Source organism: Callorhinus ursinus, unplaced genomic scaffold (assembly GCF_003265705.2).
Source record: "Callorhinus ursinus isolate GAN/ISIS: 27379988/994484 unplaced genomic scaffold, GSC_fseal_2.0 scaffold1, whole genome shotgun sequence".
In the NCBI taxonomy this organism is placed as follows: Eukaryota; Metazoa; Chordata; class Mammalia; order Carnivora; family Otariidae; genus Callorhinus; species Callorhinus ursinus.
The window spans coordinates 102,432,867-102,504,955 of NW_027397063.1; the positions used below are offsets into that span (position 1 = coordinate 102,432,867).

The following is a 72,089-nucleotide window of genomic DNA, read 5'->3' on the forward strand; positions in this document are numbered from 1 at the left end:
AGCAGAGTTGGGGTCACACTTAATATCAGTGGGATATTTGGGGGTGGCTTACAATCATCCCACTGTAGGAATGCCTTCCAGGAATGCTCCTTCTATCCACTGTGTGATCGACCATGAAACAAAGGGATGCTATCACGATCTGACACTGACCTACAGCACATCATACAGCATATGGGGCTGTGGAGGAGAAATGAGAGTTGAAAGAAACAGAGCCAGCAGCTAGTCTCTGGAAAATTCTTCCCACCATCATGTGTAAAATTGTAAGGGGAGGATTGAATTTTCAGCGATGCCTAGACACAATGAAAGGAGCAAGAATATACTGTGTAGTTCACTGCATTCAATTGTAACAGCATCATACTTTTCCCCTTTTTTTTATGGGAATTGTGTGAAACAGAACAGTAAAATTTTGTGCCTGTGGGGCATAAAACAATATCAGCACTGCTTATACGCAAGTTATTACAAATCCTATATATTTACATGTATTTTGTAAGCCACATAGGTAAAAACTAGAGAAAAAATATAGGTAAATATATTCTAAAATATGTAATAATAGCTAATATTTATAGAGCGTGTACCATGCGTCTGGTACTGTGCTGAGCATTTATAGATAATTCATTTAGTCTTTACACAGCAACTTTTTGAGGTAGGCATCGCTCATCTTTTCCGACTAGTATTTCCAAAAGCCTAAATCCATTGCTGAGACCAAAATTTGAGGTGAGAGATGACTACTTTCCTGGGAAGCAGGATTAAAGAAGGACTCTGCTTAGAATAAAGCCCCCAGGGACTGGAGCAGACCTCAGTGGCTGGGCCCCAAGCTGCAGCCATGATGTGCCAAGGGGCAGCAAGGCCAAAGCACAGTACGGAAATAGCTGCGTGTACCCTGGGGGGGGGGGGGGGGGGGGGGGAACACGTGGCCTGGACATGAGCACTTCAACAGAAATTAGTAGAACGCCTATCAGGATGGAGGTTTAACATATGATTAAGTTAATGTATAGAAATTAAAAATTTTTTGGACCTCTGAGTTTGAGGACTCAGATTTGTATCTGCTCTCTAAGTGTGACTCCGTGAAAATTGAATCAGAGGAATTATACGTCTTAGCTTCACTGTCTTCAAAATCTGGGTTAACCAACAGAAGGAATATTGGCTTTGGAGTCAGAAATAACTGGCTTCAAACCCAGTTCCGCTATTTATTAGCGAAGTGCCTTTGAAAAATTAATAAAAATCTTCCTGAGTCTCAGTTTCCTCAACTGCAAAATGGGTATCGCTGTGGGAATTAACGTAGGATGCTCTATCTGTAACACCCAGCCTGTTATCACATAACAGACACTTAAATATCAGTTCTTTTTTTTTGAATGCAAATCAAATCTGAACACATTTTCTGGAAGAAAGTGTTGCAGAAGTACAAATGACATAGTCCTGTTCCAATACCACCTAGCTAACATGTCCAATGAACAAACCCAACTGCAATTTAAAAAATTTTCAACTCACCCAACATGTTGCCCCCCTGCTTTCAAAACTGGAAACCAAGCTGGTAACGTTCATCCTTCTGTGCATCCACACCCTGCTGAATATGAAACTGATATAAAAGCTTTCTCAGTCTGTTTACAGAGGCCTTGTTGGCTTTGAGGCAGATGGATCTACTTCAATTAGAACCTAATCCTGCTCACCTCATACTTGTAGCCCTCTCCCTAAAACCAGTGAGAAAGAAAAACAATAGTCCATTTAATTAAATTATGCTATAGCCTGAATTCAATCCATTGGTGTATTAAGAAGTAAGATTTTGAATATTGATTACTGTTCTCTGCACAAAAACTCCACTCTCTGCTCCCCACTCTCTTCCCCATAAAGAAGGTTTCTTCTTCCCTACCCTCACCCCAGCAGTTTTTATTTTATTTAAAAGTGAATTAAATAGGTCCAGTTTTAGACAAAAAGGAATTATATTGTTTCTGCTCTCCCTTCCTCAAGCTTTCTGTTCCTGGCTTCTGGGACTTTCTGTCCGACCCTAGCCATCCCATCTTAGGTGGCCACGTTCCTCCTGCTGCCCACTGTGACTTCTTCTCTGTTGGCAGCACTCTGGGCCACTACTGTCTCTTTCCCTTCCATCTGCTTTCTTCCTTCTGCTAAGTCCCCCTAAGGGAAAGCCTGACCCTGCCTGGAATCTCACTCAGAGCTGTACTAGGCATTTCCTATTTTGGCCCACCAGAAGTTCCACAAAGGGTTGTATATGGAAACACGAATTAATTAATGCCCTGCTTCTAATCTATGGAGATGATTTGGTGGCCCGTCTAGAATCTGCATCCCAGCCCAGCTCTGAATGAAGTAGACTTCTGACTCCATACTCCTCTGTGTGAAAGGGTAAAGCCTACCCCTAGCAGTAATTGGCTAAGGAGGAAGAATTGGGCAGACCAGATTAGATTCAAAATCAGAGGGTAGGACAGCTACTTGCAAATCCGACTGTACCCTAAAATAATCCAGGGAGCTTTTAAATAATATTGAAGTCTTAGCCCCACTCTACCTGATTTAATTAATCTGATATGGGACTTAGGATAGGTACTTTTTTAAATTGTGATGAGAAACATATAATAAACTTTACCATCATAGCCATCTTTAAATGTACAAGTTCAGTAGTGTTAAGTATATTCACATTGTTATGAAACAGATCAGAACATTTTCAGAACTGCAGCTCTATACCCATTAAACTGCCCTTTCCCCCTCCTCCCAGACCCTGGTAACCACTATACTACTTTCTGTCTCTATGAATTTGACTACTTTAGATATAGCATGTAAGTGGAATCATGCAGTATTTGGGTTTTGTGATTGGATTATTTCACTTAGCATAATGTCCTCAAGATTCGTCCATGTTGTAGCATGTGACAGGATTTCCTTCCTTTTTGACCCTGAATAATAGTCCATTGTGTGTATAGGCCACATTTTGCTTATGCATTCATTTTTGGATGGACATTTGGTTTGCTTCCAACTCTTAGCTATTGGAGACAATACTGCTATGAACTTGGGTGTGCAAATACCTCTTCAGGACTCTGCTTTGGATTTTTTGGCTATATACCTAGAAGTGGGATTGCTGGATCATATATATGATAGTTTTATTTTTAATTTTTTGAGAAGCCTCTGTACCATTTTCCATAGTGGCTGCACCATTTTACATTCCCATCAACAGTATACAAGACTTCCAATATCTTCATGTTCTTGCCAACCCTTGCTATTTTCTAGATATTTTTTGTTTTTAATAATAGAAATCATAATGGGTGTGAGGAGTTATGGTGATATCTCACTGTGGCTTTGATTTGAATTTCTCTGATGATTGGTGATATTGAGCATCTTTTCATATGCCTGTTAGCCATAGTATATCAACTTAGAAGAAATATCTATTCCAGTCTTTGGCCATTTTTAAATCAGGTTATTTGATTTTGTCATTATTTTTGAGTTGTAGGAGTTCTTTATATATTCTGGATATTCTTATCAGATATATGATTTGCATATATTTTTCCCATTCTGTAGGTTGCTTTTTCACTCTGTTGATTGTGTCCTTTGATGTACAAAAGTTTTAAGTTTGATGTATTCCCATTTGTCTATTTTTTTTTCCCCTAGGCAAAGAACTTTATTAACCTTGTTTCAAACTTTATACCCAGGCCTCTTCAGCTTAATTAGCTGCAAAGAATGAATTGTGTATAAGCAAAAACTGAAAAGAGCTGCAGTGTCCAAGGGGCTTGGGCTTAAAAATATTAGAGATCTAGATTTTATCAGATCCACGAACAAAATTTTAAAAAGCAGTCATAATATAAAATAGCAGCTCCCTGTAACTTCTTCAAGTTTTATCTTCTTCAGAAGTTGACTCAATTCAGTTTGCTTCATTCTTGGACACTTCATCAGAATTCTCCACAAGATCTGGAACTTCATCATCATTCTCTCCGGTAGCAAGTGGTGCTTTTCCATCCACAGATTGTTTGGGCAGAGCTTCAGCCCGTCTTCTTCAAGTAGTCAGACTGTCTGCACCGAGTTGGTTTAAGATCCTGGGTAGCATTTCTGTCAGCTGCTTTGTCTCATCATGGCCTGGAATGGTGAAAGTGTTTGCTGCCAGCGACGCCTGAACTTTGGGGTTGTTAGAGCGCATCACTGTTCCTTGGTTTGTGAACATATTCACTTCTTCAATACCAGAGATATTGTTTACCCCAACTTCTTTAAGGAGAACTGAAGTTTTTATCATCTGCTGTAGCTGTTCTATGAACCACCTTCTTCGGCGAGCAGTTCCTTTCCCACCAATGCGCACTTGTGCTTGCAGTTTGGTGAGTTTCTCCTGGTTCATGATAGTTTCTTTCATCTTGTTGGAGCGGAAATGGGACCGCACGGGGGGAATAGCGTTGGCGCTCAGGGGGTCTTGGGCGGACCAGCTGAGATTAGGTGCACACACGCGGGGACGCAAGATGGCAGCGAGAGGGAGGCCGGAAGTTGTCTATTTTTTTTTAACACAGATATTCAATTGTCCTACTACCATTTGTTGAAGAGACTTTGTTTTCTTCATTGTGTGGTCTTGGTACCCTTATCGAAGATCAGTTGACCAAAAGCAAAGGTTTATTTCTGGGCTCTCTGTTCTGTTCCACCGGTCTACATGTCTGCCTTTATGCCAGTTTCATACTATTTGGGTGACTGGAGCTTTATCATATGTTTTGAGATCAGAAAGTGTGAGTCTTCCAACTATATTGTTCTTTTTTAAAATTCTATTGGCTTTTCAAGGTCCCTTGAGATTCCACATACAGTTAAGGATGAATTTTTCTATGCCTTTGGGATTTTCACAGGAATTACATTAAACCTGTAAATCATTTTGAACAGTATCAACATCTTAATAATATTAAGTCTTCCATTCCATGAACACAGGATGTCTTTCCATTTATTTGTGGTCCATCAGAGCTTTTATTTCCTGTGGCCACAGCAATTTCTTCAGAGACGGGCACATTGACTTCTTAGAGCCAATGAAACACAAGGAGAACTTTTTTTGAGACTTCTGAAGCAAACGTGAGCTCTATTCCCATGTCCCTTGAACTTGAAGGGATATAGAGACTAAAGCTATTGTCACCATGCAGCCATGAAACCTGAGATGGAGGTCAACACAGTAAAAGGCTGAGACAAGGGATGGACTGAAACTGAGCCTGGATGAGTTCCTTTGAACCCTGAAGCCATCGCTACTCCTGATCTTTCCAGTTATATGAGCCCAAACAATTCCCCTGATCCCTCACTTGCAACTAAGATCCTTGCTGATCTGGAAAACAAGACAGCTGGTCAAAGAGTGGGTAGCTAGGCAGCCAGAACCCAGGCCAGCAGTCCTGGGCATGAGCTTCCAGCAGCCATAACAATGTTGTCCCTGAGCAGAACCCTGGTTGAGGCCAGTCTGCAATTTAAAATGTTGGCCCAGCTTGCCAGCCTTGCAAAAAGGGCTACAGTCCCTGAGCTGTCACATCTGACAATTCCTTGCAGACCACTCTTCTCTTTTTCTGTCTCCATCCCGTGGGCCCCCCACACCAATGTTCTGCCCATCAATACTGCTCTCAGGGAAAGGTGTAGTTAATTCATTCACTCTAAGGTTAACATGACTAATATTTCAAAGGGACAAAGTATTCCAATAATGATAAAGTTTCTAGTGATGGAATTTTTTTAGACATATGAGAGTAGTCACTTAACATTTTAAATTGCCTTGGTTCACTGCCCTGCTTTTGAAACCTAATTCATTGCAGACAATTGAATTTGTCTATGCTTATAAACTCTATATTGATCATGTAACACAATGATACAGTACTTTATTAATCTCTATAGAATACAGCAATTCACAGTAGGCCTCATAGTTTACCCTCCTCCTATGCAGAAAAGTGCCAAGTGCCCTCAATAATATCAAGGAAACATCGTCACCATCAATATTTATTGAACATTTATTACATGTTCCATATTCTAGGCATTGTTCTAAAAGCTTTGTATACATTATCTGATCTAAGCCTCACCAATACTCTATGAGGTAACCACATTATGAATCTCTTACTGCAGCTGAGGAAATTAAGGTGCAGAGAAGTTAAGCAATCTTTTCAAAGTGGCACTGTCATTAAGCTGAAGACAATGATGGAGCAAAAAAAAAACATTAGAAGTGGCACTGGCCTCCAGGGTTGCTCCTAGGCTCCCCACCATCACAATGTGGTATCTAATGAAGTCAGGAGCTAAAAAATTATTATGTTAGAATCACAGACCTTGGGAGTGTCCAATGTGCTATTAAAGTGAGAGGAAAAATAAGACCTAGGCAGAATATCAGAAATGAAACTAGACCACACATCGGGTACTTCCTAGTCTATGCTCTCTGGATTCATTCCTTCACTCACTCATTCACTCATTCATTTATCCAGCATAAACATTCCATCGAAAATGTTCATCCTGTAGAAAATGCTGGGGATGCCAAAATTAAAAATAGAACCGTAAAAGCAAAATAAATAAGTTCTTTGCTCTCAAAGAAACAACAGTTTTGGGGAAAAGTGTTAAGTCATTACTCTAAGTGTGATAATGCACTAATCAGTCACTTAGAGAAGGAGGAGCCAACTCCATCTGGGGGTGCCAGGAAGACTTCACTTCAGAAAAAAGAACGGGAGCTTTCAAAGGAAGCCAAATCAGGGAACAGCCTTCAGGGAGACAAGTGGGACAGCAGGTGGATGGTCTGGGGTGCTGCAGGAGCCTGGCTGCAGGAAGTGAGGAAGTGAAAGTCCTTCCTCCTTTTCCTCCTTCCCCCCAGTGCCATTCCCCGAGGCAAAGCCACTGTTAATATTTTGGTGTGTTCCTTCAGATAGTCTTCTGTGCCCATGCCCAACTCAGTCAATTTTCTAAACACAAAGAGCACTCTTCTGCTACAAAGATATCTTGCCAAATCACTGAAGTTTCTAGAGAGAATCTTTGCAATCAACCATGAGTATAACAGCCCTGAGCAAAGTTTCAGGAAGTGGGATAGTTTCAGTGATGACGCTTCTTCCAAAAACCACATCTCTGGGAGTTCATTCTGGCCTCTGTCACAGAGTCATCCAGCACAGTCATTCATAGAACCAAAAGACTGTTGCACAATGTCCAAGTGTTAATGCACCAGCAATGAAATTGATAAGCCTACCTTATTAACGATTTCCTATAATACAGGTACATCCATCTACAAAGTTAACTATAAAATATGTTCTCTTTCTTATTCAATGCCCTGGAAATGCCAACAGGATTGTTTGTATGTACATCAGCTTTCAACTGTAGAACGAGCTACAGAAATTTTTCTTTCTTCTGTCACCTGGATAATATTACTTCTACAAATTAAAAATAAGGCACATATCACAGGATGTGAAGAGACAATTTTGATGGCATATGCACCTGCAGCTGAACAGGATCACTCACACACACACACACACACACACACACACACACACACACAATTTTATATATATGTGTGTGTGTGTGTGTGTACATATATATATCATATTGCACACAGTAAGGTGTGTGTATTCCCAGAGGGAATTCACTGGTTGGGAGCTGCTATCAAGGACAAAAAGGAGTAAAATGAAATAAATAAAATAGCCCCATTTAAGAAATCTAAATCTTTCTAAAGTTACATTTCACAGAGAACCTGTAACAAAAGATTTATCAGAATGATAACTAAGCATACTAGAACACTGGGTAAGAAAAAATGTAAGTCTAAATCTTTAAAAAATGTAAGTTTATATTTAATATGTTTAACTTGATATAAAAATAGAAATTAATATGTAGCAAGTGTTAATTCTTGGTCCAGTAGTTTTTCTTAAATGGTGCTTAATGTTTTAACTGTTTCCAATGAGGCATCTCCCCAGTTCAGAAAGTAATTATAATATGAACAATTATTATAATAAAGAATAGCTAACATTCTTGAGCATTTATTATGTGTTAGGCACTATTTCAAGGTGTTTGTATTATTATCCCATTCTGTTATTATTTCCCATTTTAAATGTATGACCATTCCTGACTTCTGGTTACCATTGGGTAGTATAGATTCAAGGACTGCTTAACTGGGGTGTTGCTTTGGAGTGACAGAACAATGAATGATTTAAAAAACATCTGGGCAAGGAAACCCTGTCCAAATGAGATATTTGGAGCTGCATCATGGCTGAGAGTAAATTGCCCAGGTTGGTTACAGCACAAAGTGGATCTTAAGCTCTTGGTTCCACCCCTGGCATATGGGAAGTCCAAACTTCGCAATGTTACCGTCTTATATCTTGGATTGGTGGTTGCCAGGATAGGGTGTCCAATAAGGAGGCAGAGGAGAACTGCTTCTAGAGCCGGGATTAAGGAGAGAATGTGTACATCCCGGGAAGGTGCAGGTGGCTGTGGCTGTATGCGTGGATAGGGCTTTTATCATTCAATTTTATAAACTATTCATATGTTTTACTATTTCAGATAGGATAGATGGTAGATGGATGGATAGATAAATATTGATATTCATCAGGATTTCTTACATTTGCCCTTCACAACCATTTTCCACTCTTCTCCACCCTGCCTTATGTCCTGAGAGGCTAACCTTTGGTTTCTAGTTGGTTTTGGCCAATGGGAGCATCAAGAGCAGATCAGAAGAGAGTCAGGTCGAGGTAATTATTGTCCCATCTTTTTTCCTGTGGGATCATGGCAGATTCCAGAAGTCAGCAAAAGAGCACAGGTGCTGTCAGGTGGCCCTCTGCACAGGGCCTTCTCTAGCTGTAGATTCTGAAAACTGTGCCCTCCCCAGTCCCTTTCAGTTCTCATAGAGGCTGGCATCATCCCATGTAATTGCCCTAAACCCTGCCCATAATATTGTAAATTGTCCCTTTATTAAATTTTCCTGCTCAGATGACTATATTTGAGTGAGCCAAAGATTCCTTCTGGGACCCTAAGAAACAGAGAGATGATGATGATTAGATAGATAGATAGATAGAAGATAGATAGATAGATAGATAGGAGGAAAGGGTAGGGAGGGAGCGGGGGAGGGAGAAAGAGTCATATCATGAAGAAAGTAAATGTGAAAGGTGGTGGTCCAGAGCTGTTACTTCACCAGGGCCCTACATTCCAGAGTCAGACCCTCAGCACTGCAGATACATTAGCTGGATTTTGCTAGGGCTTTGAGGATGGAAGTAGATTCCCACTAAGGTCACGTAAGACTGAAGAATAAAATCAGCACACCAGTTTCCTTATTTAAAGCAAAAAGACTAGAACTTCCAAAGGGACCAGCCAATCACTTGTGCTGGTCAGCACCTTCGACTCAACAGAAGAATCCACACGGAAACTCGATTACAACTGGGAGCAGACAACTGTGGTTAGAGCAATGGGGCTCGCTGAGTCTCTTGTTTAAGGGATGTAGCCATCCATCAAGCCAGACATCCCTGGGTCAGGCCCCCAATACATCAGGTTTAAAGACCAAAAGCTACCTCTCCCAGGAGCTGAAGGTACATTGCTATTTTCTCTCTGACCCTCTTAAATTTTTTTTGCTGATTCTTCTGATTGATACATATTCTCATATGTATCAATGAATAAATGGCATTTATTCTACAAAGCCTTTAGACAGACTATTTCAGCCAGACTTTCCTTGCTCTTCCCACTTCTGATCTGGAGAAACATTTTGTCTTTAGGACTCAGTTTGCATACATACATTCATTTATTCTGGCAGTTAATGGAATTTATTGATATTGAGGGTCCAACCCGTGTCAGGAGATATCTGTTCCCTGCCAGGCAGCTCTACGGGGGAATAAGAAAAGTTCCCTGTTGTCACGGAACTCACATTTTAGTGGGAAACACCAACAATAGTCAAGTTGACCAACAAATAAATCATATAATACAATTTTAGGTGGCAACATGAAGAAAATAAAACAGAGCAATGGGATAAAGAGTGGCTGGTCAAGGTGTGCTTTTTAGGCAGGGTGGTCCAGGAAGGGCCCTCTGAGAAGGTCATATTTGAGTTGAATTCTGCACAGAGAGGAGGAACCAACTATTGGAAGGTCTGGGGGGTAATCATTTCTAACAGAGGGAAGGGCAAGGGCAAAGTCCCCGAGGCTGACACAAGCATTGATTGTCTCAAAACAGAAAGCAGGCTTGTGCACTGAGCCTAAGGAGAGAGTGATAAGAGGAGATGTCTTGGGTAGATGGGCTGGACCACAGAGGGGTTTGTAGGCCACAGTAGAGTCCCGCTTGTATTATGAGGGCAATGGGAAGTCACCGGAATGTATCCACCAGGAGTGTGGTGAGATATGATTTACATTTACATTTATAAAAGATCACTGTGTCTCTTGAGTTGAGAATGAATTGCACAAGGGAGAGAAGTTAAGAGGCAATTGCAAGAGGCCAGGCCAGAGACAATAGTGACCAACACGAGGGTAATAGCAGGGGAGACAGTAATACATGGTCAGCACCAGGATACGTTTTGGAGGTGGCACAGAAAGAAGGTGTTGACAGGTTGAATATGGCAGAGGAGGGGGGTGGTAGCAAAAATCAAGAACAACTCTGAGTTTCGGCCTGATCTGAGGGGAGACAGGGATGCCATAAACGAGAAGGGAAAGGCTCAGGATTGAGCAGATGAAAGCTCTTTCCAAAGACAGTGTTCCTTATTTGTACCCATACAGACAGAGAAAAGGTTAAGAAGTATGAATCATGTTGGAGTGCTTGGGTGGCTCAGTCAGGTAAGGGTCTGCCTTGGGTGCAGGTCATGGTCCCAGGGTCCTGGGATCGAGCCCCACGTCAGGTTCCCTGCTCAGTGGTGAGTCTGCTTCTGCCTCTCCTTCTGTCCTCCCCCCCGCTCATTCTCTCTCTCCCAAATAAATAAATAAATAAAATTAAAAAAAAAAAAAAAGAAGAATGAATCATGTCAAATCTACTTGTGGGAAGTAGAAAAAAATAAACACCCAGGAGGAAAGCTACTTGCCCATGGTCACTGGGTTAGTTAGTCACAGGACATACATAGTCCAAGCCAGGTCTTCTGACTGTGCCATGTCTGCCAAAACACATTGAATATTTATAGTAGAACAAAGAAAGATTTCTTGAATTATAATTCTTTCGGAAGCAGTGATTCCTGTACGTAGTAGTATATACGATAACTCTGTTAAGCAAAATATTAAGTTGACTAGTATATCCTGTTTTTCCTATTCTAAGAAAGAGGTTAATTCATGTTTAACTTCTTGCATGAGAAAATATCTGGACAGCTATATGCTGAGTGTGTTGGCATTCTAAGATATTCAAATTGTGTTCCCTTTTTAGGGTTTAATTTACATGTAGTGGAATTCTCCCTTTTGAGGTATACAGTTCCAGAAATTTTAACAGAAGTTTTCAGGCATGTAACCCCACCATGATCATCATCCCACAAAGTTCCCTCCTTCCCCTTAAGAGTCAACATCTTCCCCTCTTTTCCAGCCTGTGATATTTATTATTATTATTATTTAAGATTTTATTTATTTGAGAAAGAGAAAGAGAGCACAAGCGGGGGTGGGGAGGAGCAGAGGCAGAGGGAGAGGGAGAGGGGGAAGCAGGCTCCCACTGAGCAAGGAGCCCAACACGGGGCTCGATCCCAGGACCCCGGGATCATGACCTGAGCCGAAGGCAGATGCTAATGGACTGAGCCACCCAGGCACCCGCAGCCACTGATAATTATTGATAAAATTTTTGTCCCAATAGTTTTGCCTTTCCAGATGTCATATAAATGAAGTCCTACAGCTGAGTCTCTCTTCTTTCACTTGGCAAAAAACATTTGAGATTCACCCATTTTGGTGCATGTGTCAGTAGCTTGTTCCTTTTTATTTCTGAGTAGTATTCTGTTGTACAGACATACCACAGTTTGTTTATCCATTCACAGTTGGTGGACATTTGTGTTATTTCCATTTGGGGGCAATTATAAATAAAGCCACTATAAACATTTGTGTGTAAGTTTTTACACAGCCATATGCTTTCAGTTCTCTTTGGTAAATATCTGGTGTAGGATTATTGGGTTATATTACAAGTGTATGTTTACATTTTTAAGGAACTGCTAAAACTCTTTCCCAAAGCGGCCGTGCCATTTTGCAATCCCATCAACACACATAAGAGTTCCGGTTGTTTTACATTCTTGCCAGGACTTGGTTTTGTCAGGTTGTTACTGTTTTTTAATTTAAATCATCTTAATAACTGGGTTGTGATATTCTATTGTGGTTTTATTTTGACTAATGATATTGAGCATCTTTTCATAGGATTATTTGTCACCTATATGTCTTCTTTGATGAAGTGTCTATTAAAATATTTTGTTCACTTTCTAAAAATTGGGGTGTTTGTTTTGAGTTTTGAGGTTCTTTTTTGTATACATTCTGTACACAAATCTTTTATTAGATATGTATCTTTTATGCATTTTATCCCAGCCTATGGCTTACTTTTTCATTTTTTTTAGTGCCTTTCAAAGAGCAGAAATTTTATCAATTTGTTCTTAACTTTATTGTTCATACTCTTTTTGTCTAAAAACTCTTTACCTAACTGAAGGTCACAGAGATTTTCTCCTATGTTTTTATCTAGAAGTTTTATATTTTAGGCTTTACGTTTAGATCTATAATAAACTTCTAATTTTTCAATATAGTGTGGTTGTTCTTTTTCTTTTCTTTTAATTTTTTTTTTTTGAGATTTGTTTATCTGAGAGAGAGAGAGAAAGAGTGAAGGAGAGCCAGGGGCAGGACAGAGGGAGCAGGAGAGAGAGAATCCTTAAGCAGACTCCTCGATGAGCATGGAGCCTGACCTGGGGCTCAATCCCAGGACTCTGAGATCATGACCTAAGCCGAAATCAAGAGCTGGCAGTTTAACAAAGGAAGCCACCCAGGCTCCCCTACAGTGTGGTTTTTCTTTTTAAAATATCTTTGTTAAAATAATCTTTTACATAACGACAAAACATCTCTGTGTCATCAATATGAAAAAGTCACTGGCTAGCCTAGGTTTCAGTCCAATAGAAGTGAAGGCGAGGAGTGCAGCTTGGTTTTTCTTCCTAAAGATCCCAGATCCATTCAATATTCATCTATCCTCAATAGTGCCCATGGCTCAGCGCCCAGGCATTTTCCATTATTTAAAGACACAGTGTCATGTCTGATCTGGCTTGCTGATGATTTTCAGCACATGACAAGTCAAAGAGTTTTGGTTCCCAAGTATGGCAATTCCTCAGGGTATTCCCAGTCCACCTTGGGTTTCCCAGCACTCACCACCCCTTAACCCATCTGTGGTTGTCATCTTGGAAAGACACTTTTTAATTAATTAATCAATGAGAGAGCAAGGGGGGAGGGGCAGAGGGAGAGAAAGAGAATCTTAAGCAGCTTCCATGCTCAGTGAAGAGCCTGTCGTGGGGTTCATCTCACAACCCTGAGATCATGACCTGAGCTGAAATCAAGAGTTGGACGCTTAACCGACTGAACCACCCAGGCACCCCTGGAAAGAGACTTTATTTTATTTTTAAGATTATTTATTTATTTATTTGACAGAGAGAGACACAGCGAGAGAGGGAACACAAGCAGGGGGCGAGGGAGAGGGAGAAGCAGGCTTCCCGCCGAGCGGGGAGCCCGATGCGGGGCTCGATCCCAGAACGCTGGGATCATGACCTGAGCTGAAGGCAGACGCTTAACGACTGAGCCACCCAGGTGCCCGGAAATAGACTTTAAAGATAAGGCATTCATAGCCCTCTAGGTTGCTTTGTCTACAGTTTGCCTTTATTATTTTTTCAAATAAGGACCATGTACAGAGAATATACAGAGGAGTCAGCAAATTAATAAAGATCTTATATTCATTTCAATCTGAATTTCCTGGAAAGGAAATTTTAATCTTGAAATTTTGCCTTGCTTTATAAGCACTTAATAAAATGTCTTGGCCACCAGGTTTAAAATGTTTAGTTTTAACACTTCATGCCCTAGTGACTAGCCTATATTTTACCATCCAAGGGGACAGTATTGTTTTTCTAAGGTGCATAAATACACACTTCATTCAGGGTCTTCTCATGGATGGATGAAATATTTATTTTTGCTAATTAAACCGAAGAAGAAAGAGAGAAAGAGAGAGAGGGAGCATATGAATAGCTGTGGTAGAAGGGAAGATATTTGAAGGATCAATTCGTGTGCGCTCTTCCCTGAGTGGGGGCAGAAAGAGTCGGATCTGAGTAGGGCACGCATACCCCTTGCAGATTTGCTAAGGGACACTGTAGTCTGGGAAAGCAAAGGGGCGGGGGGGGGGGGGACACAGTACTCAGGAGAGGCTGTCCTGGGAGCATCAGCTGGAGCTAGAGCCCAGAATGGAAGTCAAGTCCCATAATCACACTGTTCTGCAGTCCTTCTCATGGCATGCTGCCAGAAGTAGATCCACAGGATCTCGCCACTCAGTGCTCTGGAACTCTGGTCCTCTCCTGGAAGTCAGTCCCAGGAAGTTCAGCGATCCAGATTCTTGTGATTCCTCTAGGGTTGGAGGGTGAGGCCCTGGGCACCTGTGAGGTAGTGACGGCAAGAAAGGGGAGTGCCCATCCTTGACGGAGGAGGGACCGGACCAGACTAGCCTGCATGGAGGCTCCCCACAGAGCGAGGGCAGTGGTAGACACAGAGGCCCGGAGCCTGGCGACGGGGGGCGCTAACACGCATATGCTCGCACACCACATGTGGGGTCCGAGGCAGCTACCACACATCCTTCACTCAGGTGACTGGCCAGCCAGGCTCACCTGGGCACCGCACCCACAACCAGTCAGTACTTCAGAAAACAGACAGGTAAGAGAGTAAGAACGCTTTGAAAGCAGAGCCCTACATTTGGCTTCTAGGAAGGAGAAGGGTGACAGCTGGTAGAAAAAGTGAGCAGGCAGCTTTGGAAGAGACAGCAATTCAAGGCCCTCTTTATGGGAAGAGACGCTGCCTCCTTCTCTCTGCAGACTGGCCTCCCATGCTTTGACCTAGTGTCTCTCAGGACCACTTCTCAGCCTTCAGGAGATGGATTCTGACTGGAAAACATGAGCTACAGTGCAAAGGTGGCTGCCAGAGGGTTTTTATCCGAGGGTATGAAAGGAATTTCACCAAGAAAGGACCCAGGGCTGGGCAATCACCCCAAAGGCAGGTGTCTCCCTGTAGTAACACTTGGCAATTGTCACCTCACACTGTTGGCTCCTGTCAAGCTCATCGTCTAGCTAATTGTCTTCTCATAGGAAGGCCTGCCAACGCAGATTCCCCCAGGCAATTACAATTTTAAACCTGAAGACATCTTGTTGCTTTGATCCTTAGGAACATTAAGATAACTTGGATCTCCTTTTGATCATCAATTATTTTTAGCTGTCTCTGCCCATAGCCAGGGCTCAAAGAAAGGTTTGATAGGAAGCTAAATTTTTGGATGAGATACAGTCTCTGTTTCATGTGAGTCACGGATAATAATGTATGGGTGAATCAGTCTAAAGATCTCTCTAGCTAGCATAGCTCCGTAAGTCAACACTCCTCATTTCCAGAGATTTGATAAGATATAAATCTGCCTAATTGTGCTATTATTCCGTTCTTCATCACGAGAATATTTCTGGAGATTCTGTAATCTCTCTGACTAAAAATTAAGCTATCCTACTGCCTGGAACATCTTAACAGAGGAGGGGCAGGAAACCTAATAATTGCCCCAGTGTGTCTGAAAAGAAGTGAGTTGATACGTGGAAAGCACACAGGATAGAGTAAACCCCGATAGGTATTGTTTTTGTTACTATTAATATTGCTACTATTATGTTGATGTAAATTATCAGAGAAATTATCAGTGTCTTAAGTGTCACGTGCCCACACAAAAGAAAACATTTATACAATGATAGTAACGACAGAACCAAACTGCTCCAAAGTTTACCATTGCAACACATCTCCCCCACGTTTTATCACTGAAGAAAATTATTGTCGATTTCCCTCTACTAGGAATCTGGTCCATCGATTATCGTTCAAGGAGGCGTCTCAGATTGTGCCTTCTTTCTCTGCTTCTTTAGGTAACTTTTCCCTCCTTCCTGTAATAGGTCAGGATTCTGGTAAATTGAGGTTTAGGTATCAGGATAGCCTCTGAGATACTGACAAGAAACTTAGACAAATCAGAGGGTGTCACATGTCTTCTTTGACAGGGATGACAACTTTCTTCCACCTCAGTTCTCTCTGTAGCTTCTCTGTCACGGAAGCCCAGCTCTTGCACTTACTTTAAATGTCCTCACAATCATCACCAACCCTGAAAATCCCTGCACTGAATTCACCCTCTCACTGTGGCTTCATCTGTATTCCAAAAGAATTTTGTTTTCTTTTTCTTCTTCCCTCAACCCTTTTAATCCTGTAGTTCAAGCAATTAGCTCTACAAATATTAGCTGCAATCAAGGTCTAGCACATGTGGTAATTTTCCCCCTAATAAATCAATCAATTCTTTCTGTGGAGTGTTTTTTTTTTTTACCCCTTACAGTCATTAGAGAATTACAATGCTACTTGAGGATCACCAGCAACTTGAATCAGTCAAGAAACGTCAATCAAATTTGCCAGATTTTGCTTTAAAGATGAGAAAAATGAGATAGAGTCACAAAGGCCCCTTGTGTTAGAATAGGAAGCCTGATAAACCCTTGTGGAATCCCTCTTATGAGGCCTTGGGAGTATAATGATCCATTTGGAAGAAAATCAAAATCAGTATTACCGGTGACAAATTGGACAAAAACCCAGAAACTCTCATTAAAAAAATCTAAAAATTAATAATTGGAATAATCAACCATCTAGTGTCTCTAAGCAATACAATATTCTATAATAGCTCATAGGTTAGTATAGCAAAGAAAAAAAGAGAAATAATCTAGCAAACGGACGAATTTGAATCCTATAACTTGCAAAAAAATTTTTAGTTAAAGGATCATGGGGCCCATGCTTATCATTGTGCATCTCAGAGCTGACTTTAGGGCTGCAAGTGGGGGCTCTTAGGGAAAAAGGGTTAGGGTTAGGGGATCCCACGGCAGAGCTCCTTAATCCCCACTCCTTCCAGTATAGAGCTCAATTTTTATCTCTTATTCCACCCAAAAGTTCAGTTGAGCAAATGGTTTCTCTGGTTAAAAATAATTTAAGAATCACCTATGTAGCCAAGACCTCTCTTTTCATAAATGAGTAAAATGAATGCCAGAGAAATTAGGGAATTCTTAATTTAGTGTTGGATCTGGAACCAGACCCTGGATCACATCTTTCTCCCCAGTGCTCTTCCCTCATGGCACCACGCTCTTACTCTCAGGGAGCGAATCAGGTGAAAAGTCCCATACCTTTGGATTTGGGCTGTTTTTTTGTTTTTTGTTTTTGTTTGTTGCTTTTGTTTTTGAACAACCATAAGGGAAAAAACTAAGGAAGCCAAATTAGGATGAGAAGAGGCATAAATGCTACACTGAAAGTAAAAGCATAGTCTGCAATTGTATTCCTTTGTCTATATTGTTTCCAGTCACACTGAAGAATTATATCATCAGCCAGCACCTGAAAGGGGTTATGAGGGAGGGTAGAAAGGCCTAGTTCCATTTTCTTATGTCACCAAATGTATTCCTATTAAGATTGAGAGAAGTAAAGATTTCAGTAGGATACTTGGTGAAAACTTGCTGACATTAATGACTCAAATTCTCAGAGACACTGCAAGGAAAATGGTGTCATCACTGTCATTCAAGACATTTAAGATGAAATTTCAAAAGGAGGCTGTCAAGCATAATGACTGCCAGGTTCTATTATATCATTCTCAGAGGGTGGATCACACACACTACTATGCAGGCTGTGGGTGGTTGATATTGAAGTTTGAAAGGAAGCTGCAGAGAGGAGGTGGGGTGGGCGTAGGACCCAAGAGGCGCAGCTTCACAAGCAGGACACATCACCGTTGACATTCTCATGGTGATTTGGGGTAAATCTATGATCCAGGGCCTAGTCTTTAGTCTTGGATATGCTGAAACCTGACCCATCAGGGTATTGTGACAAGGTTGTGCTCTTGGTGAACAAAATTCAGGAAATTTGAGCTATAAATGGTGGTACCCATTTATTAATTTACAATAGGAATATTCCTCTCTAGTGACTGGATGTTCATGTTTGCATGCACAAAGCCTAGTTAGTAATTAGAAGGCAGCTGTATGAGAAGAGCCCCCATTTTCAACCTTGACTGTCCATTGAAATCACCTAAGATGCTTTAACACTAAGGCCGTACTCTAAAATCAAATAAATCTGAATCTCAACGATTAGGATGCAAACATTAGTATTTTTAAAATCTCCTCAAGTGATTCTGATGAGCACCCAAGGCTGAGAACCACTGGATTAGAGTAGAGGCCTTCCACCCAGTTCCTGTGAGCCCGAGGACTCATTCTTTCCGCCCAGAGGTCCATGCTTTTGCATATCCTAGACCAGTGGGTTGGTTGGTCATTCAAACTTGGAACAGATAGAGGTTTGCCAATTTTTTAATTTGCCAAGTAAGGATATTAAAAATTCATCTATTATTATTTCATTAAAGAAAGGAAATTTTAAGAACACAAAAATTAAGGACACAATTTTTCGATAAAAGAACTCACTCTCTTCTATTTCTTTTTCTCATGTTTCTCCAGATCAGGGAAAACTTCACTGTAGACCAATACACACAAAAGAACCAGTGTGATCTAACCACTCTCTATGTCCAGAGTCAGGACTTTAATTCTTGGACCACTTTCTATACACGTGGCTGGGTTTGGTTCATTAAACCACTGCCCAACGCCAACTACTCCTCCTTACCATATCCTTCCTGTAGATGTATTGATAGTATTGATTAAGGTAGGTAATTTCTGCTCCCAGGCTTGGAAATGTTCTGTTTCTTCCAACTACAGAATATGTTGATTTAATTAGCATAGCTCTTCTTAGACATCTTTTTTTTTTTATGCAAAAAGGTGGTTTTATTAAAGCACGGGGACAGGCCCTGTGGGCAGAAAGAGTGGCCAGCTCTTCTTAGACATCTTAAACTAGGGTTTCTGGAGTGGGTGCAGCACATGTGCCCCCAGATAACCACTTATTGGGGCCATTGCTGCACCCTTGTTTTGCTAGTGGACAATGATGGCAATTATTCTAAATCCAGTGGAGAATTCATTGGGAGGGCAAATAACCTATGGTGAGTTGCTTATTGTGTGTGTCAAGTTACATGAAATAAAAAAAAAACCTTACCTATATTGTAAACCCAGTTTTGAGTGCCTCTGAGGAATCTAGGGTGTACCCTGTTCTTCTGTGGGCATGGTTTATGTTGCCCCCTTCCTCCCTTGAAGCGACATTGGCATTTTGGGATCAGTTCTACACTTAGTTGTCTATCTTTAACAAGACAGCCTCTGGCAGCTACTAAGAGAGGGTAGCTGTGCCAGGAAGTCCAAGACTGTACCTCAAAGTCCCCCTCAAAGTGCATATAACCTAGAGACTCATTTATGCTGACAAAGGCATAAAATACATCTTCCTTTAAATTTCTCTTAAACTGATAGGCTTAAAGGTAGATCAAGAGAATAGAAACTAGCATAAATACGTGCTTTTGACCAGCTGGGAAAGTTCTGTTTGCAGATGTCTGTGTTCTCCAAGCACCCAAGATATACAATGAATAATGAGCTACTCTGCTTTTATTGCTCCCAGCCCAACACAATCCAAAATGAAGAGCTTGTCTTCTCTTCAAGGCCAAGGGCTTTGCTTAGGATAGCACATAAACCTCAAAATTAGAAGACCAGATTTGAGGGGCTCCCGTGTCACTCAGTCAGTTAAGCCTCCAACTCTTATTTTCAGGTCAGGTCCTGATCTCAGGGTTGTGAGATCGAGCCCCACAACAGGCTCCATGCTCAGCTCAGCACAGAGTCTGCCTGAGATTCTTTCCCCTCCCTCTACCTCCTCCTCTCCCTCCCTTTCTGCTCCTCCCTCCACTTGTGCTCTTTCTCTCTCACTCTCTCTCTAAAATAAATAAATCTTAAAAAAAAGAAGAAGACCCGGATTTGAATCCCAGCTCCACTACTCTTGGGTAAGTTGCTTGATCTCTCTGAGCCTCAGTTTCCTTATCTATAAAATGGAGAGATCATTTCTATCACCTTCTTCATCATCACTTTATATGGTAATTATGAGGACTAAATAAGATAATTTAGGTAAAATACTTAACAATGTACCATATATACTAAGTTCTCACTAAAAGTTAACTTTGTAGGTCAGAGCCTAGCACAAAATGTGGCATACGATAGATATTCAGCAAAACTTAACACATACACACACATACATACACACACACACACACTCACAACCTTGTATCTTGTTTGCAGGAACAGGAAAAATCTTTCTGGGAATGCTGAGTTAAAAAGCTGTTACAGGACACCTGGGTGACTCAGTTGGTTGAGCATTGACTCCTGATTTCACTCAGGTCATGATCTCAGGGTTGTGAGATTGAGCCACATGTAGGGCCCCATGCTCAGTGGGGAGTCTACTTGAGACCCTCCCCCCACCTCTCTCTAAATAAGTAAATAAAGTCTTAAAAAAAAAGCTGTTACTAAATTCTGAACTTTAGTTTTCAGATCTTGACAATGTAAATGGACTCATTTTGCTATTTAATCTTGCTCATGACTTTGTCTCTTGTCTCCCTAACTGATGACTTCTGCTGGACCCTTGCTTTTCTATGGTTAATTCATAGAGCCACCTATCTGAGCATAATCTCTTCTTTCCATGACAATGCTCTTGTCTTCTTTATAGATTGATACTTCTCAGACCCAGAACCTCATTTCCTTGCTATAGTCCTGAAGCAGCCAAGTGTTTTGAAGGAAAGCTTTTAGAAATCTAGATATTTGTACCTGTGTGCCAGTAAAAACTGGAATCCACTTCTCTATTGACACACTGATTCTAAATCATGGATCTGGGGGGAGAGAAGTTAGGATGACAAGCCCTAACGGTTGGTCTAGGGCACCCAACTCCGTTCAATATTTTATCCTGTTATGATTAACATTTTTTTTAAAGATTTTACTTACTTATTTATTTATTTATTTATTTATTTATTTATTTATGAGAGAAAGAGAGCATGAGAGAGAGCGAGAGCATAAGCAGGGGATACAGGCAGAGGGAGAAGCAGGCTCCCCGCTGAGCGGGAAACCCAACGTGAGACTCGATCCCAGGACCCCAGGATCATGACCTGAGCTGAAGGCAGACGCTTAACCGACTGAGCCACCAAGGCGCCCCCGATTACCGTTTTCCAAAATCGGTTAATTACCACTAAATATACATGTGTTCTTCCTCTGTCCAAACTCCTCTTCAACTCCCACGAAAAACAAAAACACAATACATGAGCTTCTCCAGTTGCTGAAAATTTACCATAGGAGCCAAGCCTGTGTCTGAAAGCTTCAACTCACCCAATCAGATGAAAGCCTGGGGGAAAGGGAAGGCATTTATCAAGTTACACGGAGGGCTCCATCTGTTATCTTAGACCTTTGTTACCCAAGGGACACAAGAGGAGATACTCGAAGGCAGTGTGGAAGAGTTTTATTTTACAGATTCTTAGTCCAAAGATTTCGAATTTGAGAGAAGCAGCAGCAGAAAAGGAGAAAAGTCAAGTAGGTGTGATGAAGAAGCTTCCATCCTGGCATTCTACCGACAAGAACCAGCGTCGAGAGTGAAGGTGCCTCTTCGGCCGGGATCTGTCCGTTCAGCCACTATAATAAATGCAGCCAAAGGGGCAGTCACTTCTCATCAGTCGCAAAGGTCTCGTTTTTGAACCTCACTCTCACAAAAGCCATTTCTCATCATGCCAAACCAACAAAAGAAAGTCATTTTTTGCATGGCTGGGGTGTTAAGCTTTGTGTGCGCCCTCGGATTGGTGACAGCCCTGGGAATACCGTTGTGGATCAAAGCCACCTTCCTCTGCAAAACGGGGGCTCTGCTCGTCAATGCCTCTGGGCAGGAACTGGACAAGTTCATGGGCGAAATGCAGTACGGGCTTTTCCACGGAGAGGGCGTGAGGCAGTGCGGGCTGGGAGCGAGGCCCTTTCGGTTCTCACGTAAGTAACAATTGCATTTGAATTATTTAATACTTTAGGCATACTCTTTCAACTGTTGCAAGGGATTATTTTTAAGAGGCTTGCCCTATTACAGGCCTTTCAAAACAGATGTGAACCTTTTGAAATAAGTCGGTCTTTTCCGAGAGACTTCCTCTTCCTAGTTTTTATTATTTTGTTTTTATTAATTATTTCATTCTGTTTTTATGATGACAACATATAGGTAATGAGCTGCTATGGAATTAAACTTTGAAAGGATAAGCAATTAAATTCTTAAAGATTAATATTTATGCTAGAAATTTCGGTATCTTTTTAAAAGGGGAGGGGCGACCTGGAGAAATAGAAAGATGTAAGAGAGGATCTTCATTGTGTTCTTTAAAAAAAAAAGGGGGGGGATCAGTCTCATGGGTTCCTTAACCAACTCTAGCTGCTTTTCCACCTTGCTCATGACTTTGTACCCTGTCTACCCCTGTATTATCCCTGCTAGGACCTTTCCTGCTGCTAATATTTTTTTTTCCTTTTTTAACCAATTTGAATCACTTGGCTAGAGAAATTTAAAATGATCTGCTATGCTAACTGGGAAAGAAATAGATGCCTATTTAGTATAGAAAATCTGCAACTGATTGACCTTCAAATCATGTAGAGAATATGAGACAGATTTTCCTGTTCGATTTTTGTGAAACGGAAGTGTTACCCGCAGTATTTATAACCTGTTTATCTTAAGAAGGGAATTTTTTTAAAATTACCATGTGAATAGGCAACTCATTAAATGAAAATTAATAAGAAGTCATTTGTTATATCTCTCACAACACACATTCAGAAATTATTATTTCAAAAGGGCTGGTTTGGAACAATCTTATGAAGAAACAGCCAGTAAATTACTGCATAAATCACTCTTCAGCAAAGGAGGTTACCAATTGAGGCATTTAAAATGAATTATTATTTTGCCTGGGCATTTTTTTTCTCTAGCATAGGTAGAAAGCTAAATTAATTGAATTTATTATTAACCTATGCAGTGTCTAATTAAATTTCAGTCTGGCCTCTTTCTATTTCTGCAACATTCCTTATATCTTCTTAGCAGTCATTGGACACCAACCTTCACTCACATAGGTTATTAGGTGATATGAATTGTCACAGGGCTCCAAAAAATGCCCACGAATTAGTCTTTAGCTTTTCAAAAAATTATCATCACTAGATTTGATGAAGTGAATACCAACTCCTTTCACTGAATGGCTTTAGTTCATTAAGGTAATAGGGCTGTTAGAGTTGCTTAGCTTTCCTTAGGGGGGAAGAGAACAAAGCAGAATATCACATGATTTGCAACTGTATTAAAAAATAAAAAAGGAAAAAAGATGAGTGAAATGATTTAACCATGAGTCATTGGCAGCTAAAGCGTGAGTAAAGCTTCTCACAAACGATTTTAGACAAAAGCAGGGAACATACAGTGAATTTTCTGGAGCCTTTGCATTTTGTACAGTGAAATAAACTTTACTCATACCACAAGACAGGTTTCAAAATAATATGTTCTCTGAATACTTACTAGACACTAAGCATATTTTGTCTTATTTAATCCTCACACAACTACATTCCTTGGTGGTTTGATGCATGGTTTTTTTATGGCTGTGTCCTCTGCTGGCCCCGTCTGTGATGCGGTTGTTCTAATCACCTGTCCCTCTCTCCCTTTGCTTTTATGAGGACTCAGAGTCAGTGGGGTTTAAACCATACCTTCATCTGTCACAGACTTGCATTTGTCCCCATGATACTCTGAACAATTCCCCCCAGCCTTGTGAAGAAAATCTGACATTTGTTGGTTCTGTGGTGACAGCCTCTCTATAGAACCTCCCTAGATGCTAGACCTATTAAAACCTCATTTATTTCCGTGAGACTCAGCAAAGCAGACTTACAGTATCACTTTTTCTGCCTAAGCATGGAACATGAAAGAAAGTTGGGAAAACTGAATACCTCCAATGGATTCCCTAAAAAGCATAATTCTCATTTAAATGAACAGCTCTCTTGGTGCTAAAAGCTCCCTAACCAATGTGCCTTTAGAACACACCGCACCCTCTAAGTTTACACTCCTGTTGCAAGATAGCTTCATGGTCCATATCTTCCCACTCGAAATGCCATCACCCTGCCAATGATGTTCTAACAGCGTATTCTGGAAGGAAGAGAGCCCTCTGATATTCTTCCTAAGAGAAAGGTATAGCCCCATTAATGTAAGAGAATGAGAGGCCTAAACCTGTCTTCTCAATAAAGGCAAACTTCGAGCGAAATCCAGAGCCCCCAAAGAGCTCGGGGTAGATGATTTTCTGTTTCTTCCAGAGCCCAACTTATGATTAGGGCACAATTCCTTTCCCAGAACTTCCGCCTTTCTCATTTTCCCTTTAGAAAGTTATTAAGCAAACATTTGGATTTTAAGAAACTTTCCAGTGTAGAAGGAATGGAAAAGGCAACTCAACGAAATATCAGTCACTTCTTGACCAGTTTTCTTCACGTTGTTGTGTTATCATCAGTTAATATGAATTTACATTTCAATTCTGTGGGATTGCTAAATGGTTCTTTGCTTAGCAAACTTTTTCATTTAGATCAGTATTGGTCAACGGAAATACAATGCAGACCATAAATGCAAGCCACATTTGAAACTTTAAATGTTCTAGGAGCCATATTAGAAAAAAGAGTAAAGGAACCAAATGAAATTAAGTTTAAGGATACTTTTCTTTAACCCAAGATATCCAGAATACTGTCATTTTAACATGTAGTCAGTATAAGATAGGAGATATTTTACTTTTATTTCCCCCAGTGCTTAGTCTTTGAAATCCAGTGTGCATTTTACACTTACAGGCCATCTCAACCCAAACTAGCCACATTTCAAATGCTCACACGCCATTTCAGTGTGGCTAATAGCTATCACAAGGGGACAGTGCAAATTTAGCTAGAGATTTACTCTGAGTAAACTGGGCATTGACAGTGTCCATATCCATATTCTAAATGACTTTTTGCTTGGTTCTGCTATACAAGTTGATGTGTTATTTTTATGGGCAATGCACATGTCACTTTTAAAACCCAGACATATAGTGTAACATGAGGATAAAGAATGGACTAGAAAAATATTAGGCACTGTTGTCATGTTTGTTCCTATTAAAATGTTCCCCGTTGACCACTCTATCTCTTTTAATTATAACAAGCATCTTCCCTGCCAGCATGCACAGTTATGCTGGGAAAACTTCTGCCTCGTTTACTCTGGCTGATTCTCATCCATTTAGGGGTCAGCGCTTCATTTTCTAGAGGTCACTAGCATTCATACGTAGCACACAATTTCATTCATTATAATGAAGGACTGTTTCCCTTTCAAGGAAACACAACTGGTGGGCTTAATTTTTCCTGATATGTCACCTGTAAAATTTTAATGATGCTGTTTAAATTCTAACTGTAGCCATCAAGAGAAAAACTGCCAGTTTTGAGCTTAGTATGTGTGGGTGGGTTTCTGTTTTGGTGGTTTGAAACACTGCAGAGCATCATCAAATACGATACCCAAGAATCATATGGTATCAATCATTCCTAGATATGCTGATCTATTTATTGCCAAGATAGTTCAATGAGCTGGTAAAAACATATGGAGGGGTTTTTTTTTGAAATGTGAAAAATAATATCTAACCAATCGTGTATCACAACTTGCAACTTCAGTCATACTTTTAAAGCATTTTAATTGAGACCTTATGATTGAAAATTTGTTAAAAATCTTAACAGAGATTTAGCCTACTTCATATTTTTAAAAAGCAGACTTTCTTTACCAAATGAGGTACATCACCCAGATTACAGAGAGGATGTTGAAACTATTTGTGTCAGCAAGCAGGTGGCTTCTCAAACAGATTTTGGGGTACAACAGTTGGGACTCGGGGTCTCTGCCACCATTCCCGAGAGTCAGCACTGTACCTCCATGGTCTCCGATGAGCGTGACTCCCCCCACCCCGCCCCAGGTGCTCCACTACTCACCATCCTGCACATCCTGCTTCTCTCCTATCACCCCGCCTGCCCATGGCAGAGCTGCAAAGGTCTTTATGTACCCCTTCTGAGAACACTGCTTGTCCCTCCTCCCTTAATGGACGGTCCCGTGGGATGGAAACCTATGGAGTTCACCAGGGAAGACGCCCTGGTGGGAAGAAAGGGGGAAGACAGTCGTACCATTTCACCTCGCTAGTGTGGGTCCTCCTGCCTGTTAGCTCAGGACCCTCTTGTCTGGTCTCACCCATTCCAACAGTCCAGCAAATAGAGATTTTGTTTTCCTTCCATTGGGGAAAAAAAAGTGACTGTGGGATAGAAGATAGTAATGGTTGAGAAACACTAGTGTAAAGGGAAAATCTTCAATTTTTCTTGGCCAAATAATTGTTTCCTGCTTTGTCCTTCCCAGACCTTGATGTTCACTCTATTATTTCAAATCACCTTGGATTATAAGTATTTGAGAATGTGTATATCTCTGCAAGGAGATCCTGAGCCATCAGAAGGCAGGGGCTGGGTATTCTTCATCCCCAAACTCCCTCAAGCAGACCTAGCACAGTGCAGCTTACAAAAAGGTGCTTGATAAATGTTTGGTAAACAGACACGATTGAGATTAAGTAACCTGAGTTTGGGGCAGGTCTGTGTCACTCACTGGGGATTAGATTTGGAGCAAATCACATTTCATTGGTTTTCAGTTCTTGCATCTGTAAAATGGGAGATGAAACTGGGTGATTTCTAACATCTCTTCTAGTTCAGACACTTTATGATCTATGTAATGAGGGGCTGGCTGTTCTAGACAAGGTCCTTCCAGCTTTAAAACTGCTTGACCCTTCTACTCTGTCGCTTGAAGCCTAGGCTGACAGATTCCAGCCACTATCGTCGGAAGTGGTGAGTTTTGTGCGCCTTTACTCTTTGGTCCTCAAAGTCCATGATTTTTACAGTATTCTGAAATACCTACCATTTATCAGGACCCAAGTGAATTTTGTTATCACGGTGAATGCTTCTCTTCCTCCCCGTCAAAATCCTTTACTATTTGTGTGGGAAACGGCAGGTTAAAGGAGGAGAAAATGATTTGGGATTCTAGGGAGGTGGGTTAGCGGGTTGCAGAGAGTAGGAGCAGCTATTAACACCCACACGGTCTTTATGGCATTATTGAGAAAGCCTGAAGGAAGGTCAAAATACAGTGAGAGGCTGACCTCCCACTTCCTCCAACTTTTCCTGGAAACTTCTCTTCCATCTTCACTGGAAAAACTCCTCTTTCTTGCATTTGATTTCCTCATAATGGCAACACATTAGGAATGAGCAGTATGTTTAACACTCTCTGGCTTTTCTTCACCCAAAGGAGGAACTGAGCAGACATCATTCTCAAATTCATGAGAAATATCATCCAGGAAAAGACAGATCTCCTTCCTCCCTAACAACTGTTTCCAGTACCCTTACCAGGAAGAATCCCTCACAGAATCAGCCTCACTTGACGATTACAGTTTTGCATACATGTGTGCACACATGCATGTTCACGCACACACATACACACTCAAGTACACACCTTCCTTTCCTTCAAATCACTCTTCACCCTAGTGGTCAGTAAAGTCACTGACCTGGGCTCACCAGAGACATGAAGGGGGGCTTCTGGAACGTAACCCTGATGTGTATGAACTTCACCTGTTGGAGGAGGACTCCAAATCATTCTTACAATTCATTGCTGTGCTTTCTCTTCTAATCTCCGAGGGTAACTTATCTTCCCCAAGGATGTTCAGACACCTCCAAAGAAAAAATACTTATTTCAGCTGCCCGTTTCCTGGGTGCCTCTGAGGTGCCAGGCACGGTGTATAGATCATCTCCAGCCCTTATATGGGAGGTGTTATGATGCTATTCCTCTTGAACTAAAATGGAAAATGTAAACTCTGAGAGGTCACAAATTTCTCGAAGTCACAGATTGAGTAGGTAGCCAGCCTGAGACTGAAATTCAGACGCATAGGATATTGGCCACATCTGTCTCCTTACCACAAGCAAAAAGGACACAAAGGAATGAAGAAAATATAAGAGTACACTTGAGTTTCACCCGCCAGTTAAACAATGATGTCGGTACTTCACAACAGCTGGATCTCATATACCCGTGTGATGATACTTGGCCGTAGCACTTGAATTCATTCACTGCCTCTTTATCTCATATTTCGGTGGCCCTGATGTCTAAGCCCTAATCTTTGACCTTTGGAAGGTAAAATCGTCAAGTCAAAGCCTGTTTAATAATCTAGGCTGAAAAAAAAAAAGAATCTAGGTTGAGCAGGTCACATGCTTATGGCTAATCTTTGGGTTATGTCATCATATCACCTTGATGTTGACAATTTATGCCGAAAGAAGAGATAACTGATTGCGTATGTGGCTAGCTGATGTAAGCTCACTGCCAATGAAAATCTTCATGGTATGATCTTCAAAGTTAGTGACTTGGACTGCAACCATTATTTTGCCACAGCAATGACCCAAATGGCAGGTTCTTTCCTGTGGTGTCACGAACGGTTTCAAAACAGGCAGGGACAAAAAGAAAAGCAGGTACACAGCATTCACTTCACTTTAAAATCTGGCGTTTTATGAGGGGCCAATGGGTTAGAATTAGAGCGTAAGTTAAAATCTCATTTTGTTTGTTTATTTATTTATTTTTAAGATTTTATTTATTATTTACTGGACAGAGAGAGAAATAGCGAGAGCAGGAACACAAGCAGGGGGAGAGGGAGAAGCAGGCTTCCCGAGGAGCAGGGGGCCCGATGCGGGGCTCCATCCCAGGACCCTGGGATCATGACCTGAGCCGAAGGCAGACCCTTAATGACTGAGCCACCCAGGAGCCCCCCATTTTAAAAAAAACGAAAAATAAAAGCTCATTTTTATCTCTGAAGTAGATCGGGGTTTCATAAAGTTAAAGACTTAAAAAAAAGTATTTAAATTAAACCATGAGAAATTCACCTTTCAATCCAGTCATGCACGGAACTACCCAGACTGGTTGTGAGATGATACACTTTTATTCCAGGTATGATAGAGCTAATAGCAAACTGTACCTGGCAGACTAATTTATGCAGGATTCGTATTTCGCTCCCTCTCAGCATGTTATAACTGTAGCAAAGCCATTCTCAGGAGTTATCACCCCAACCTAATCATACCCTATGGATTTGGAGCAGTTAAATGGGTTCTGTTATCAGAGACACATATGCGCCAAAGCAGCGTCGTCCCTCAGCCACCATGGGTGATTAAGACTCACTGGTGGGGCTGCCTCTGAATTGGGTTGAGTCAGGTAGCTGTACTTCAGCTGAGAGAAATTCGGGCAAGGTATTGCAAAATGGTATTTTAAATGGTTCTATCTTACCATCAGGTCCCTTCCTCTGAAGTGCTGGGGTCATGGATTTCCTTCTCCCTGACCATGCAGCCATCTGAAGGAAGCCCGGCTCAATACCTGGGTGTTGATGGCGGATATTAAAGGAGGTGAACTCACTGAGCTTATGTCAGCGAATGGCTTTCCCTGGATTTTCATAATGACTGGCTGCAGATGGGCTGAGGGCAAAGTCAGATCAAGAGCATTTCTGTAAGAAGAAAGAAATGTTCCCTCTTGTTCCCTTTCAAGAAAATGAATCACTGAGCACCAAGGGGCCAAATGTAACTTCTCTTTTTACACACCTTTTATGTGGAGAAGGACAAGTTGAGAAGGCAAACAGAACCTTTGCAGACACCATATGGCTTTAATCTAGTAAGAGGTTGCTGCACCATTGTGACATCATTATCAGAGGCTGTCTTCATTCTGAGGGCTTCACAGATGCTGTTACCTGCATTTTACATCTGGCCAGAGGAAACGAAAGGGTTGATGAAACCTACACCATCAGGTCAGCAGTCCATAACCCTGGCTGCACTTTAGAATCACTGATTCTGCCAAGGCTGCATCCCAGGCCGATCGAACCAGACTCTTTGGAGGTGAGGCCTGAGGATTGGAATGGTTTAGAAGCTCCCAGGGAGATTCTAATGTATATCCAAGGCTAAGAACTACTGAGGTGGATGGTGGCCAAGACAGGCGGGAGCAGGTGAGAAGTCCAGAGCCCTCCACATTAGGGAAGGGCAAGACCAGAAGGAAGGCAGAGAGGAACAGTGGTATTTAGCACTGTTTCCACTCAGGTGGGAGGTTTGGGGATCCTTAGCTTCTACTCCTTGAGCTGCATATTTCCATGAAGGCTCTCACACTTTCCCTACACCCTCCTGGCCTCAGAAGGAATGAGAGATCGGATTGAGGAATTTGAGTAAGAAACAGCATACTTGGCTCTCAGCCCTAGAGCCTTCCCCTCTTTCCAAGTCTGCCCACCAGGTATAGGAGCCTGCTTTCCACCTGGTCAGGATAAGGGAGCCAGGACTGCCCCGGACTGGGAGGCTTTCAGCTGTCCAGCCCCGCCTGTCACTGGGTGGGTGAGGCTGCCTAATTCAACAGAACTTGGTGGAAGATCTAAGCCACACTCTTCAGCACTTTATCAGAAATAAAACTAACATTTTGACCTTCACCTGCCTGTCTCCTGTGGAAGGGCTCTGATCCTTCCAAAGAAACTATCAGGGGTTCTCTTTAGAGGTGTGCCATCAGCCTAAAAGTCATTTAAGTCATTATACAGAGAATGTCCAAGAAATTGCACAAGGGAAATAGAAATGAGAAAGAGAGCAATATATCAGATGCTGAGGAAAGTGCGTGACAGGTACCAAAGAAGTAATTAGCTATAAATCTAAGGTTCCTGGATTACTTACAGGAATAGTCACCCACCTGGTCAGGGAAAGAAAAAAAAGGTAAAAGTTTGAGCTACCAGATAGACAGTTTGCCCGAATTCCATGTATCTAGCGACTCCTATGGGGGGAAGGGAGTCTTTGGTCTCAATGTACAGGTAAGTGCTCTGACCACCTGTGAGCCAAAGAGCTCCCTCCCACCCCCAGTGACCGATCATGAGATTTGAAAATGCAGACACTCTCACAGCATTGGGTTCTTCTATCTCCCACTCCTCTTGGTGAAAATACAACTGCCCTGCCATTCTTATCATGTTAGAAAAATATTTAAACAGTTACTTACAATGTACATAGAGCATCCACATAAATGATTCCACTTGTCTCCCTTGAAAATTCTGTGACTTATTTCTGTCACTACTCACATTTACACATAAGAGACTTGAGGTATACAGAGGCCCACATGAGCAGTAAATGGCAAAATCAGATTAATCCCCAACTTTCCTAACTCCAAAAGCTATGCTTTTTTTCAACCTGCCATGCTGCCTTTCAGTTAATGCCTGGCTATTTGTCTCTCTTCCCACCAGCTCCTCCATCCTTCTTGCTTTGGTGTTGCATGATATTCTAACTACCTAATACTCTTGGTTAATGCCTCAGTACAGGTTTAGATTGGATTTACTAAATTCCTGTTGAAGAGCTGTAGGATAAAAGATAGGATTGTTAGACTGGAATCAGTAATGGCTAAAAAGGAGAACAAAGTTTCAGGATAAAATATAGCAGAGGAACCCAGCAGTTAGAAATAAATTGTAAGGCAACTGAAATGAAAGCTATACATTTAGAGATCTCAAATAAAACATGGATTAATGGCAAGTAATAAAGGAACATACTTAGTTTGTAAAAACAAATGGTTCTTTATCTTATTCTTATTACTCTCCAATGATCTATTGAAAACAGCATGACTTTACATGTAAGACACAAATTCTTTGTAAGTTAGACTATATGTGCCCCCCCCGGAGTTGGGGGGGGGGAATCACTGGGGCCTATTATGTGCCTAAGCATTCTAGACTCGGGAGCTATGAAGGGAAAGGAGAGAGGATGCTTATTCACAATGAAGAGTCTGGCCAAAGTGTTTTTAACCGATTGACAATTTGTAAAAGCGCACAGGCACATCAGTCAAGACGGACTACGTTATGTTTTAGTAACAAGTACGTTCATACCGCTCCGGTGAATCAGCAAAGATTGATCTCTTGCTCACAGTACATGTTCATCAGAAATCAGCTGAAGGTCCATTCCAGGACGCAGCCACCATCTGGAATGTCACCAGTTATTAGAACAGGGGGCAAGAGTTGTGGAGTCTCTTACTCTAGCAACTAAATCCTCTGACCCAGAACAGACACGTGCCACTTCCATTTATACTTTATTATTCCACAGCCATGTCTAACTTCAAAGGGGCCAGGATGTGCAATCCTATCAGGAGCCCAGAATGGGGAAGAACCAGAATTGTAGATGGCTGGAGAGCACTAATTACTATCACAATTATTGTTTTTATCCAGAAAGGTCCAACAAGGAGAATTGTTCTTGGTCAGGGCAAGGCACAGGGGAATTGGAAGAGAGTCCTTAAGAATTAGATTTCACTAGATTGAAGAAGCCATTCTGAACAAAGGAATAGCATGAACAAAGTTATGAAGAGCCTACTGTGGCCGGAGTACAGAGGATGTTAGAGAAAGGAGCAGAAAGGTAAGGCTAGGGAGGAAGGCAGTGATCAGAACGGGAGAGACTTTGTTGTTGCAAGGCAGTGAATTTGATCTTGTAGGCAATGGGAAGCCGCTGGAGGGTGTTAAGTGGGTTGGTGACAAGGCAGAAGATGGATTGGAAGATGACCAAAAGAGAGGTGAAGAGGCCAGTCAAGAGGCTCCTCCATCCAGTAGGTGGTGGCCCAAACCAGAGCATTGCCAGAGGGCTGTAAAGGGGGGGGAAATATCTCCAAAATAATGAGATGCAAAAAACCAACAGAACATAGTGACATGAGGTGAGCCCCAGGTTTCTGCAGGACAGAGAGCTATAGCAATTCACTGAGATAAATACAGAAGGAGAAAGTTTAGAGGGAAGACGAAATTCTTTTTGGTCATGTTTAGTGAGGTCCACTTATAGGCCAGCAACAAGTGACATCCATCAGTTGCGCAAATTTGGAGGTCATGGGAGCGGCCTGGAGTCAAGGTAGAAAAGAGATGTCAGCAGATTAGAGGCGGTACTGGGAGCTACAGTGGAAGGAGAGGTTTCACAGGGAGGGGAATCAAATGAGAAGGTGAACAAAGTGGGTTCAAAAAAACACCAATACTTACGGCTTGAGGAAGAGGGACTGGCAAAGCAGGCTGAGAAGGGATGGTCAGTGAGCTGTAGGGGAACCAGCAGAGGGGAAACCAAGGGAGGAGAAACTTTCAAAAGGAAGTAATGGTCAGCAGTCCCAAACACCACAGGGGTGTCAAATAAGAGAAAGTGAAAATAGTCCTTTGAATTTTAACACCACAAGGTCACGGGAGACATTTTCTTTTCTTTCTTTATTTTTTCTTTTTTTAAATTTTTTATTGTTACGTTAATCCCCATACATTACATCATTAGTTTTTGATGCAGTGTTCCATGATTCATTGTTTGTGCATAACACCGAGTGCTCCATGCAGAACGTGCCCTCTTTAATACCCATCACCAGGCTAACCCATCCCCCCACCCCCCTCCCCTCTAGAACCCTCAGTTTGTTTCTCAGAGTCCATCGTCTCTCATGGTTCTTCTCCCCCTCCGATTACGGGGGACATTTTCTAAGGCAGTCCTGATGGAGTGGTGGGGAAGAGAGGTCCTTGTAGGAGCTGAGGAGGGAATGGAAGACCAGGACTCAGAGCAAGGCTGTGGTCAGGCTCCTAGAGGAGCGCCATGGCCCGGCATATATGCGCGCATGCCTGTGTGTGTGCGTGTGTGCGTGCGTGCATGTACGCATGTGTGCGTGCGCGCGCGTGTGTGTACGCGTGTGTGTGCGTCCATGGGTATGTTCACGATGACAGGGTCTGGAGTGTGATTCTATCCTGAGAGGATAAAGCAGTAGGGAGGAAAATGCTGAGGACAGACCAAGGAAGTAAGTAATGGGTTGAGAAGGGACCCTGTGAGGTAGAAAAGGATGAGTCTGGCAGCACAGGCAGAAGGCCAGACAGTGGACAGGAAGGAAGAAATTTCACTAAGATTAGAGGGAAGGTTGGGCAGGAACCAAAGAAAGCATGGCAATGGGGAACTGCAAGGTGAAGGAATTCCCCTGATGGCCTCTGTTTTCTCTTTGAAATGGAAGAGTCCCATTCACTGGGTGTTTTCAGGCCTTCTGTAAGCTAGGCACACAAACTGAGGGAAATGGAGGGAGGGGTGTGATAGGTGCTTAAGAATGGGGGAGGACTGGAATATCTGACAAGGCACAGAAGAGGGAAAGCCTGGAGAAGACTTGGCAGAATGGCTGGGGGTTGCAGTAGACCAGAGATCAGAGGCCCAAGTTGGAATGGGGGCACAGAGGCAAGGAACATAGCCCAAAGGATAGAACCCCCCACCAAATGATTGCAGGAGGGTAACTTTCCTACAGAGAGCTCCCCTGGGACTGCTTTTGCACTCTGAGCCATTCGCTTATGCCTTACTCAGCTGTGTTTTGTAATAGCAGACTGCAGTAATGAGGGTCTGACCGCCTGTCTCTGTACACTGGGGCTAGTTATGCAATGTGGATTTCCTGTCCCCCCGCCCCATCTCCTGTGACAGGTGCCTTCTATTCTGCTATTAGGAGAGTGACCTCAATGACTAGTTGCTTCTAGTTTTCTGTTTCTGATTAGATATCTTGTCAGAAATCTCTGCCTGCAGACTGCAGGGAAGAGAAATTGAGCTTTGAACCAGTAGTTTAATATGTATGTTACAAAATATAACTCACCTTCTTTAGGTTACATTGTATCAATACATGTACAGCATTCTTTTAGAAAGCACTCTGATCCAAGTAACTCTGTTCCTGGAAGTTCATCCAGAAAAGCTAGTCCTGCCCACCATCTACCCCCCAGAATAAGAAAGGAGGAATGTGCCTGAAGATGTTCGTTACAGCATTAGCCAGAATACTGAAGCAATGAAAGACAACCTGACAGACAGCAGTGCATCAGTTTGATGGAAAATCCATATTGTTACCTACATGAATTAGGAAGGCAACATGGAAAATGCTTATATTCTGAATGAGAAGTACAGAATATGACCTCAAAACCGCATTATTATTATAATATCGGAAACAAACATTAAGATGGACACAGATTTGAAACAAATAAAAATAAAGGAAAATCTTGCTTTTATATTGGTAGGATTGTGGGTGAAATTTTTATCTTAATTTCCATTTCATTGTTATAACGTTGTTCATTTATTTTTAAAAATTCCTTTATGAACAGTTGAACATTTGAACAGAAACACAGTGAGGAGTAAGTCCATCTTCTCCTAATCCTCCTGCCCTGCTAACAAAAAAGAGCTTTGTCATGGTCAGGGTTGAGATGAATTCTTTCACAAATCCCAAACTTTAAACCCAGTTATTAAACAGCCATCAGTTTCCATGTAACAGGTTGACAATCCCCCAAATATGTTGGATTAAAATTTTTCTTTTAATAAAGAGATTTGAAATTCTATTCTGGTTACCAACCAGGTCTTTCAGCTTCTTAAAAAAAAAAAAAAGTTCCCTATTATCCCTCTGGTGACTACTCTATTTTATCTCCATTGCCCCAGATTCTCTCCAAAAACTCTCTCAATCCAGTTTCTATTACCATCAGCAGCTTACATCAAGGTCAACAGTGACTGCTCGACTCTGTGGACAAGTTCAGGTTCTTAACCAAAAAATTCCCATCACACTTAAAGCTGCCAAGCCCCCTCTTTTTCTCCCCTGGCCCTGGGGTCACCAAATGGACTGTCTGCTCCTCTTCCTTCTCTTTTTGCCTTTGTGGTCCTAATTCCCTTAGTATAAACCACTGACTTCTACCAAGAAACCCTAGACCTGCTGACCACATCAGGCTCCATCCCTGCATCCTACTCGAAGCAAAATGTATCCATCCAACATATATGTATCCCACAGCTACATCATGCATCCTCAATGGCTGCCATAATCCCCCTAAGGGGATGAAAATTGGTTCTTGGCAGGGGGAGAAAAGAAAAAACCTTATTCTTTAAAAAGCGTGTATGTGTATAAAGCACAATATAAATACAATACAGAAATTAATACACAATATACCTGTGGTATTAAAATTTCATTGGGAAAGGGTGATTAGAAGTGTCTAAAAAGACTCCTGGGGTGAGGAGCCATAATGAAAAAAAAAAGTTGAGAAATACTGATCTACACTGTGCCAGGCATTCTTAGGTGCTAGGGATACAGCGGTGAATAAAACAGACCAACAAACAAGTCATGAGAGAAACAGGTAAAAATATAGACTTGGTCAGGTGGTAATAATTGCTAAGGAGAAAAGTAAAAGCAAGGAAAGGGGTTGGAGAGGTGACTGGGCAGGGGGTGACAACTTGAAATAAAGTGGTTAAAGAAGGCCCCCCTGACAAAGTGGCATTTAAGTCAAGCTGTGGAGGTGAGGGAGAAAGCCATGAGGATATCGGAGGAACATCCAGGCGAGGGAACACTATGTGCAAAGGCCCTGAGGTAGAAACGCTTCAGGCATGATTGAAGTACAGGAAGGAGGCCAGTGGCTAGAGCACACTGTTCAAGGAAATGGGTAGCAGATGTAGTCAGAGGTCTGACAAGGAGTCCAACCACATAGGTCCATTGTAATGAGTTGGCTTATACTCAGAGTAGAATCCCCTGGAAGGGTTTAAGCAAGGGACTTACACACACCAATTCATTGATTAAAGATCCCTCTGGCTGCTGGGCTAAGAGTAGACTGTAAGAAGGAGGGGTGGAAGCGGAGACCAGTTAGGAAGCCCTTGCTGTCCTCTGAGTGAGAGATGACGGTGGCTTAGACTGGGATGGAGCAGAGGAGATGGAGAGAAGTGGTCAGATTTTGAAGGTCGTGCCAACAGGTTTTCCTGATGGATTCAACATGAAATAGAGTAAAAATCAAGGATGAGGCCAAGGAAGAATGGAGCTGCCAGCAGCTGAGGTGAAGAAGGCTGAAGGAAGCAAGTGTGAGAAATGGAACACTATGGGTGCGGTTTGGGACACCATGCGATGCCTATTTCATATGCCAGGCAAGATGTTCAGTAGGAAGTTGAGGATTTACAAGTGTGGGATTTAAGGGGAAATCCAGGCTGGAGATATCGCTTTGTAAGTGTTTCTAGTAAAAGCCATGCTACTGGATAGAGCACCAAGGAAGGGAGTGAAGAGGCAGAAAAGGTCCAAGAAAGGAGTCATCCCTAGAGAACTCAGAGAGGAGGATGAATCAACAAAGCAGATCAAGATCGTAGCCAGTGAGGTAGCAGAAGCCGGAGAGTGTCGTGTCGGGGAGCCGGGGGAAGGAAGCGTTTGCCAGGAGGAGGCAGTGAGCCATTGTGCCAAATGTAGCCCAGGGAAGATGGGGTCAAAGATTGACTGTCAGGTTTGGCAGCTGGAAGCTCTTCCGTGCCTTGGGAAATGTAGTTATCAGGGCAAGTGCGTTCAAGAGAGAAAGTGGAGGGAGGGAGGAGACTCCGAGAGGAGGGGTTTTGCTCTAAGGGAAATAGAAAAAAAGGAATAATAGCTAGAGGGCTTAAGAGATTTTTTTTTTTAAGATTTTATTTATTTGTGTTTAGAGAGAGTGCGAGAGAGCGCACATGGGCTGGGGGAGGAGCAGAGGGAGAGGGACAAGCAGACTCCGTGCTGGGACAAGCAGGGAGCTGGATGCAGGGCTCAATCTCACCACCCTGAGATCATGACCTGAGCCGAAATCAAGAGTCGGACACTTAACCGACTGAGCCACCCAGGTGCCCTATATATATATATATATATATAATTATGTTTTTTTAAGATGAGAAAATGACAGCGTATTACCTGTGCGCTGACGGGACTGATCCAAAGAGAGGGGGAAGTGGAACTGGCCGAGAGAGAATGCCTCAGCAGTGTCTCTGAGGAGGTGAGAAGGGGCGGCCATGAGCAGTGGTGGAACTGGCCCTCGGAAGGGGCACACCGTAGAGACTTCTGAGCACCTACCCTGTGCTAAGTACTCATACGCTGAGGTCACGGAGTCCTCACACATTTGAGAGAAAGGTAGAATTTCCTTTTCAGATAAGGAAGTCAAGGTTTAGGGAGTTCGCAGACTTAGAAAAGGAGCTGAAGTGTGAATCTCCTCTAATTTCAGAAGGCTGGTCCCTTCCCAGGCTGCCCCAAGGAACACCTTCATTTTACAGAGAGAAACAGGGACCCTTTGACCTGCTCCAGGGCACACGGTGGACTAGAGCCTGGCGCTTGGCTCTTGGCCCTCTGCTCCTTTCTTCTCTCTTACGGAGCTCGTCCTCCTCCATGCCAAATGGTCACTTTGGCTGAGGGTCTTGTTCATGTCTGGAAGAACCTCCTCAGTCCAGACCTTATCTTCCCGCTCCTTTTTTTGGTTTTAGTCAGGTTTATTGCGGTATAATTACATACAGTAAAACTCACCATTTTTTTTATTTTTTTATTGTTATGTTAATCACCATATATTACATCATTAGTTTTTAGTGCAGTGTTCCATGATTCATTGTTTGTTCATAACACCCAGTGCTCCATGCAGAACGTGCCTTCCTCAATACCCATCACCAGGCTAACCCATCCCCCTACCCCCTCCCCTCTAGAACCCTCAGTTTGTTTTTCAGAGTCCATCATCTCTCATGATTCGTCTCCCCCTCTGACATACTCCCCTTTTCTTCCTCTCCTGTTATCTTCTTCTTTTTCTTTTTTCTTAAAATATGTTGCGTTATTTGTTTCAGAAGTACAGATCTGTGATTCAACAGTCTTGCACAATTCACAGCGCTCACCGTAGCACATACCCTCCCCAATGTCTAAAACTCACCATTTTTAAGTGTACAGGTCTATAAAATTTTGACAAATACATAAAGGCATGGAAATACCACCACAATCAAGATACAGAATACTTTCATCACCCTCAAAATTTCCCCTGTGCCCCTTTGGTGGTCTATCTCCTCCCTCCCTGCCAACCTGGAGCAAAAACTTACCTGTTTTCTGTCATTATTTTCCAGATGCCATATGGATGGAATCCTACAACATACAACCTTTTGAGTGTAGTTCATTTCAGTTAGCATAATGCACTTCAGCTCCATCCACATTATCGTATGCATCAATGGTCTGTTCCTTTTTATTACTGAGAAGTATGTTATCTTATAGATGGGCCAAAGCTTGTTTATCCATTCACTATTGATGGATATTTAAGATGTCTCCAATTTTTGGCAAATATGAATAAAGCCACTGTAAACATTTGCATACAGATTTTTGTGGACATATGTTTTTAACTCTCTTAGGTAAATATCTAGAAATGGAGTTGCTGGGTCATATGTTAAGTCTACGTTCAGTTTTTTTAAGCACAGAAACAATTGGATATCCATATGCAAAAACAAAAATTAACCTTGGCCATATAAAAAAAATAAATCAAAACGGATCACGGACTTAAATGTGAACCTAAAACTAAAAAATGCCTAGAAAAACATAGGTGAAAATATCTGTGACCTTGCATGAGGCAAAGACTTCTTAGATTTGACATCCACAACATGATACATAAAAGAAAAACAACTGATAAACTAGAATTCATAAAAATAAGAACTACTCTTCAAAAGGCACTGATAAGAGAATGAATAGACAAGCAACATACTTGGAGAAAATATTTGTGAATTACTTATCTGATAAAGGGCTCATATCCAGCATGCATGAAGAAGTCTCAGAACTCAATAAGAAACAATCCAATAAAAAATGCACAAAGATATTATTAACACACTCCACCAAAAAAGATATGTAGAAAGCAAATAAACTCACAAAATGATGCTCAATATCATTAGTCATTTGGAAAATGCCAAGTAAAACATCGTACAATGAGGTAAACTACACACCTATTTAAATGGCTACAATTTTAAAAAGCTGCCAAGTGCAAGAATGCGGAAGTACTGGGACTCTACGCTGCCGGTGGGAAGGTGAAATGGCACAGACACTCTGGAAAACAGTTTGCAGTTTCTTACAATGTTACCCATGCAGGAGCTGGGGGGTGGGGACAGGGGGCAGGTGGACAGCAAAGGGGAACCCGGGAGTTTTTGGAACGATGAAATTGTCCTATATATTGATTGAGGTGGTAGTTACATGACTGTCAAAATTCATAGAAAATAAAAAGAGAATTTTTTACGATGTTAATTTTACTTTAATCTTAAAAATGGGGGGGGGAGGGAGTAAAAAGCAAAGACAGCAATACCCCTGTGTGACTAGGCAATTTGACTTCTCTGTGCTTCCAGGTTTTTTGTTTTTTGTTTTTTGTCTTAAATCCATACCTTGAGGATTTTTTTAAAATCTATACATTGAGGATAAAATAGTCCCTTCTTTATATTGTCGTAAGAATGAAAAGATTTAAATCTCTCATTTATGTTTCCATTTATGTTGTAAAGATTAAAATGTAAGTCTCTCATTTATGCAATATAGGTAAAGACCTGGAACATAGCAAATGCTAGAGCATTTTTGGCTGTTATTTTTAGTCCTATTATATATACTCATGTATTGCTCTTTGAGGAAGTTTGGTGATGAAAGGGCACTCAAGGGCTGGGGTAGTCTGAAGACGGGGAGAGCGAGGCCCATTGACTCACGCAGAGTGGAGGAAATCCATGAGAAGAGAATGAAAGACAAAGAGTCATTCTCAAAGCACAGACCAAATCCTGTCCCACGAAGGTGGCATCAGCTGCCTGCTTTAATAAATAACTCCCTTTCACTTGTCAACAGCTAATTAAGTAATTTCTGGAGGCCAGAAGTGACTTGCTGGATTTAATGACAGGCCCGCCGCAGCTCAAAATGTTCAAATCCCTTCTCTGTGTTATAATCCCAAACCTAAAAGAATGGAAAGACCAAACCAACCTACCTCCTCGCTACACCGCATCCGATACGGTTAAAGTAACACCTCCCCATATTTATTTGAATGGTCTGCTCTCAGCTTCAGCCAAGCAAAAGTCACGTGAATGTTGGTCAGAAAATGGAGGGCTGTTCCCAGAGTTCTGGCCGGTCGTCATGACAGACTCAGGGAATTTTCATCAAAAACAGAAACCAGAGAAAATGTAAGTAACTATAACTCTCAGGGATTAGTGCCCTGCTGGGTCACTTTCTCAACAGAGTGGAAATTGTCAGAGACTTCGTAAGAATTAGAATGCTCCATGTGACAATTTATTTTAGCTCCTAGCTTTTCTTTCTAGGAGGCAAATCAGTGCAACTTTTCTTTCTGCTTCGATTTTCAGACAGGCTTCACCTAGCTACCCTATCAGAGACGCTGAGGTTACCTCTTTTAACTTCTTTTAACAGGTGGGGAGATAGATGGAAGTGGGTTTTTGGATAAGATGGAAGTGGGTTTTTGGATAACTGCTAGTAAAAAAACAAATCAACAGCTGATAGAGCTAAGAACAGCAGGTTGGATTGATGGTACGGTCTCAGCAGTTGGAAGCTCAGGAGGCCAGGGCATCAAGGAATAAAACTAGCTGCTTCACTCTGTGCCCCCAGAACACAGAACATAGGGCGGGGGGGCACAGAGGCTTAGCACCCACAACTTGAATGTCCACATTGCCAACCTGCCATTCCTCCAAGCAGCTGAGGAATTTCCTTATTTTATCTTTCAGCCCACCCATCCACATCATTTCTAACTGATGAGGACTTTTAAAAGTACAACCACAAAAAAGAAATAAAAAAATAAAAGTATAACTATAATACCATTAATATAACCAACGAAATCAGTAATAGTCATGTAATATCATATAATACCCAGTCCGTGTTCAGTTTTCTCTGGTTATCTCAGAAATGACTTTTATAGAGCATTTGTTCAAATCACAAACAGTATCCGTACATTTCATCTAGTAATAAATCTCTGAAACCTCTAATCTACACGAGTCACAGGAGTTTTTGGTCTTCATTTATCCATTTATTATTTTTTTAGGTATTTATGTATTCATTGAATAGAGAATGCTTCCAAGGTGGTATAAAAAAAAAAAATCCAAAAGGTACATAATGAAATATCTCTCAGTCTCCTTCTCCAGAAGCAATGCTACAAATTTTGTGTGTAACCTCTAGAAACGGTATCTCCCGGGATAAGCATGCCTGTCCCTGAAACTGCTCTGGCATGCTGGTTAAGAGCGAGGACAGGAGTTCCAATCTCCATCACTTAACTAAGTACAAATCTGGGGTATGTTACCTCACCCCCTGAGCCCCAGTTTTTCCTGTCGTAGGTGGGTTGTTGAGAGAATGAAATCAGGTTAAGTGCTTAGTTATGTGTTATTATATATATTCCCCTCTGGCTTTTTCCAAATGCACATTTCTATTAGTTTGGGGTTTGTTTTTGTTTTTTTCACCTCACATATTTTGATGATCATTTCATACCTGTTCTTATAGATTCACATCATTGTTCGGAACATTTTCTTCCTTTGGCTTCTTTGCTCTCCCACCCATGGATTTGTTCCTAACTCACAAGCTCCTTGACTGGTTTCTCTTCTCTCCTGTGCAGGTCAGTCCCCACGGCTCTTCTCTCCTCTAGCTACAGTTTCTCCACAGGTGATAGCCATTCCTCTGGCTTCACATACCAAGATGAGGCCATGGAGGCCCTTAGGTCATAAAATTTAAGAAGACATTCATGCTTGAGCTCGTGCAAGAGGGGGTTGATCCCAGAGAGTGATTGTCCCTTTAAGTTGCATGCCCTAGGCGCCTTGCTGGCCTCACCCTAGTTTCACCTCCCTAAAAACCTCCACCTTCTCCCTGGACCTCCGGACACATAAATCCTATTTGGCACCTCTACTCGCATTTCTTAGGTGCAACTCAACCTTCAAATGTCTAAAACAGAACTCCTGCCTCACTTCCCGCTCCCATGTCCAGACCCACACCTTCTACTTGTCTATGTCAGTTAATAGCATTACCATTTATTCGGTTGCTTATCCTTGATTCCTTTCTTTCAACAAGTCCTATCTTCTATCTCCAAGATAGATTCCAAATCTGATAACCGCTCACCACCTCTACTGCTGCACCTTAGGTCGGGCCCCCGTCTCTTGCCACTGTGAATACTCCCTGCCTCTGGGTCTCCCTGCTTCCACACCTGCCCTCCTCCCTCCCCTCACCCCCTCATTCCCGCTAATCAGCAGCCAGAGTGACCTTTTCACATCATGAAGAAGACTGTGTCCCTCTCTTACTTAAAACTCCCCATTGGCTTCCCAGTGAATTTAGAATTAAAAGCCAACTCCTTACCATGGTCAGTTGACCAGGACCCAGCGGGTGCAACAGTCTGATCCCAGTCTCGCAATCCCACTTCACCTCCTCTCACTCACCAGGTTCACGGGCTCACTGCTGCCCCAGCTGTGTTCCTTTTCCCAGGAATGCTCTTCCCCAGGTATTTATACAGCCACTTCCTTCCAGGCATTCAGGTACCAGCTCAGGTGTAACAGCTGACCACCCATATCCATTCACTCAATCACTCAAAATTCCATTGCCCTGTTTCATTTCTCCATAGCAGCGCACTCTGTGAAAGTGCTTTTTGTTACCATCTCATAATAGCCCCCCAAAGGTCAGGGGCTTAAAACAAAAATTTATTAGTTCAACTGCCTAGGTCTTGTTTGGGTTGCAGTTAAACAGCAGCTGGGGTTGGAGTCACCCAGAGACTTTTCTGGGCTGTACGTCCAAGACTCTTCCCTCCGGTGCTTGGTGCTCCTCTGGGTCGCCTTTTTCTCCAGCAGAGTAACTTGGACTTCCCCAATGACTGCTCAAGCCTCAAAGAGAAAAGACATAGGAACAGCTGATCTTCTTAGAGGCTAGTCTGGGATGGGCACGCTGTAGTTCTGCTGCCATATTCAGGTGGCCAAAGCAGTCACAAACCAGCCCAGCTTCAAGGGGACTGAGGAGTAAATTCCTCTAAAAGGGAAGTGCCATGTGTGTAGAAGGAGGAAAGAAATTGACGGCGGCCATCTTTGGAGATAAGCTATGAAATTTACTGGTTTACTTGTTGTCTGCTTACTCCCCTTAGGTTATAATCTCCACGAGACAACAGGGACCTTGTCCATCTTGTATCCAGCACCTAGAACAATGCCTGGCATACACCAGGTGCTCAGTAAATAAGTTAAAGGGCACTTGATAAATGTTCGGGAAACTAAAATGGCCTGAATTAAACTTCCCCAGATTGGTCTTGCCAGGTTTGCTGATGCTAAGCCTGCTGATGCCTCACCAGATAAGAGAGACCCTACATTTATAAAGGATTTCATTTCCTATGCAAACAAGAAAAACTTGCCCTGAACACAAAATCTAGAAATAGATTTGGCATGTTTTCTAAGTGGAAAATATTTCTCGTGTCACCAGAAATTATTTTCCCACAGCTTGTGCGACATCAAAATATTGAAACTGACTGAAAATACCCCATTTTTTAAATCTTGGTGTGGATTAGAAACAATTTTTTCTTTTTTGGAGCAAAGGAAACAGAAATACTTCCTGATGTTTGAACTCCCCCAGATATCCCCAAACTGAAAATGTCATTTCAAGACAGATTAAAAAAAAAAAAAAGACTACTGAGAAATGTCATTAAAAGTTTGGTCATCAACATGTACAGTTTTTGGTCATGAAGCCAGTACTTGTTTATTTAAGTAATTACATACGACCAAGGGCAGAAAAAATTCCCTCCAATCTCCTCTTTGTTGGTCTTTACTGGTGAGTTCTATAGAATAATCCTATGTTTAAACCTTTTTCTAAATCCCTCGAAAATTAATAAGTGAGAATGTATTCACCTAAAGGATTTTAGTGATTTTTGAAGTTAAAAAGGATTTAATTTTTGAAATTACACTCGCAGGATACCACTAATGAAATTTCTTCTAATCTTTGTTTTATCTTTAGTTTTCCCAGATTTGCTCCAAGTGATCCCTGTGAGCATCCACGTCAACGTCATCCTCTTCTCCATAATCCTGGTCATTCTAACCATGGTGGGAACAGCCTTCTTCATGTACAATGCTTTTGGCAAGCCCTTTGAAACCCTGCATGGTCCACTAGGGTTGTATCTTCTGAGCTTCATTTCAGGTGAGCACAAAATTCTACTTCTACTTCAAAGTACTTCTACTCTGACACAAAGACAAATGTGCTTTCCAAGGTGTCAAAAGACAGGTCTACCTGAATATAAAGTGACAGTACATAGACATGGATGTCCATTGTAGCATTATATATGATCGCCGAAGGGGAGGAAAACAGAATTATCCAACAATAAGGAATTCGAGATACACATTGTGATAGTCTATATGGATAAATGCTGGCATTAAATTATATCTTTGAAGATGTAATCAAAAGGATGCATGCTTGTATCAAAAAGTTAAGTGAATAAAACTGTGTATAGGATTTTATAAATATAAGATTTATAATCATAAGATTTTATGAACCAAATTTGATTATATATAAATACAGACAACATATATAAATATTTATATTGTACATATACTCTTTCTAGCCTCCATATAGACACACACACACACACACACACACATAGAGAGAGAGAGAGCTCATCTGTTCTGTTTGTAGTAGTTACTTCTGAGCAGTGAACTTATGGGTGATTTTCACTTTTTCTTATACTTTTTAATATTTCCAAATGTTCAATAATATGCATGTATTTATTCACAATCAGGAAAATAAATAAAAATTATCCAAAAAAGAAAATTATCCACTGGCTCCATAAACAGCCAGTGTTCTGCCCACATGAGTTGTCATATTCAGGCCTATAGGTACTTTGTGTAGCCTAATGATAGGTGTATCTGAGAAAAAAATAAACTCTAAACTCAGAAATGGGTTCATCAGTAACATGTCCTACTCAATAACTAAGGCTGATGGGAAAGAATAGAAACCCCAGATAGTGCCACAGGGTGCTTAGGATATTTTTACCAGGAGAAAAGAAACATGAGAAAATCAAAACTGTACATGTAACTTGCATGTAGCCATTCTTGTATTGGAGGTCTCTGATTTCACCCCACTTCAAACTTATAAAACGACTTAGTACTTTGTCATATTCCCAGGAAGCTTCCACAGTGCTCTTAAGGATTCCATGGGGAGACGAGAGAAATTACAACTCATACCAGCAAACAGTAGATTGAAAATCCTTATTAGTCTGTTTCCTTCCCCGCTGACATTGCCCTTTGGCTGCCCCCGGGCCCCAGGCCCTTGTGTGTCTGGCCACTGCTCCCTTCCCCTAGCACAAATCAATGCCAGCCATAAGTTTGCTAAGCTCCCTCTCTAGAAAACAGAGCCTTGGGTCAACAGGGGCTTCCTCAGCTCGCAGCGAGATACAGCCTTCACCCATTCAGCCTTGAGCACACTTCTTCAAGTCTTACCTCATCCACATCTTGCCAATCAAATAATTCACTTCACCAAAGCAGTTCTCTGTCTAGTGGGAGTTCTGTCTCTCACAAGCAGATAACACAGTTTCCAATCGTGCAGAAATGGTGACCCTGGGAGGGCAGAGTCTAAATCTTTCTCATCTTTGTACCTCCAACATGAGCATCCGGCATGAGGCTCTGCATGCAGTGAGCAATTCAAGACGTGTTTGCAGACTTGAGAAGGCAAACCCGGAAGGAGATGTTCGCTTGGGCACTCAGTACAGTTTAGAGAAATCAGAATTCCAGTGGGATGGGATGAGCAGAGCGGGCCCATGGAGGCGGCAGGACCAGAGCCGGAGAGGGGTGGAATGAAAGCTGTGAAGGAAGGCTGAGGGCTTCGAGATTAGGGCAGAGGGGTTAGCACACAGGTACAGGGTGCGGACAGACGTACCGAGACAGTGATTCAATGTCCTGGGTAGGTCCAGGTGAGAAGTGGGTATTGGCATTACCTCCCCGCCCCCGCAACATACCAAACCAAACCGGTAGACCTGGGCGGCATACTATTTTAGTGAAGGCCATTAAAGCAATCAGAGGCCAGCCAGAAAACAGAATACACACTATTTTGACCAGGGGAATATAAGGTCCAGCAGTGGTTCTTAAAGTGGGGTCCCCCAGACCAGCAGCATTTGCCTCACCGGGGAACTTGACAGAAAAGCAAATTCTCCGGCCCCGCCCCAGGCCCGATACTGCCTCAGAAACTCGGGTAAGGGAGGCGGGGGGCAGCAATGTGTTCAACAAGCCTTTTAGGTGATTCCAATGCAAGCTCAGGTTCGAGGACTGGGGCTGTCAGGAACTGATGTAACAGGTGTTAAGGACTGGCAACACGAAATGGAGACCCTAGGCTGACTCAGAGATGATAATCTCAGAAAGCAGCTAGCATTCCCAGGGCTGGAGGCACTAGCACCGACACGCTTGAGAGAGGCCAGGGCGCTGGGTGTCAGACCTTTGAGGAGATGACATTGTGTCCTGACACCAGCGGCAGCTGGGAGGAGGGGAAGGAAGGGCTTAGGAAGCCCCCCAGCGCTGTATCCCACTGGTCCTCCCCCCCCCCCCCGCCGCCCCCAGGGCTGTGTATTGACAACAGAACGGGAAGCAGCTGACAAGGCAGAACTAGAGCCGGGGTAGTGTTGACCCAACATCACAAAGCAGAGGAAAAAAGCACTGGTTCGAAGCCGGGATACAAGAGCTTATTAACTGGTACAACCATCTCGTGCTCCAGCTTCTGAATGAAATTCAGAAGAGCAGCCCATTTGGAAGACAAATTATTTGACAGTTCTAACGGACGACCGAAATACCGGTATTTGAAAAGCAAGATGACTCAGAGAATGCAGAGTTTAATCCAAGTCCCAGATCTTATCTCAGCCCTTGGCCAGGTCTAATGCAAAGAAAACCTGAGCACAGAAATATATGCGGGAACACACAGACCCTGTGCTTACATTATATCTTATTTATCTTTGAACTTCTTGTAAAAGCAGGTCCTCAATAAAGGTTTGTGGATGAGGAAGGAAGAGAAGGGTCAGAAAAGAAGCCAGCTCCAGATCCATCTTGCAGAAGAAAAAGGCATAGTATTTGTAGCTTATCTGCTTTTTTAAGCCCCAAATCCTTATTTTTTAAAGACCAAAAATTTCAGTAACTTTTAAAAAACTGTGCACGAGAACAAAACATGTTTAAGGGTCAAATGGACTGATGGTTGGTGACCTTTGGGGGTAAACAGATCACTCCTGAATCACAGACTACCTCCTTCTGCTTCAGTCGACATACAGTAACCAGAAGGCCCTGGCATTTTGGAAATGTTTATCTGAAGTTGTAAAATTCACAGAGATCCCAGCTCTACACCCTAATTGTGGACGGATGAGGATTTACAGCCTTATCACAAGCACTGTAACTCTGAGCCAGTAGATTCACAAACAAAGAAGGGAGGGCCTGTATTAGGAAGTCCTTTTGTTCCTGCGTGAATCACACTCCACTGGAGACCCCCTTACTGGCCCATGGGGGAGCAGCTCTCTTTCATTGAGACTCCTCCCCTGTTTCTCTGCCCAGGCAGCCTTCCTCACAGTCCGCAGGGAAAACTCCTTCCTCCTTAGACCTCCTTTCTCTTCTTCTCTCACTCACCCTTGGGTTCCCCAAGATTCCCCCTTTCCTTGTGCAGCTATCATTCAGGTCTACTGTCCAACCCCTTGCTGGATGGGGACCCAAGGCTTGGCATCCTGAGGCATGAAGATGGGGGAGAAAGAAAGGGAAGGGGTCTTCCTTCCACACGGCCGGAGTCACAGTGCTCTGAGCATCCCCTTCTGTGTTCCAGTGTGCATGCCAGACCCTGGAGGCAAAGAAGGAAAGGTAATAGACCTGCGGATGAGGCCACTAAAGGTTTCATCGCCACAGTGGGCTCATGCTATGGCCTGATAACATGTTGCCCTCCTGGACCAGATGTTGCTGCCACTTCTCACGGCTTCCAGTTTGGTCCATCCATTCCTCAGCCTTCTTTGTGCTGCATTTCTGTCCAGTGTCAATGTTCACAAGACCCACGCAACTCAGTCCATTTGCTCTTTCTCATCTTGCCAATTATAAACTAGATTTGAGGAATTTTTCCCCAAGTTAGGATTTTGGTAATACCTTAATGGTCCCCCTTAGTTCATTTTGGGCAGTGATTCTCTTTCTGGACTACACACTAGGATCCCTTGAAGAACTTTCTAAAAAACTTTCTAAAAATACACCAGGCCCCATGCTACACTAATTAAATTGGAGTCTCTCAGGGTGGAGTCTGGGTACGGGTGTTTTTTTAAGCTCTCTCGGTAATTCTAACGTGTGACCAGTGCTGAGAGCTGTTGACTGAGGTGAATATATTTCCCTTATTCAACAAACCCTGACTGGGAGGCCACTGTGTGCCCGCCATTACAATAGGCACTGGTGCTAGATACCACAACCAGTCAGGCGCACAGTCCTGCCTTCATGGAATCTACAGTCTGGTGGGAGAGTCAAACAAAGGCATACATAAGTAATGAAAGATGACAATCATTTCAATAAGGTGATAAACGTGCTGTTGGAATAGAGAATGAAGGGAAAGGGGGGATGGGGCTTTGATGCAGTGGTCAGTAAGTAGTTCCAAAGAAACAAAGGAGTTGAGGACCCCCAGAGACTTTCCCAAGGAGAGGAGAAAGCACATGTGAACATTCTAGGGAAAGAGGTCGGCCCACAGTAGGAACGGAAAGAAGGCCCCTGTGCCTTGGAGCAGGTAATGAGGGAAAAATGGCAAGACAAAAAAAAAAAAAAAAAAAAATCATTAGCAAGACCTGTTGATGCCAGTTAATGTCATACCCCATGGTAAATCTTTTAGAATTGATTCTAATTGCATTGAGAAGCTTGCGAAAGATTTTTAAGAAGATGTCGGAGAGCTGATTTACCTTTAAAGAAATGTCTGGGGAAAAGACTAGGCTATTGCCTTGGACATGGAGAGAGAGGAATGGATTCTAAAAATATTTTGAGAGTAAATCCAAAACCTTTTGCAGGTGGCTTAAGCAAGTAGACAGTGGTAGCAATAACCAAGGGGAAGAACAGACTTAGAGTTTTGGGCAAGAAAGAGCTAGAAGGAGGAGCTTAGCACTAGAAATCAATGTACTCTTCATGCTATGTCAAGTTTAAGACCCTAGGAGGTATCTGAGTAGAGATAGCAAGTAGCCAGTGGGATATATGAGTCTGGAGCTCAGAGAAGAGGTCTAGACAAAAGACATAAATTTAGGAGTTGTCAGGATATAGATATTATTTAAAGCAATAGAAATGGATGAGATCATCTAGAGAGAGACTATGGATAGAGAAAAATTGGCGTGGGACCAATCCCTGAAAAACACCGTCAGTTCATTTTTGGGTTGAGGAGGAAGGAGGGCCCAGCAAAGACACTGACTAGGTGTGTCCAGAGAGGAGGAAGGAAAACCAAGAGGCCATGTTGTTCCTGAGGCTCTAAGACGGGGATGTTTCAAGAGTATGGCTGAATGGTGAGCTTTTCGAAAGCATAAATGAGAGAGGAAATGGGAAGGGAAGGCAGAATGGGGCAAACAGGGTGGAAAACACTTCCCTCAAGGTTTATAATACAGCAGGAGAGAGAGAGAGAGATGTATACAAACTAAGAAAGTAAAGAAAGAGAAGGACCCAGAGAAGAAGCAGCTGAGCATAGAAGCAACTGGATCTATAGTTTCACAATGGCGCATGGATATATGAGTCTGCCTTTCTATATTCCATTCTAGAAGTTTCCCAGTTGATGGTGGAGTCCCAGATTTGCAAGGAAAAGAGAGAAGGCTAGGTAGAAGACTTGCCGTGGATCAATCACAGAACATCCTAGATAGTTCAGTGAATACTCTCTGAAAATGATATGAAAGGTATTGACTCGGGCCTCTTAGAGGTGATGAAAACCTCCAAAATGCAGACTTACCACAAATTGTATTTATTGTGTCTTCTCTTAAACAGAGGATCGTGTTATGAGTTATACCTAGCAAGGCAAACAAACACAATGACTGACTTCTTTTAAAAGGGGGATGTTCCTGGGGAGCCTGGGTGGCGCAGTCATTTAAGCATCTGACTCTTGATTTCGGCTCAGGTCATGATCTCAGCGTCCTGGGATGGAGCCCTGCATCGGGCTCTGTGCTCAGCCAGAGTCTGCTTAAGATTCTCTCTCCCTCTCCCTCTGCTCCTCCCCCTGCTCTCTCTCTCTCTCTCAAATAAATAAATAAATCTTTAAAAAATAAATAAATAAGAGGGGGATGTTCCTAATACGGGCCTAATTAATTATGATCATTTCAACTGTGGCGTAGAACATAAATAAACACAGTCACACATGAAACACATAGACAGGAAAATAAAGAGCAGGACCAAAATAGAAGGAGGCTTACATTATACATCAGGTTTAATACTCCTAATATCCCGGCCTCTGTACCATGTCTAGGATAGATTACTCTGCAACTGGTGGTCATAGGCTATCTGGGTCTTGTTTCCACTTCCGTCCCTACGGAGGAGCTGCTACCCAAAGTCCAAGAAGCAGATACAGGTCCAGGCATCAGCGTCACCAGACCTGAGGAAGGACAGGCTTGGTAGTAGAAAAAGTCAGCAAGGAAAACATCCTACGAGTTTCTCGGCATGGACTCTAGAAAGGAGTCCCCAGAAGGAGAGAAGTAATACTAGCCAGCCCACGATGGCAAAGGACCAGGGCTCCTGTTCTGAGGCGGAGGTGGCAGCAGGGTGGGCAGAGGATGGTGCTCCAGGTTACTCACGTTGAGGGGGCTAGAAAAGAACGTCTAACTCCCCGTGCCCCATACCTGGCCCTGACCCTGGGCCAGGAGATGCTCGATCTTGTCCCATCACAGTGGCAAACAGACTCCCGTCTGATTCAAAATGAGCACATGTGTCTTCCTTTCTGTCTGATCTAGAGGCAAAGCCCAAGTCCTTGCTAGGACCTCCAAAGCACCACCTGATGTGCCCACCCCATCACCACCCATGCCCACAGCTCACCTCTTACCCCTCTCTGCCTGGCTCTCTGCCTCTCTCTCAGCCCAGACCACCACTCGGCAGTCCCGAAGATGAAGAGCAAAAGCTGCGCCCAGCTGGTGGTGTTCCTTCATCCATACCTACTCTTCGGAAACGCGTGACCAAATCGCTCCTCTTCATGACCTCAAAATCTACTCTTAGATATTAACTTGCTTTGCTTGTCCCTCCGCCCCTCTTCTAGATGGCAGCCAATGGTCTCCATACCATACTGGAGCCAGAACTGCTCTCATTTGCAGACGAAATTATTGCTGGAGACCTCCCCTATGCTAAGCTGGCTCTCTACAGAGATTGCACGATTTCACAGAAAATTAGTACCTACACCTGCAAAGCCGTGGCTTTCCCACCCCCATTTATCATCTTTCAAGACTCCTTAAAGAAGGAAATTATCAATTTATCATTCTGTAGAGGAAATGGAATGCCTCTAATATTTGTCATCTATAAGAGAGTTTAAAGATGACGTGCTAGCTTTCTGGAAATGTTGGCCATTGCTTTAAATGAAATTGAAATTCTAATTTATTATTTCCCCAAAATACAATCTTAGTGATAATAGGAGAATGTATCTGAGCTATTTTTTCACCCTTGAGGACACATTTTTACTGAAACCCCTGGTCCCCTGGACTCCCACGGATCCTGGCAGGGTGTTCCCAGCCCTGAAGGCATAGTCGCCTTCAGGGTCAGCCAGGGATGAAGAAGCAGCTTTCTTTTTGGCTGTGACCTTTGTTCCCTATATTGTAAGGGCTGGAGGAGAGAGGCATCCAATTCTGCAGCCCCAGACAGCCGCCAGAGGACGGTCATGAGTGTGCAGTGGCTAGCACATTACAAATGTTTGTTAATTGACTGGTAATTCATTGTGTGACAGCCGTATAACTCAGCTATCCTTTTCAGTTAGGGATTAACTCAGTAATCAGTCATTAAAGGGGGAAAAATATTACAGTACCAGCCAGATGGCAGGGCAATCAAACACATAAAGGAAAATGGCTGGTCTTTCAGTAAGATGCAAGGCAGCAAAACCTGGGTCCTGCATCTGGTTTTGTTCCAAATTCTAGCTGGAGCAAGTCTTGGCAGGCTCTCCTACAACCAATGTACTCTAACCTTTCTTATGAGCAGGAGCAGTGTTGGTCAGACAAACAGGTGAGGCATCTGTCCCGGTGGCCCCCGCTGAGTTTGGACTCCTGGTATGCCTGGATCCCTGGGAAAAGGAAGAAGGAAGCATGCAGGCCTGATCCTAACATTTGTGAGGCCTTGAGCAAGGGTGTTAATGACAGCCCACCTACCCCATGTCCAAACATTTAAAAGTTAAAAGCTAATAAACTGTTCAGTGAGATATGTTTTATCCTTCTGCCTTGACAAACATCTCTCCATAAGGACCTGGAAGGCCAGATTCACATTTAGAATTCTGGACCCAAATGTGGTGGTGGAGGCCAGGTGGCCCCTGTCTTTCCACCTCCCTCCCCTCGCTTGGTTCCACCCGCACTGTAATGGTATGCACGTGTGGACATTCCCCTGAGTACCCAAGCTCTGACCACGCCCTCGAAATAGCTGTTCCTTGGCCATCCTCAGGCCTCAGGGCTCTGCAGCACCAGCCGAAAAGTCTGCCCTTGGGAGGACTGACCCAGGGAAGAGTAGATGTCCATGCAGTCCTGGAAATGTGCTCAGAGCTGTTTGGGGAGAGAATTCCCAGGTCCCGAGAGTCTGGTTTAGAGTGTGGGTCAGGAATGGGCTCATCCCATTGACTTCAAGGATTCCTCTCCTTGTGGGAAGGGGTCTTTCTAGGAGAGAGAGAGCAGCACCCTCCAAATGTGGGAGCCATAGCAGGAGCCCCCTTGCTGGGGACTAAAGGACATTTTAGAAAAGTGCCAAGCCCTACTTGTACCATCACCCCCATCCCTTACACACCTCTCTCCATGTGCCTAGTAGCCAGGCCACAAAGAGAAGATGCACTTCGTATGTATCTTTTGGTCTGAAAGTCGTAGTTATCCTTGGTCCCACATGTCTTTTAGAGCCGTGAACAGAGGGAGGCAAAGATAGCCTAATGTCACAGTGAGTCGTTTCCCTGGGTGTCTCTTCATAGTCATGAGGGTGGCAGAAACTCAAGCTAGGTCGCTATGCTCCGTCTCTGAAATGACAAGGGTGACCTCATGGTCAACTCCAGAATCCAGAGCAGAATCCCAGACCATCCTCTCAACTACTGGACCGTGCACTCTGTTTTGGGAGCTTGCATGCTTGGATGATTAGCTGTGGAGAAAGGCTGTGAGTCTGAAGATAGTCCAAGCAACCTTTACTTTAAGAATTTGAAATACAGTCTCACTATGATGCTGTCTCCTTCACAAAGTAGTACCTTTAAAATATTTAACAACATGAAAAGGAACCCGAGCTTGAATTTTTCTTTCAAGCAGGAAGGCAATACAGTGTTTCGCTTCTGTCTGAAATTCACCATCTCCTAGACAAAGAAGGCTCTTCTGGTAAAAGCAATGGCATTTGCTCCACAATTTTCAAATAAAAGATAAAGAGAAAACAGCATTGCAGCCTTTTTGTTGGATCTAACAAGAAAGGAATAGTACGGTTTTGCCAGGGGAGAGCCCTGGTTTGAAGTTCAGAACACAAAAATAGGCTGACTAAATTTTACAAAGGAATATTCTCAACTACTGCTCTAAGGCTGGCGAGAAGTGAAGTTTCAAGAAAACGAGATCATTTGATTATTTGGGGGGTTATATTAGGAGGATGATCAAGCTGATGGGTCAGTCCTATGCAAAATTCTAAAATAGAAGACGTGTGATTTCTCCTTCCCTGCCCACCCCACCCCTCACCCCTAACCCTCACACAATCCATTCTCTCCCTCTATCCCAGCCCAAACCTGGCCTTTGGGAAAAGAATGGGGCCACCATTTGCATTACGGCTCTTCATGTCCAGACCACTCTCCCCACACAGTCCAGGCTCCCTTTGCTCGGCTGATTTTTCCTACAGCTACTTCCAAAGAACCTTCCATGATGCTGCCCACCCTCTCAGTAACAGCCACCTGTACCCCCCTAGCTGTTACACTCACTGCAACTGGTTTATAATTGTTTTACCCTGTCCGATTAGACTCTCTGTTAGAGGAGAAACCACATGCATTTCCTTTAACGTTTATATCTCCACCACTGTCCCGGTGCTCGGCACATGACAAGTCAAATTGAATAAATGAATGACTGAATTAATGAATGGGAACTTAAGCCACTATGTTGCTGTTCCCAGGGTGTTGAATTAACTGTAATTGAAGAGCAAAAAGCACTTACCCCTCCTAAAGGAGTTGTAAACCTAATGGGAGAGTATTTGGAGGAATAAGGCACTGTGATGCATTCTTTTGGATGGCCTATCTGATATAGTCAGGTTTTTTTGGTGTGCAGAGGGGCGGGGTAAGGGATTCTGGCAAGGACTTCCAAGATGAAAGGAATACATTAAATTCATATTCATAGGAAGAGCTACCAATTAGTAAGCATTTATATGTGTCAATTCTCAATGACAAATGTTAATCAGGCATCATCTTTATTATCCACATTTTATAGATGAGAAAATTGAGACTTGGGGATTAAAATTGCCTACTCTCACAGAGTAAGTGGAAGAATCAGGGTCTGAATCCAAATCGGTTTGACCTATGTCAGAAGACCACCTCAGCAAGTCTCCTATTAACCGGAACCCCAATGGCTTGGGATGCAACACTAGAGGAAGAAGTCCCTGGCATCCTGGCTATCCACTGTGCTCCCGATCTTCCTGCCTGCTTCTGCCCGCTGTGCCATCCACCCATCTGGGGGTCTCCCATTCTCCATCCTCAGTGGGAGAGGGCCTATCAGAATTTCTAGGCACCACTCAGTATGGAGTGCCCCTGTCCTGCAGAGAGCTCACCCCAGACCTCAGCTGCACCAGTTAAGTAAGATTAGATTAGGCTACCAATGAGTGGTAAATGAGGGGAAAATAATAATAGTGGACTAAACAAAATAGAGATTTATTTTTCTTTCCCATAAAAACCTAGAGTTTAAAATCCAGGGTTGGTCTGGTAGCTCCAGGTATCTGGGATCCAGACTCCTCCTTTCTTGTTTTTCCACAGTACATGGCTTGCATTTCCGAGGCCACCTGCTCCAAAATGTCTGCTGGAGCTCCAGCCATTGCATCCATATTTCAACTACAGGAAGGAGGAAGGCGGAAAAGAAAGGGCAGGCCTCTGATACATGCAGACTTCAAGGAAACGTTCCTGCCCCTACGTAGATCCCACCCCTCCTCAACCAAACAAGGTAGCCTTTATTCAAGGCAGCCACATACCCAAGTAAAAATCCTGCGTTCTGTTAGAAACACAGAGCACAAATAACTGTTTGCCTCAACACCTTATCTATGGCTCCTTTTGCCCAGGGTCTCCTGTGGGCAGCTGTGGCCAAGTGGGAGCTGGAGGAGAGGGGAAGGCAAGTAGCCCTTCTGAAGGAAGCCCTAGGCCCTTTCACGAGGGGCCTGTATGACTGACATTTTTCCTACATGGCCTGTGAAGTATAGAGAAATGTGTTCTCTTAAAGCCACATCATAGTCGTGGCTGCTTTGTAGCCTCATTCCACCATTGTGCTCTTAAGGTGCCCAGCCATCCAGCCTTCTCAACAGGCAGAGAGGAACATCTCCCAATCTTGGTGAGATCCGCCAGATTCTACCCTCCCTACCCCCACCAAGTCGTCTTCACTCAGAGACATAGCCCAGGCCCTTCCACCCATCAGCTGGAGAATCAGGCTCATGATTACCAATTTGAAATTGTATATTTTTTGCCGAAGAATGCAAATGAGGATGATGGTAAAGGCTTTCTTTGGTTTGCTGACCCTCTTCCCCGCCCCTTACAATCAGGAAATATTTGTGCCAACACGTTGTTTGTTCCTTCTGTTGCAGGCTCCTGTGGCTGTCTTGTCATGATACTGTTTGCCTCTGAAGTGAAAATCCACCACCTCTCAGAAAAAATTGCCAATTATAAAGAAGGGACTTATGCCTACAAAACGCAAAGTGAAAAATACACCACTTCGTTCTGGGTTGTTTTCATTTGCTTTTTTGTTCACTTTTTGAATGGGCTCCTAATACGACTTACTGGATTTCAGTTTCCTTTTGCAAAATCTAAAGACACAGAGACAACTAATGTAGCTGCAGATCTAATGTACTGAAAACAAATACTTCTGTAATTTTCCAAGTAAGGGAGCAGACTTGCTTTGGTCACTTGGAAATGGTTAATTTTGTCTATCCTTTTAGATGAACAAATTAAAGCACCCAAACCCTCCGTGGCAATGTTTATAAATGATGTACTAAGGGTACAGGCTGGAAAGGAAGGAGAGCAGAAGGAAGGTTTTGGAAGGTTGTTTTACGTGGTGGGAACTGGGTTCTTTTTTTTTTTTTTTAAGATTTTATTTATTTATTTATTTATTTATTTATTTATTTGCGAGAGAAAGAGAGAGTGTGTGTAAGCACCTGCACTCGAGTGCGGGGGGGTGGGGGGCAGAGGGAGAAAGAATCCCAAACAGAGTGAAGAACCCTAGGAGGTAGGGAGGGGTTCAATCTCAGGACCCTGAGATCAGGACCTGAGCTGGTAGTGCTCAACCGACTGAGCCACCCAGGAGCTCCTGGGAACTGGGTTTTTAAGGCAGTTGACTAGAATGGACAAATTGTTCCACTATCTGCATTTCAAGTGTAAAATGCCTGCTCCATCGGGGAGGAATCAAAAGGCATGAGGAATATATTTTTATACAAACAAATACTATTTCTGATATATCTACACATTGGTTGCCAGAGATACCAAGAAACAGAGCTGGAATCACTTTCCTAAAATGATAGTGCATTAAATGAGCATTGATAAAAAGTACCAACATACTTTTCTTAAGTTTGTTTAAAGCACAGTCTTTTTTTTTTTTAAAGATTTTATTTATTTATTTGACAGAGAGAGACACAGCGAGAGAAGGAACACAAGCAGGGGGAGTGGGAGAGGGAGAAGCAGGCTTCCCGCTGAGCAGGGAGCCTGATGCGGGGCTCGATCCCAGGACCCTGGGATCATGACCCGAGCCGAAAGCAGACGCTTAACGACTGAGCCACCCAGGCGCCCTAAAGCATAGTCTTATTATCCATTCCTGTTGGTCAAAATTTGCAAACCTCTAAAAGGAATAAAAGGAAACGCAGTACTTTCAACAGACATAATTGCCGGGACCACTGAGGAATCATGAAAAATGATTCTTCCTAGTAAACTTAATGCAAAATGACTCACTGGGGCTGTTGGTTCTAACTTTAGTGTCTTTAAGCACTAATTCCCAATTACGAAAATTACATTACATTCTGGGGTTATGATGGTATCATTGCATCTTGGTTTTTGGTCTGGCTGTCACAAAGCATAACCCAAGTCCATTTTCTTTGTCCTGAATTATCCATGAAATTTATCTGCAGCTGACCAAAGACCGCAACTGAGCCTGGAACGGACTCTTCTTCTATCCCCCACCTGCTACCCTCAAGAAAGCGCTCAGGAAGAAGCAAGGAGTGACAGAACACACCACCGGGCCTCTCACCACAGCCGCTGGGTACTTAGGCCCCATATGAGAGGTCCTGAAAGTGCTCATTAAAAAAAAACAAACAAACAAACTTCTTCCCTTTTGGAGAAATTTATAAGAAACAAATGACTCTTTGTGTCCCTGGTAAGTAACTTGCTCTGATGGTGATCTGTGGTCCACAGGCTGACATCAGAACACACCAGTAGTTTCCAGATGCCTGTCCCTACACCTTCATTCAGGAAATATACCTGGAGAATTTTTTTTAATATTTATTTATTTATTTTTAGTGGGGGAGGGGCAAAAGAAGAGGGAGAGACCGAATCTCAAGCAGACTTCGTACTCAGTGCAGAGCCCGATGCACGGCTCAGTCTCACAATCCTGAGATCACGACCCGAGCCGAAACCAAGAGTCAGATGCATAACCGACTGAGCCACGCCCATACCTGGAGAATTTCTAGAAGGCCACAAGTCAGTCTAGCGATGAAAGGGTTGTTTATTTTAGCACAGGCCAGGGGAGCCTGGCGCTGGAAGTCTTCATGCAACAGTTAAACACAGAAGCACTGGTAGCTGGGAGCGGGCAGGGAGGCATAAGGACCTTCCCTGCATGGGTAATTGGCCTGAGATCCCGGAAGGCCAGGTCCCCGCATTCTCATCTGACCTCCCTCTCTTCTCAGAGGTTTGAAAACCTTCTAACACCAAGCTTTCTTCTTTAAGAAACAAGTCCCCAGTTCTCTATTCTGTAAAAGAGAAAACTCAGAGCAGCAGCTGAGACTCTTAATGAGAACGTAATAGGCCAACTAACAATAGTCCCTGGACAGAAAGTAGAGGCCGGGCTGCTGGTCCCTGCAAATTGTGCAACACACGCACGCGTGCGCGTGCACACACACACACACACAGGATACAATCCTGGCCCTCGGAAGGGCGCACTCACGCTGTCTCCCTCTCCTGGCTCAGAAGGAATGTGTGGTCGCGGTGGCCTGCGTAACCTTTAGAAGAGGGACCTGGACAGGACTTCTTTTGTGGCTCTGTGAGGATCAAAGGCGCCAGGGAATGACACTCATTATGCGGTGTGGGACCTCCCTCCCCAGGTGGCAGCCAGCAGTCTCCCATTTTCCCGGGGATGCGGGGCCCCCTGCTGGCTCTGGGGCAGCAAACGCATCTCGATGGCCGGCGGGGGCTCCTTTCCACGTGCGGGCAGTCGCCCTCAGCTCAGACAGTACCAGCGCTCATCACGCTGGGCGAAAGGATGTAAGGGGCTAGGAAAGCCATGCCAAGTCCTTCGGGGTACGCCCTGCACTGAATGTGCGAGACAGTTCACTGCGGTGGGAGGAAGCTTCCAGACTAAGTGCAGAAGGGAGGGCTGCAAGGTGGAGGAGGGCGCCTCACCTCTGTCACTTTGTGGGCCGCCAGAGGTCTTTCGCTCTCTTGGTCCCATCTGCTCCTGCAGGGCACCTGCTCACAATCACTTTGCAAGCATCCAAGGCTGATCAGTCTGGCTGGGGGCTTACACATGACACAGTCTTAGGGCCGCTGCTCTCCCCTCCCTCTGCCCAGTTTCTGGGACAGGCTGGGTGGGCAGGAGCTGCCTCCTCCCAACCCTGGTGGGGGGAGACTGGATTTGCCCTGGCAGCAGTGCAGTGAGCCAGCTTTGAGGCAAGCATGACTTGCCATTAAGGGGGACATTGGTCCGGACCATTTACTGATGGAAACCTGAACAAGAGGCAAGGGAGACACTCTGGGGGCTGGAGAGCAGGGAGCTTTAACCTCTCTCTCAGTTGTCCTCAACCGCTCCCCTTCCAGTAAGATCCTGTACAGGTAAAAGTGTGGTTGTTATAGAAATGCTTCTCCAAGACCAGTCCCAAGCCATCTGCCCTGTTTTTCTAACTGTCTTGCTGTCCCTGATCCCTTCTGTTTAGATGTTTAGAGCCTCCACCGTCCAGGTGCGCAGTGTGTGATCTGGTGGCACCCCAGTTCTGAACCCCTTTCAACGTGGCAGTCATCCCTGGCTCAGGGCTGATGGCTGGTTCGGCAGATAAGCCGCCTCCTCCCAGTGACAAGGGACAAAGTGATGCAGGTCAGTTTAGAGAAACAGGCACCTGCTCCTTAAAACTAGAGAGAGAAACACTGGGCAGGCACGGGGCCCTGGCTTCTGGGACGAAATTCCCCCTCAGGAAACACCCTGAGATCAAATGCTCCTAAAAATGCTACTGTAAATTTAATAAATTTATATTCTGATTTATAGACATTGTGACACCACCCCCATCCCCGAGATAACCAGATACACCTGCAGTGTCACACCCAGAGCTGGGACTCACTGGCCCTATTGGGAAAGTGTGAATGAGTCTGAGGGCTGCGTGGGGGATGACCCAGGTCAGAAATCTCCAGAGTGTTTCCTGCAGAGCCTAAAGGACAGTATCAAACAATGGTTGTAGAGACCCTGTGGGAATAGCTATGTTGTTGTGAAAACCAGCCAACAATTGAAAGGCAAGTGTCTTAAAGGATTATGTTTCTTTGCTAGAATCTTGATGTGAGGGGTTTCAATCTGCTCTCAGAGTGAACAGAATGGTAGATGTGTCCTCCCCAGTGGACCATGAGTCTAATTCTGGAGGAGACCTGGGGGCTCCCACTAGCCTCTGTGCCCTCTGTCCTCCAGTCGGCTTTGTAAGCAGGTGCTCGAAGAGCTGGCCTGGGCCCCTCAAGTGGTTTGAGCGCATGCCCTACAGAAACACGCAGTATCGGTGTGCACAGGCTGCTCCCCTCCCCCTCCCCGCACCTGCCTTCTCCTCGGGTTTGGATTTGCCGTGGACCGTACCTATGCAAAAAAGCATATTGTATCTAATTCACAGGCATGGATTCCAGGATGCCACAGCTCACCGATTTGCACTTAAATTGCCATCCTTCCATTTAGCCAAATATAACGAAGGATGGTGTGTGTTGCCCATCCCAGGCCAGAAACCCCAAGAGAAGCTGGTGCGTACCCTTCTTTCCTGCTATAGAGGGGTTCTCTTTGCCCCACTTCTCTGCTGTCACCCTTTCCCCCTGACTCTCTGTAGCAGACAAATGCTATGTGTTCTCCACCACATTCTTCTTAGGCACACAGCCGAACCACATTTCCCAGATTCCTTTGCGGTTGGGGTCATGTAAGAGTGTCTGGACAGATGGGACACAGGCTGAAGTGACTCATGCCACTTGTCATCCTGGCACTGAAGAACATCCTCTACAACCTCCAGCTCTGTCCTTGCCTGGTACTGCAGCTTCGGGGCTCATGGGATCCAGACGGCGAGCCTACAAAGCAGAGGCAGGTTTCATGACCTGCACTGGAGTGTGACAGGAGTGCTAACTACACTTTCTGTAAAGCCACTGAGTTTGGGTGGTTTTTTTGTTGCTGCAGCTTAGCTTAACTTAGCCTGGCCAACAGGGCCCTCTTTCCTAGCAAAGCTCTTCTCATTTATGCCAATGAAACACTTGTCTAGGCCTCTTGAGTGGTAGCCTAAGGCCAGGTGCACCCTACACCACCACCAATGAGCTCTTGTGTGTGTCACTGTCCTTCAGGAAGCTGTGGCCAGTGGCCACATTACCCAACACCCACTGAAATAAAGACCCACTGAAATGAGTGACTCTTCTGCATAAATATCTAAAGAGGAAATGAACACTTTGCTTATGCTGTATTCTTCAGGATTCTTTCCTAATGACAATTAATAAACCCTTTTTCATCCATTCAAAACCATTTTATCTTGCATCTACAATGGATCTAGCTGTGCATAAGGCCCTGAGGATTGTGGGGAGGGAATGTAATAAGAATGAGAAAAAACATTTAAAAAATCTTTTGTTGAGAGCAGAGAAAAATATCCTTCAAGACTCTCCATCCTTATTTTCTTTTTAAGGCTTTAATTTATTATTAAAGACCGAGTTTTTAAGTTTGCCAGTAAAAAACCCAAACTAATCCAGTGACATTCCTTGACTACATTAATTACCAAAAAAGTCAACAATTATCCTAGAGTTTCAATTTTCATAAAATGGTAAAGAACTGTCTACTTAATTAAAGAATGCCAAATCAAGTTCTTTAATGTGTCTGAAAGAGCGGGGAGGGTGGTTCCATCACCATGTGGTTTAGAGGTGTCACCTGGGTGGTGCTTAGTCAGGCAGCCATTTCCCCCCCACACCACCAGCTCCCCTCTCTCTCCCTCCTGAGGGGTCAGGGTATTTGGAGGAGGGATATTCCACAGTTCTGGGTCAGAAGTCTTGGGGCCCAGAATAGTGTCCCTCCTACAGGTCTGTTGGTGGGAGACCTGCTCCCTGCTGTCATCTTGGACTTCACCTGGACAGCAATGAGGATGACAACTGCACAAGAACTCAGTTTTCCCAGTGTTCTCTGGCGCTGGAAGAAGATGTACTTGCTCCAGCACAGATTCTAGCTTTAATCTAGAAGTACCTCCATTTCCCCCCCATTGCTATTTCCTTTTTCAAATACATAAATATAAAATACATGTGTGCTCTATCAACTAATCCTCTCTTCTTTACATCAAAGGAGAGAAAATCTTCCTATTTTACTCAGTATCTTGATTGGGGAGCATTTAATACGAGAAACAAAAACCCACTTAAAACATCTTAAGCTAGGGGCGCCTGGGTGGCTCAGTCGTTAAGCATTCATAAGTCGTTATGCCTTCAGCTCAAGTCATGATCCCAGGGTCTTGGGATCGAGCCCCGCATCGGGCTCCTTGCTCCGCGGGGAAGCCTCCTTCTCCCTCTCCCACTCCCCCTGCTTGTGTTCCTTCTCTCACTGTGTCTCTCTTTGTCAAATAAATAAATAAAATCTTAAAAGAAAAAATCTTAAGCAAGAAGCAAGAGAGTGAGAGCAAGAGTGCATGGGGTGGCAGGGGTGTGAGGGGAGAGAATGAGATTCAGAACTGTGCAGTCCAGCCCCTCAGGATCCACTCCCTTGAGCAGATGCCCACCTATGCTCACATAGCTGAAGTGAGGGAGGGATGAGTCTCAGCTGCTGGAAGAGCAGGGTATGGAGGGTGCGCATGAGCGTGTGTGTGTGTGTGTGTGTGTGTGTGTGTGTGTGTGTGTGTCAGGGGAGTTCTAGCAGAAGAGCTTGTGAGTTTGGCAGGTACCCCAAAATTACCCACCATGGTTGGTTATGGGATTCTGCATCCTACATATTAATCTTTACTCCTAGGAGTCTTTTCATCTAGTTTCTCGCTTTATGACTGACCATCAATCCTAACCCATTTCTCTGTTTTCTAAAATCAGAGAGAGACACATTGAGAGAAAGACATGGAGACATAGCTTAACTTTTTTCTGGGTATCTCATTCACAGATACCCCAGTTGGCGTAACAGTACTTCCTTTAAAAGGCCCTTGATGATTTTTACTGACTAGGCAAAGCAGTTTCATTTCTAGATTTATTCATGCTACTCAAACATGACAGAATGTTTCCATCCTTCCTCTGGTCTTTCCTCACTTCACAGATGCCTATGGCCAAATCTACATGTACAGAAGGAGCTGGGTGAGCAAAATGGCCCGAGCTGAGATTGTTCTGATTATGTTTACAAACACACATTTCTCTGCAAGAAGCTAACGTCAAGCCTTCTTATCTCCCTCCTGCCTTGCTTCCAGCTATTCTGTGAATCACATTAAAGTTCTTTATCTCACGAAACACATGCGAGATCGATAGCCACACCTTTCCCGCATGTTTAATACCTGCTGAATAAAGCTGCAGGGACTGATTTACCATGGGCATCCTTGCCCCTAGCTATTGCCTGACTGACAAAGACCCAGCCATTCCATTCAAGGTGACAGCTCTCCTGGCCTCATCAGTGTGGCGTTTTGCTTGTTAAAGTAGTCCCATAGCTCAGCCACAGAGTAGCCTGTTTTTGGAAGATTCTTAGAGAAATGTTCTTCTGGTCTTAGTATTAGTATTCATTGTGCTTCTTCCAAAGAGCAGTGGTTATTTACTTGTTTCAATGGTATCCTCACCCACTGTAGGTTAGTCACTGAAAAGCCAAAAGCCACATCTGTGACTCACTTGTTGCTGTGTCTAGGATTTCAAGGATGCATGTTCTATCCTCATAACTAGCCTTTTTTCTGCTGGGTTTAGGGTTCCAATGCTTTTTAAATTGTCTAAAGTTATTTATTTATCTCTTCTACTTCCACTTTAATCTTGATGAATTGTACACTACTGTATAAGTTGCTTTAAGTTTTTTAGAACAAGGTGGCATATAAATTTTACAAATCTAAGACTGTTCATCATCCTAGGACTACAAGGCCATTAAGGAGAGATGTAAATAAAATATAACGCCATCCTAGGGGCGCCCAGGTGGCTCAGTCGGTTGAGCATCCAAACTCTTGATTTTGGCTCGGGTCTGAAGGTCATGAGATCAAGCCCCTCATCAGGCTCTGCCCTGGGTGTGGAGCCTGCTTGGGATTCTCTCTCTCCCTTTCCCTCTGCCCCTTCCCCCACCCACGTTCACATGTTTATGTGCATGCACTCTCTCCCTCTCTCTCCCTCAAAAAAAAATTTTATATATATATATGTGTGTGTATATATATATATGTATATATATATGTGTGTATATATATATATATACATATATATGTATATATGATCCCATCCTTAACATGCTTTCACTTTAAATCAATTCTGTGTTGTCCACTGCTGAATCCCTGGTCCCTAGAACAACAATCCCTGACCAGTATTAAACACTTGGTAAATATTTGTTGCATGACTATGGCCAATTTTCAACCCTCCTTTCTGTTCCAGAAAGCTGACAGCTTCTTTTTTTTTTTTAAGACTTATTTATTTATTTTAAAGAAAGAGAGAGAAAGGTGGGGAGGGGCAGAGGGAGAGGGAGAGAGAGAATCTCAAGCAGACTCCACACTCAGTGTAGAGCCTGATGCAAGGCTCTATCTCATGACCCTGAGACGATGACCTGAGCAGAAACCAAGAGTCCAATGCTTAATTGACCGTGCCACCCAGGCGCCCCAAGCTGACTGCTTCTAATCTTTGTTGGAGTCCCTAAACTGAGTCCCCTCCCTACTGTCTTGAATGTACCCCTTCTCGGTTTCCATCTAACCATAAATCTACCAGGGCCTTCATGCCTTCATTTTGAAGGGAGTGATGCTTTTGAGACATACGGTCGATTACACTGCCACATCTTCCCAATCCTTTGCCAGCAACTGCCCACAACACATAAGAGAAGATGCTGTTGTCCCTTCTAAGGAATGAGTCAGATGATTCATGAGATAATGATTAAGCTCTAACCATGTGCCCTAATGGAAAGAGAAGCACAGTATTGGTCCCTGTTCTTAGAACTTAAATCAGTTTTCAAAAATCACAGAAACAATGCTGCTGCTAAAATACAGATCATTTTCTCAATAAGTGAATTCAAGTTGAGCCAGCTTGTTGAAGTTGGGGAGAGACTTGGTTCGAGCCCAAACTCCTGCTCTCAATAGTTCCACAAGGCTGGAGCCTACCTAAATTTTCCTGACCTTTGTGTGCTTATCTGAAACTAATCTAAAGGTCTGCAGACTTCCCCAGTAGATGAACATAAATATAATCATACTGGGTTTAATTTCCAAATTTTGATGGCTCTTCATAGTCAGCCCCCTGCCAAATAAAGAACCAAGGCGTTGCTCCCAGCCCTCTTTCCCACGGCCCCCCCATTTCATTCTGGGAGTGTCTAAGTTCTGTTTCCTCAGGAACAAGTCTGTCCACACCAAGGCAGCTCACAGCCTATCTCCCTCCCAGGCCTCTGTGAGGAGACTATTTTCCCAAAGCAAAGGGATTGTTCCACAAAGGAACAATGGATCCAGAACGCACTGAGGTCTGTGACAGAGTGGGGGTGGGGGTGGGTAACAGCCCCTCCTCCACTCTGTTACACACGTTGTCATCTGTTTTCCCAACCAGCCTTGTTTGTGTCTGGGATGTCACATATCTTCCAAGAAATCTCAAAACCAGACCCACAGGCTGAGCATGACAAAAGGGCTTGCCTTTTCTCCTGTCACAAGACCCTTTTCTCTCTTCTCCAGATACCCGGCTACAAAATTCTCTTCTCCAACCCAAAAGGAGAAGCCTCATGTGTATCAGCTCTTGTCAACGTCATATCAATGCATCCAGAAGGGTCCCCAACTCACGTTCTGTAGAGTCAGGATTCAGGTCACACAGCATGAAAGATGATCTCTAGGATCCCTCACAGCTAAAACAGCCCATGACTTAAAGGAATCCAGTTCTTCTTGAGGGCACGGTACTGCCAGGCCTGGCAGCACATCATCGCAAGCACAGACTTCAGTGGCATGAGGGTGAGCAGAGGATACTAGGGCCTGCCATAACCCAGTGGCTCCACATCATGGGCATTTGGGAGTCTGTTCTGTGTCGGGTTCTTCCATGCAGTCCAGAAAGGCAAGAAGGTGGACGGTCAGTATTTAGGCCATCAGTAGCCCTTGCTCATCTAATCTTTGAGGTTTCTGCTTCCCTTGTTTTTCTTCTTCTTTTCTATTAGTACTACTTTCCATTTTTCTTTAAAAGGCTCCCTTTGGAAATCGGAAGTTTCTGTGTAGGGCACCTCCAAATCTGCCGCTTGCTCAGAAAGTTTACAGCTGGATCTTTAGTACCTTGTGAAATGTAAATATTCCAGATTCCAAGTCAAATTAATCACTGCCCTTAGCTGAGGTTTCTTCCACCCACTGAAGGTAAGGAGCATTGTGTTGGTTTAGCAAGCTGAGGTAAGAGCCCGAGAAGGCATGTACAATGCTGATTAGATCTATCTGGTGGCGGCAGTGTGGAGAGTGCTCGGCATCCGTGGGAGGCCAGCTGCATGGAGGCGGCATGGGGGAAGCAAGCACAGAGCCCAGGGAGGGCCGTGTGGGCTGGCCGTTCCACCATTGCTGAAGAGAAATGGCACAGTTGGATTTACACTACGGAAGAAACACCTGCTAGGGCCTGTGGAGGAGGGATTGAAACGGAGACTGGTCAACCAGGAACATTTTACAGAAACTCACCCGGGAGAAGAGAGGCTGCCTCAGGCCGTGGAGGGATGCAGACATGTTTATGAGGCAAAGTAAGTCGGGATTCAGTGATTGACCAAAAGTGAGGAGTGAGGAACCGGTTGTCTTTGCTGTACTCAGAGTTGAGTTCAGTCTCTTTCCCTTACCTCAAAAGCTTGAATAAAATCTCTCCTGTCACTCTTAACAAGTGTCTGGTGAAATGTGTTCTATTGTACTGCCGACAAGCTGCACAAATGTCAGGAGGTGGGTGAGGAGCGAGACGACCGAAGGCAGGACTGGAGCCTCAGAGGTGGGGCCCACGGACCAGTGAGGCCCATGCGAGAAGCCACACAGGAGGTCTAAATGCCTGACAGGGGCCTCAGAGGGAAGCAGAGATCGCCCGGGAAGCACATGAGGAGCCAGGTCTTCTGTCTTCCAAAGCCAGATAGCTAAGCCTGCCTGTGATCACACAGTGCGACGGGGATGTGTGCCAGTGTGGGGGTGCACACAGGTGCATGTGCACACAAGCAATCTAGGCAGCCACCTGTGCAGTCTGATCTCAGGTAGAGGTGGAGAGGGTTGAAAGATTGTCCCTTCCTCCAGGAAGTCCACCCTCATCTCTTTCCTGATACATCAAATCCTTTTATTGGGGAAAAATATGTTGTTTTTTTTAATGTAATTAGAATTAAGGATAACATGGTCGCTTGAGGAGAGGTAGATATCCAAAAACTCACATGTTTTCAGTGTCAATGATTGCTGTTGGAGCCTTTTCTAATTGCTAAATTTGATTGGGAAAAAGCATGGCCACAAGAAGAAACCCATAATTTACCTTTCCCTTTGAGAGGTGAAAGGGCACAGATTTTTAAGATGAGGGCACCAAATGTTAAGTTTTGCCAAATTTCCCAATAATCGAATTGCTTAGCTTAAGGTTCTTGTAAGGAAGAGAAACTACTCTAACAAATGTCAGCAAAGAAGCGAAATGTATTGAAGAAATAAGGTATCTCACAGAATACAAAGACTTGCTGACTTCCAGGACTCAGAGAAGACTCCAGGACTCCACGGACTCTGGAAAGCCCCTGCAAACCTTGGCCACTGAGAGGACTCTGTCATCATTGGCTGACCCTTGAGTCCAAATGCATGTTTCCAAAAGAAACGATTAAGGCAACTTGGGACGAGATTCTATGTCCGAATCACCCAGCTGTGACTGGGATGTGGTCCTGTACAGACAGATGGCTCACAGGGGCTCACTCTGTGAGAAGGTCAGTGTGATCACATTCAGGGACAGGACAGTGCACCAGGGTTCCCTCCACACGTTACTTTCCAGGAATGGTGCTTTTTGTTTATAAAAGCCCAGGCACTTCCTTACGGCTCTTCACATCCTCACTTATCAAATAAGGCAGGTTGAGCAAGGGCTCTTTCCTGTGATGCAGTGATCCTTCTTCCATGTGAGGAAGATGAGGCTTACAAAGCTTAGTTGACCTACCCGGGGTTACATACGGGCTAAATGAAGGAGGCAAGACGAAAAACCCATGCTTCCTGAACTACAAAACCAAATATGTGACTGTGGGTGTGGGTGCGGGTGCGGGTGCGGGTGGGTGGAGGGGCTGGGTGACTGCATGGACAGGAACGCATGCACAATAGGTGAGTGGGTGTCTGGCTCGGAACCACCAGACCTGAAAGAATGTGGTCACATGGGATCCCATACCAAGCTGTTTACAAGAAGGTCGGGAAAAGGGGAGGAGGGGTCAGAATACAGACAGAAGAGAGGGAAAAGCAAAAAATAAATAAACTTAGATCAAGAGGGAGACTCCTGGAGTTTGCATACAAATATAAATGTAAACCTAAATATAAACATCCATGGCAAAGGCTTGTCATTGTGCCCCAACAGCTATTCTCTCCTTACTGTATACTTAAAATATTCCTAGTAGAATGAATGGCTGCCCAGCTAAGGACTACATTTCCAACCTCCCTTCCAACTAGTGGCCACACAATTCTGGCCCGTGAGAGAGAAGTAGAAGCGACATGCGCAAATACTGTATCATGCCCTTCAAGGGCATGTCCTTTACCTTTTTCCCTCTCCTGCACTCTGGAATGCAGAGTTAATGGCAGGAGGTGAAGCAGCCATGTTGGACGATGAGATGCAAGCCAAGCGTGAGGATGTCAGAGCCACAAAATGGAGGTGCCTGTGGCCTGCGGCCCGGATGCCTGATGATCAAGAAGCCACTATACTAATCACTGAGAACCCAGATTTATTTTCAAGTCTAAGAAATAATTTTATGACAGTTATATCAAAGAATGGTAAATGTGTCCATGATTGATGCACATGCTAAAAATATAAAGAAAAAAAAAAGTTCATTTGACTAGGGAATTAGTGGTGATTTCTGTGTCTTCTTTATTTATCTACTTTAAACTTTCAAATGATTTTTTATCAATAAAAGTTTTATTAATAAAATGTATTCCATCAATTGAAATTTTTAAATGCTTGGAACTTTTAACACAACCATTTTTCCCCAAGGATTTTTTTTCCATAGGAAAACTTGTTTGTAAGTATTTCTATTATAAACACAGCTACAACGGCTGTAATTATACACTTTCGGCAGTTGTGTGAAATTTTTCATAGGCCCAATTCCTTTTAAGTACAAATTTTTAATCACTGGTTATGAACATTAAATAGTTTAAACTTTTCACTACATCAAAAACTAATGATGTAATGTATGGTGATTAACATAATAAAAATTAAAAAAAATATATTTTAAACTTTTATTATGGAAAACTTCAAATAGATCTATGATTAGAGAAGGTAATATAATGAACCCCTATGAACCTATTACACATTTTCAGCTACTGACTCCTGACCAATTTTTTTTTTTTTTTAATCTATACATCACCCACTTTCAACCCTACCCAACTGGATTATTTTGAGGCAAATTTCAGACATCACATCATTTCATTCATTAACATTTTAGTATGGACCTCAAGATAAGGACTCTTTAAAAAGAAACACATGATCACAGTACCATTATCACACCTAAAAAATATCAATAATTCTTTATTATTATCAAACATACAGTGCTCAAATTTCCCTAATTATCTCACAATTTTTTTTTTGGTAGGATCCAAATAAATTCTACAAATTGCAATCAGTTGATGTTTTTAATGTATCGGTTCCCTGGACTTTTATGGAAAAGCCCAGTGAGCTTCTGGTTCATTGAAGCTGCTATTATTCGGGTTCTCTGTCACAGCAGGGGCATCCTAACACCTCACCTCTTCACTAGGCCTGCAGGAGCCTCCATCTACCTCCACTACCTGTCGCCACTCTTAGGGCAAACCTGTGCCTCATGACCCTGGTCCCCAGGCCTGGGCCAACCCAGCATGAGGGCAGGGCCAGAGTCTAGCACCCCGTCTTGTCTTGGGCCCAGACATGTCTAGTTTTTTCAGGCCACCACAGGGCAGCAAGCAGGACTCCTTGGAAGTGCCGGATTTCCTGTAAGAGGAGCCCAGGCGTGGTTCACCTGAAGCCTGGAATTTCTTGTCCAGGCTAAGAGGGAGCTGTGCTAAGAATTGGTCAATTTGTAAAAGGAGTTACAGGGACCTAAGAGACAATCTAGCTCAAGGGTCAGCAAACTTTTTCTGTAAAGAGCCAGATAGTAATTCTTTTAGGCTTTGCAGGCCTTAACGGCCTGTATTACAACAATGCACCTCTGGTACTGAGTGAGAAAGCAATCACAGGGGGCAGGTAAACAAATGAGTGTGGTTGTGCTCTGATAAAACTTTATTTGTGGATGTAAATTTGAAAAATCATAATTTTTATGAAATATTATTATATATTATTACATGTTACACCTTACAACTATATATCGTTATAGTATACTATGATATAATATATAATATTTTGTGTCATGAAATATTATTATTCATTTGTTTTTAACCATTTAAAAATGTAAAAACCATTCTTAGCTTACAAGCCATACAGAAGCAGACAGCAGACTGGATTTGTTGGCCTATGGGCCATAATTTACCAACCCCGGATCCAGCCAACGTTCTCATCTCTTTTACCGAGAATTAAACTCAAGACCAGAGAAATGAATTAATTCGCCCAAAGTCACACAGCATGCTGATGACAAAGGCCAAATTAGAACCCAAGCCTTCATCTCTCAAAATGCACAAAAGAGTTGAATGATTTGCAAGAACAGTCTACTTCAGAACCATTCAGAGAGGCCAAAGACAGAGAGCTGGAGCTTATATTCAATGCCATATGGATACATAATGACAACAGAAAGCCCTACTGCCGGGCCCGTCTCCTAGTAACCACAGCCTCTCTGATGAAAGATTGCTCTGACTTGTTATTTATAACTTATTTCCCAATAGGGAGGGTGAGTGATTTGTTTATATTTAGTTCAGGGGCCAAGGAAATCCTGATCTACCATCTCAGGGATAGATACAAACCTTCTAGCCACAGCTGCCAGGAGATGGGTGAAAGCAAAGGAAACTGCAATGCACAGTGTTGTCCCTGTTACCAACAACAAGGGTCACATATAGCAATTACTGACTGCCTGACACAAATAACAGATGGTGTGAGGGGAGACGGGGAGGGAAGGGATGCATTCCTATTTATACTCTATGGAGGCAGTCACTATGAAAAACCTTTCTGCACCTTGTTCAGTACTTGGAGCATCTGTTAATTTTGCCTGGCTTTTGATGTTGTTAGCATTACTTTACTTCTGGTTCCTGGAATTATATTCCTGAGAACGAATTCTGCTGT

General features: G+C 43.3%; 1 protein-coding gene and 1 pseudogene across 3 annotated transcripts; one reads left to right on the plus strand and one right to left on the minus strand.

Moving 5' to 3' along the window:
- Positions 1-3,856: 3,856 nt before the first annotated feature.
- LOC112822383 (transcription factor BTF3 pseudogene) lies at positions 3,857-4,353 on the minus strand (annotated as a pseudogene).
- A 17,388-nt stretch (positions 4,354-21,741) lies between these two features.
- CLRN1 (clarin 1) lies at positions 21,742-56,976 on the plus strand. 3 transcript variants are annotated; one of them, XM_025870037.1, is made up of 5 exons: positions 21,742-21,994; positions 32,275-32,295; positions 32,586-32,624; positions 44,763-44,942; positions 56,711-56,976. In XM_025870037.1, the coding sequence occupies exons 1-5, from the start codon at positions 21,742-21,744 to the stop codon at positions 56,974-56,976; spliced, it is 759 nt and encodes a 252-aa protein (XP_025725822.1). The 3 variants fall into 3 exon arrangements, with proteins under 3 accessions (XP_025725822.1, XP_025725837.1, XP_025725831.1); XM_025870052.1 differs by lacking the exons at positions 32,275-32,295; positions 32,586-32,624 and adding exons at positions 51,634-51,649; positions 53,382-53,404; XM_025870046.1 differs by lacking the exons at positions 32,275-32,295; positions 32,586-32,624.
- Positions 56,977-72,089: the final 15,113 nt, after the last annotated feature.

Excerpts from the sequence above, each read along its gene's own strand:
- CLRN1 (XM_025870037.1), top strand. The coding sequence starts at position 21,742 with ATGCCAAACCAACAAAAGAAAGTCATTTTTTGCATGGCTGGGGTGTTA. Across the intron at positions 21,995-32,274 it reads GAGGCCCTTTCGGTTCTCAC|AAAGGTCCAACAAGGAGAAT; the intron begins GTAAGTAACAAT and ends GTTTTTATCCAG. Across the intron at positions 32,296-32,585 it reads AAGGTCCAACAAGGAGAATT|ATGGATTGGAAGATGACCAA; the intron begins GTTCTTGGTCAG and ends ACAAGGCAGAAG.